Source organism: Rosa chinensis, chromosome 2, assembly GCF_002994745.2.
Source record: "Rosa chinensis cultivar Old Blush chromosome 2, RchiOBHm-V2, whole genome shotgun sequence".
Classification (NCBI taxonomy): domain Eukaryota; kingdom Viridiplantae; phylum Streptophyta; class Magnoliopsida; order Rosales; family Rosaceae; genus Rosa; species Rosa chinensis.
Genome location: NC_037089.1, coordinates 60,672,347 through 60,744,435, shown reverse-complemented (window position 1 = coordinate 60,744,435; position 72,089 = coordinate 60,672,347). Strand labels below are relative to the sequence as shown.

General features: G+C 40.7%; 4 protein-coding genes across 4 annotated transcripts; 2 read left to right on the top strand and 2 right to left on the bottom strand.

Moving 5' to 3' along the window:
• Nucleotides 1-8,320: 8,320 nt before the first annotated feature.
• LOC121051378 lies at nt 8,321-9,582 on the bottom strand. Its single transcript, XM_040513678.1, has 2 exons — nt 9,497-9,582; nt 8,321-9,418 (listed from the first exon to the last, which is right to left on the bottom strand). Exon 2 carries the CDS (start codon nt 9,369-9,371, stop codon nt 8,355-8,357), a length of 1,017 nt encoding a protein of 338 aa, XP_040369612.1. The 5' UTR covers nt 9,372-9,418; nt 9,497-9,582; the 3' UTR covers nt 8,321-8,354.
• A 24,434-nt stretch (nt 9,583-34,016) lies between these two features.
• LOC112184676 (receptor-like protein EIX1) lies at nt 34,017-38,005 on the top strand. The gene is made up of 4 exons (XM_040513505.1): nt 34,017-34,304; nt 34,392-34,511; nt 35,020-36,145; nt 36,192-38,005. Exons 3-4 carry the CDS (start codon nt 35,042-35,044, stop codon nt 37,881-37,883), a joined length of 2,796 nt encoding a protein of 931 aa, XP_040369439.1. The 5' UTR covers nt 34,017-34,304; nt 34,392-34,511; nt 35,020-35,041; the 3' UTR covers nt 37,884-38,005.
• A 24,628-nt stretch (nt 38,006-62,633) lies between these two features.
• Nucleotides 62,634-65,933, top strand: LOC112184675 (receptor-like protein EIX1). The gene is given in 2 exon segments (XM_040514042.1): nt 62,634-63,367; nt 63,370-65,933. Coding segments are annotated over 2 exon segments (2,955 nt in total). The 5' UTR covers nt 62,634-62,862; the 3' UTR covers nt 65,820-65,933.
• A 956-nt stretch (nt 65,934-66,889) lies between these two features.
• LOC112190973 lies at nt 66,890-70,468 on the bottom strand. Its single transcript, XM_024330489.2, has 6 exons — nt 69,619-70,468; nt 68,122-68,174; nt 67,913-68,000; nt 67,714-67,812; nt 67,294-67,421; nt 66,890-67,190 (listed from the first exon to the last, which is right to left on the bottom strand). The coding sequence occupies exons 1-6, from the start codon at nt 70,096-70,098 to the stop codon at nt 67,154-67,156; spliced, it is 885 nt and encodes a 294-aa protein (XP_024186257.1). The 5' UTR covers nt 70,099-70,468; the 3' UTR covers nt 66,890-67,153.
• Between the last annotated feature and the right edge of the window lie 1,621 nt (nt 70,469-72,089).

The following is a 72,089-nucleotide window of genomic DNA, read 5'->3' as shown; positions in this document are numbered from 1 at the left end:
ATGTGAATGGCTATGCCAAAAGCTATATGCACTACTCAAAATCAGCCTCACCTTTTCATTTCTCTTTTTTTATTTTGAAAAATATAAATGAGTAAAGAATCTCTTTGAATGTGTGCTGTCTCCTTGTTTGCCCTTCAGATGCTGATGTCAGACTTGCTCGTAGAATAGGGTTTTTTACTTCAACAGTGTCTGAACTCTTCGAGGACTTTTGAAATGATACCTGAACTTTCAAAGTTATCAATGTGATACCTGAACTCATTTTTTCATATCAACGTTGTACCTGCGGTCGATTTCCGTCACAGAACAGTTAACTATGACCACGTGCCTAGCACGTGAGGCACTTAATGAGGTTAAAAGACTAATTTACCCTCAAAAGTATATACTTCAACAGTGTCTGAACTCTTCGAGGACTTTTGAAATGATACCTGAACTTTCAAAGTTATCAATGTGATACCTGAACTCATTTTTTTGTATCAACGTCGTACCTGCGGTCGATTTCCGTCACAGAACCGTGAACTATGACCACGTGCCCAGCACGTGAGATACAAAATAAGGGTAAAAATGACTTTTCCCACTTCCTTTAGTTCTTCACGTGTTCTGTTGTACCTTTAGTTCTTCTTCTCCATTTCTATTTCCTTTTTCATCTGCAAAATGCAATTAGATGGGTTGATGACATTTCCTAGCAAAATGCAAAACCCAAAGCAAAACTTGAATCCAATTCTCTGATGGATGGACACCGCTGGGGACTCTATCTCATCGGAGTTCTCCAAGCACAACTTGCTCAACGGCTTTGCTTCTCTGAATTTATTGCAGGCCGGAGCGGTGTAGACGGTTTCAAGACTCTTGGCCTCCAGATTTGAGACTTGGAATTTACCTGAGATTTCAGACAAAGGGATCAGAGAGAGAGAGAGAGACAGAGAGAGAGAATATGGCCGGCGGCAATCCAGACCTTCTTGTGCAGCTTGCCAGAGATATGACGGAGGCGGGCCACGCCGTCGTGGCACTCAGCTTCCTCACCGCAACTAACATCACAGCATAAGTTCATGAATTTCAAAAATAGTCTTTGTAATTGAATCAAAATCTGCAAAAGTGAAGGAGACTGAGAGTCTCTCTCTTTCTCTCTCTGCAACTCTCTTTCTCTCTCTCTCTCAACAACGGCGAAAAGGCAAAGGATGGTGATGATGGGAGAAAACCCAAAACTGATTTTTCCGCAACTGTGTGTCTGTATATAACTATATTTATCCGTATATGATTTATCGAACAATGGGGCAATGATCATTTCACTGATTCCAGCTTCTAATCAATTTGTCCAAAAAAGAACGGGTCTTTGGTTATTCGCGGCTGTAATATCAGTACTTAGTGGGAGCATAGGAAGAGGTACTCTGGCGAGGCAATCAGTGGCAGTCGGGGAAGGTGAGGAACAATCTGAGGGTTTTACGGCGGCGGAGGTGGATGACGGGGCTGGCGGATGGGCTGTACATAGGGCTTCAGGCGATGACGGGGCATTGAGTGGCGAGGAGCTTGAATTTTTGCAAGGTAGCCATATGGATCTAGCTGAGTTCAATGTGGTTGTAGTCAAGTAGTGCTTGGAAAGGGTTGGGCGGTTGAGAGAGAAGGTGAGATCTGATTTGCGGCCATGGCTTCCAATCGGATGGGACAAATCAAAGGGAAGAAGACGTTGAAAAAGAAAAACAAGAAAGAAAGAAAGCAAACAAAAATAAAAAACAATACTTTTGAGGGTAAATTAGTCTTTTAACCTCATTAAGTGCCTCACGTGTTGGGCACGTGGTCATAGTTAACGGTTTTGTGACGGAAATCGACCGCAGGTACGACGTTGATATGAAAAAATGAGTCCAGGTATCACATTGATAATTTTGAAAGTTCAGGTATCATTTCAAAAGTTCTCAAAGAGTTCAGACACTGTTGAACTAAAAAACCCCATGAAGAACTAAAGGAAGTGGGAAATGTCATTTTTACCCTTATTTTGTGCTTCACGGGCTGGGCACGTGGTCATAGTTAACGGTTCTGTGACGGAAATCGACCGCAGGTACGACGTTGATACGAAAAAATGAGTTCAGGTATCACATTGATAACTTTGAAAGTTCAGGTATCATTTCAAAAGTCCTCGAAGAGTTCAAACACTGTTGAAGTAAAAAACCCCGTAGAATAAGACGAGACACTGTTGAGAGGGGCAGGGACATTGACTCTGTTCTTGAGCAGGTAAGGCCCCACTCTTGAACAATCTCTTTGTACAAGACTACTCGGTGCATCGCTCAGTTCATAAGATTGGGAATACATAACCATGTTTCCTGTTGAGTTCTGTAAGAGAAGAGTATGACTATAGTAATTTTTCAATTTGAAAAATCACATCGAGAGCGTTATGCTTATTATGCAGTATGCCAAGTTTGTCAAGCCTGCTTTTGATGATTTTGTTCTCCCCTCAAAGAAGTACGCTGATGTGATTATTCCCCGGGGAGGCGATAACCATGTTGCTATTGATTTAATTGTACAACATATTCGGACAAAGCTTGGTCAGCATGATCTTTGCAAAATATATCCTAATGTGTACGTTATACAGTCCACATTTCAGGTATGCCTTCTGTTTTATGTTATTTGGTGTTGTAAGCATATTCTTCACTTTTGTTCTTTTGGGGAGTCAAAACTTTGTATTTTGGCTTTGACTTGTGACACTTATTAGAGCATAAAAGTAAGAAAACTCCAAACTTTGTTTCCTGAGCTTCTTGCATCTTTGACTCCAGACTTTTAATAGTAAATGTTTTTTGTGACTGACTCAATACTAAATGTTTAAATTAGTCTTACGTTGTTGATTTTTATTTTTTTTTTAGAACATTTCTCTAATTTAGGCATGCCAAACTCTAATTAATATTGTAATTTTAAGCTCTGAAATATTTCACAATCACATTTCATAGACCTTAATCTAGTTGTTCTCATATTACAGATTAGAGGCATGCATACACTGATTCGAGACCGAGAAATATCAAAGCATGATTTTGTATTTTATTCAGATCGCCTAATTCGTCTGGTAATTTTTGTTTCACACCTTTCTCAATTTTCATTTATACCGTAGCTCAGCTTCTATGTTCTTATACTTTGATGTGGTCTCAAGGTTGTGGAGCATGGCCTTGGTCATTTGCCATTCATAGAGAAACAACTAATAACTCCACCAGGTGTGCCCATTATGTTCCACCACCCTCTTCTTATTGCTTGTATATATGTGCATCTCTTTATGAATCACCAGTTATGAAGCTTCATACATGTTTGGCTGACAGTTAGTGGCAGCTTATATGTCTGTCTGGTCTTTCATGGGATGTTGTAGTGTCGACTTTTATCTCTGCACATTTAGACATGTTCTGCAGAAGGAATAGTCTGCATGTCCTTAAATTTGGTCTTTTCTTGTATTTCAGGATCTGTTTATACTGGGGTTGATTTCTGCAAGAAATTATGTGGAGTTTCAATTGTTCGAAGGTGAGCTTTAAATCAGGTATATGTGGCAATCAGACCAGTGCACTTGAATATATGGGTAATTGGATTGGTCACCATCTTTTTTCTGTAGAATTGTGATGTATCCAATTCTATTTCAGCGCTTTTCTAGGTGCTTTGGAAGATAACAATAAATGTTTATATCCCTTATATATCTTGGTCTCTTGTTTACACATAACACAACAACCATTTCTGTAGAATTGTGATGTATCCAATTCTATTTCAGCGCTTTTCTAGGTGCTTTGGAAGATAACAATAAATGTTTATATCCTTTATATATCTTGGTCTCTAGTTTACACTTAACAACAACCATTTCTTGTTTGTTATGATTAGTGGTGAGAGCATGGAAAATGCATTGCGTGCATTTTGCAAAGGTATAAAAATTGGGAACATCTTGATTCATCGTGATGCAGACGATGGCAAACAGGTGACATTATGTTTATGAAGTAGGAATAACTTTGCCAAGAACTAAGCATTTCTCTCTCAAATTTGATAAAACTTCTGTATAACTGAGTTATTCCACCTCAAGCAGCTTATATATGAGAAGCTCCCCAAGGATATTTCAGAGCGTCATGTCCTGCTTTTAGACCCTGTACTTGCTAAAGATAAGTGATCCTAATTGGGCTGTGGCAATTGAAATAGATTGTGTACATACATGTACATTTGCAAGCATAATTAGCTATAATGGGCCATGCTCATTGTACCGCCAAAGGTACTAATTCCAACCGAAGGAATGACATGCAGACACACCGCTAGACGGGCTACAACCTCAGCATCAGACCACCTCCAGATCGCCACCGACGCGCCGCCACGCGCCGCGCCAAGATGGCATCAGAAGCTTCTGAAACTGAGAACTGAAGCATATCAGTCCCACATCGAAAACAAAGACAAGATCAGTCTCTTCCTCACCTATAAAAGGTTCTCTCCTCTCTCCTCATTAATGGCGCATTCAATACTTACCTACTGTTATTTTGTCAACATAAATACATTGACTAACTTAGGCATCGGAGAGTTGAAGACTGCCCGGCGTGGTCTCCCTCTGACGCCCATTGTATTTTACTTGATAGGTAACGGGAGCTGCAATAACAACACAACTATCGATCCGCCCACTGGATCAGCGTTAGCTAAGATCCAGCTACCGCTGGACTATTAGGCATTAACATTGGCGCCGTCTGTGGGAACTTTTGAACAAAAGGTCATCCCGCTACAATCACCATGACTAACGGTAGCGGGGGAAACGCTGAAGAGCAGGCAGAACTCCCCGCCATCCCCCAACCCTCCGACCCCGCGTTCGGCGTTAACCGCGCACTATTCACAACCCCGGCTAACCCCGGCGGTGAGGCAAATCCAGGCAGCAGCCGCCCGTCAGGCCAAGATCTCGTCACCATGTACGAGATAGCACTGGCGGATCTTCATAAGGCAAACAGAGAGCCTGAGGCGGAGCGCAAGGAGAAGGCCGAAGCCCAAAGACAGATGGCTGCGCTCATGACACGTTTTGAGGAACTAAAAAACACTTTGGCGGCCACCGACCGCCCGGCACAGAGCGAGCAGTCACGTAGCACCAGGCGTAGTCGACCCACCGCCGGCACAATGGTGCCCGGGCCGGTCGTACAAATGCATGTACCGCTGAACCCACCTGGGTTGTCGGGAATGGGACCGCCGCCCATACCTCAACTAATGTTAGAACAGGTGGCGGAATCACTTCCGCACACCAACCGCTCGAATGCCAGGGCAAGGACTGAGGGTGATCCGCCCATACCTAGGCGCAAGCCAACTCGGCAGGTCAGTCAGGCCGATTCCGCCGACGATGCAACTGCCCAGCTATTGGAAAGGATGCACCAACTGGAGCAGAGGTTGATCCGGGCGGAGACGGGCGTCCCGGCGTCAACTCGGAACCCGCTATTCACTTCCAGACCCGGCCCCTTTTCCGCCGCGATCCTGCAGGCTGTCAGACCGACATAAGCAAAAACCCCAAAGATGTCGCAGTATGGCGGAATTACCGATCCCTTTGTCCACATGGACACCTTCAAGAAGGTCACCAACAACAAGGGGTTCGACGACGCCACCTTATGCCATTTGTTCAGCGAAACGTTGGACGGCGAGGCAATGAACTGGTTCTTTGAATGTCCGCCAGGATCTGTCGGCTCATTCCATGCACTGTCGCACGCTTTCCTCTCCCGCTTCATCTTATTGTCCGCCGGACATCACAACACAAGTCAGCTGTTCGGCGTTAAGCAAGGGGAGGACGAATCACTGAAGGCCTTCGTCACAAGGTGGCGGGCGGCAGCATCTCAGTGCCGCGATCTAGACAAAACTATGGCATCGGCAGCCTTCAGGAAGGGACTCCTCAAGGGACCGTTCCTCTATCACCTCAATTACAATCATCCCAATGCGACGTACGACCACGTCATGAGTGAGGCGGTCATTCACACCCAGGCGGAATTCATCACATATGGAGAAACCCCACCACCAGCAACGTCAACATATTCAGCGACTCCCAACTAGTCGTCAACCAGGTCAACGACAGCTTCCAAGCCAAGGACCAGCAGCTAGCGGCATATTTGGGGTACGTCAAAACGTTGCTAAAAAAGTTCAAATTTCACACAATCACACAAATCCCCAGGGAAAAGAACGCTAAGGCTGATTCACTGGCGAGACTGGCAACCGCCCAACCGCATCAGAGTCCAGCGGACACAAGGGTGGAGTATCTTGACAAGCCAAGTATCACAAAGACCCTGGCGGAAATCTTCAACGTTCAGGTCAACCCCAGCTGGATGGACGAGATCATTACATATAAACGCAACGGAACGTTGCCAGAAGATAAGGTCCAGGCAAGACAGCTCAAGCGAAGGGCAACCCGCTACAACATCCAGTACGGCAAGCTTTACCGCCAGGGATTCACCCATCCTAACCTCCGCTGTCTAACCCCAGAGGAGGGAAAGGTTGTCCTAGCAGAAATCCATGGCGGGGAATGTGGAAACCACTCGGGCGCCAGATCCCTGGCCAACCGCACAATGCGACAAGGCTATTTCTGGCCCACACTTGGTGATGACGCCCGGCAGATTTCGAGGTCTTGCCACAAATGCCAACAATTTGCAGATCTCCCACACGCACCAGCGGAACCACTGTCAATCATCGTGGGCCCATGGATTCATTCCATGTGGGGCCTTGATCTGATGGGAAAGTTCCAAACTGCCAAGGGTCAGTTCAAATACATCATTGTTGCCATTGATTACAACAGCAAGTGGATAGAGGCGGAGCCACTAACGGCAATAACTACCGCCAAGGTAATTTGCTTCCTTTGGAAGAATATCTACTGCCGCTACGGTGTCCCACACACAATCATTACAGACAACGGCACACAGTTCAACAATGACGAGCTCATCTCCTTCACCACCAACTTGGGCACCAAGTTGAGTTTTGCATCTGTCGCCCACCCCCAGACCAACGGCCAGGTCGAAGCGGCGAACAAGATAATCAAAAAGTTGTTAAAAAATAAGCTCGACAACGCCAAGGGTTTATGGGCGGAAAAGCTCCCAGAGGTCCTGTGGGCCATCCGAACAACTCCAACCTCCGCCACCGGAGAAACTCCTTTTTGTATGATGTTCGGCACAGAGGCTGTCTTACCCATTGAAGTTACTCAACCTACCGCTAGAGTCGAAGGCTACTGCCCAGAGACCAACAGCGCCGGCGTCAACTTGGACAGGGACCTCCTAGAAGAGAAAAGACGCAAGGCCCATTTACACAATTTACAAAACAAACAAAGGGTATCACGTTTCTACAACGCCAGAGTCAAGGCCCGGAACCTCCAACTGGGGGACTCGGTCATGAAGGAAGTCATTCCGCCACCGACAAAACTCCGCCCAACTTGGGAAGGCCCGTACAAAATTGTGGAAGTCGTTAGCCCAGGCACCTTCTACTTAATGGACAAGGACGGCGTCACTACGGCCCGCCCTTGGAATACTGAGCACCTTCGGTATTACTACAAATAGTCAGACCGCTACCCAGGAGCATCTTGACTTAGCTAAATTTTTTGTTCAAATATTTAGCTAAGGGAAGCTACCCAACGGGTACTACCCCACTTTTGTACACTGATCAGTCAGCCATCAATGAAACGAGGAATTATTCAAACCATTGTTACCAAGTCTAGCACTAAGGGCAACTGGCAACACCAGCAATCGTCGGCGGACCGTCCGCTACGAGGTGCACTTGGACCAATCTTAATTCCTTTAATGTTTCATTGATCGACAAAAGAAAAGTATAACTCAAAACACTTCAAGCACATCATGGCAAACCAATTCAGAAATTTATTTCACTTCCCAACATTATTTACAAACTATTATGCCTCAGCGGCTACAAAAAAAAAGGGGAAAGTAGAAAAAACTGTGGCGATCTCAGCTGGCTTCAACGGTTGGCTTCGACGTCTTCTGCTTCGGCAGCCGGCGGCACAATCGACCGACTCGCTTGGTCGGACCCTCGAGCTGTCGGACTGGGAGTCTCTATGGTACCATCAGCCCGGGTGTGCGCCTCCAGAAATCCGGCACGTGACACCTCCGACGGGGTGGGGTGGGGAGTCTGCTGGGACCCTTCCGTCGGATGTGGGCCACTTTCCCCGCTGCCCGAGTGGGTACCTCCAGCTGGGGCAGTCACGACTGCTGTCTCCGGCGGGATACTCTCAGCCGGTGGTGCGTCAGGCTGTGACGCTTTCGCAAAGTCAATGGCGCCCTTCCGCTTCAACATGTCTATATTTGCCCGGGCCCCAACCTTCGCCGCCTCGGTCAGTGTCTTCTTAAACTCCGCCGACTGCTTGAACGCTTCAACAGCGGCGGACGCGGCGGTACTCCCTTCAGCTCTCAGGCGGGTAACCTCACCCCCAGCCGCTTCACTTCGGCCATCCTGTCGGCGGACTCCCGCTGCACTATAATGAGTTTTTTATCCTTAGCGGTTATCCGCTCCTGCAGCAGGGCGATCTCCTGCTCCAACTTGGAGACGCGTTCATTCCACTCCAAGTCCCGCCTGATGGCCACATTGAGCTTGCCGCGGACGTCCGCATAGTCACATTCCGCCTTGGCCAGCCCCCGCTCGACCTCCGCCAGTTTCTCCTTTGCCTCCGCCAACTCCCTCTGGAGACCTCCGATTTCTTCCCTAAGCTCTCCCTCAATCAGGGGCTGCTTCGACGCCGCCACGAACATATCATGTAATCCCGCCGATATTTGACCAAACGCCGAGCTGAAGGGCGATTGGTCAATTGCCGTCGGGCGCGATATACCCGCCAGACCGCCGAACCCCAGCCGCTCGCATAGATGGAAGAGGAACTCCCGCTCCCCTTCTGTCATAAACGGTGCATACTCGGCGAACGAGTCCAACTCACTGACGGCGGGCGCCTCTCCCTCCACCGCCGCAGTCTTCGCAGGAGCCAGTCGGGCCTTCTTCTGACGGCGGGCCCCGACCACCTCCACCTCATCTTCCTCTTCCTCGTCAGGAGAATCAGCCGTCCAGCGTTTTCTCTCCAGCGCCCTCTGGTTCCCGGCGGCGGTCCTCGTCACCCTCACTGGCGGCTCCTCCCTTGTCACAATGACATCGTCCGCCGGTTGCACCACCTTTTGAGGACCACGCCTGTGGGCAGGCATCCGCTCCTTCTGTTGCCCAGCCGCAACGCTTCCCCTCTGATCCCCGCCGGCCGTCTGGGTCCCCGCCTGCACTGTAGGCAGACCATCCTCACCAAGATGAGACTGGTGCGGCATCGGCATCACCACCGGAACCTCGGACTGGCTCAGCGCCAACGTCTCGGGGTTTACCACCGTTTGCTGGGCCGCCAGCCCCTCGGCATACATGGCCTCTAGAAAATTGTCTATCTCCGCCCGGTCCATCTCCTTCTCAAATGCGTCGCGACTCGATTTGTTACCCGGCGGAGTTTCTAAAAAAAAAAAAACAGCCACCGGTCAGTCTCGCAATTCAAAAAAAAATACGAAACGACATGGTAGAGACTCCTCACCAATGGAGCGTGTTAATCGCTGGTCGACCAGCAACTCCCAGCCGGTCAGCAGTCGGAAATCTAGCAAGTTTCGGTTCCGCTAGCAACCTCTGATCCTCGCCAAGTGACACTCTTCTTCGCGCGTCAGGGTATACCGAAGTCCCGCTGCACAAAAACACGTCGTTAGTGAGAATACAAGTGCAAGCACGTGAGCACGCCAAATACTTTCAGCGGAAACCGGACACCAACCTCGAATAGGTTGGAACTCAGACTTAATCCTAAATGTCGGCCCTTCCTCATTCAATCTGGCGTGGTACTCCCAACCGTCTGTAGCGACGCAGAAGGTCCCCCGCCAGTAGGACATTGAGTCCCTTAGATTCTCGATCAGCTTGGGCGCTCCCTGCCGGCGACTCAAGTTCACTTGCCCTTTGCAGCCTCGGTGCTTCACATACACTAACTCGTAGAAGTGAAGCACTTCCGCCACAGTAGGCCCCTCGCACCCAGATAACCGCCAAAGGGAGTTCATGGCCAACATCAACCGCCACATATTGGGGCAAATCTGACCAAACGCAAGGCCAAATTCGCACACCAGGATCTGGAGGTTAGGCACCAGCGGGAATGTCAGCCCTTAGCGGAATATCGCCTCGTGAACGGCAGCAAATCCCGCTGGGAGAATCGAGGCCTTCTCATCCGCCGTCGGCGGGCGCAGCTTCACCGACCCCGGCAATCGGAACGTCTGTTTCAATCGGTTGATGGCAGCGGCGGTCATCCGCCCACCTGCCTCGTCGACGGCGGTGCCATCTGAGAGAAACCACGCCGATTCAGCATTCTGCCCCGCTACTTCCTCTTCCCCAGCGGAGCCGCTAGCAGCACTATTGTTTGCCAAGCGCTCGTCGCGCCTAGCTTTGGCAGCAGCGGCCTCACCCGCCCTAGAGCTCTCTGGACGCGAACCACGACCCATAGTTACTTCCCAGAGGATGGTCTGTAGCGGCTCAACTTCTAGCGGTTCTGGCAGTGAGGTTCCTGCATGGGCAGACGGACGCAACGAATCAATAAAAATCCTATCTGCCGCGCTGAACGACACGTCAGACCCGGAATCCTCACTGCTCGAAATCTCTATGACGTTAGCCATCCCAAACCCTAAAACCCACATCAGTTAGCACAAACACAGATCTAGCCTATTCTCACATCAGATATAGCCAAAGGCATCAAGAACAAAACCCAGAAAACTCCAAAGTACAAACAAACGCACTCAACCCAGACTCGGCCATCCAAATCCTTAACCACTAAACGCATTGGCCAACCATAATTCAACCCCCCACTAAAAACCCCATTTCACACCTCAGAACACACCCAATAAAACCAGCAATTATCCCAGAAAGACAAACACAACAAAACCCAGAAATTAGCAGAAACAAAAGGCAGAGGAGGGAAATCCAGGTACCAACCTCAGTGGTAAAATCTTTGGCACGGTGGCGCACGACAATCCTGGGAGGCTATTATCGTACTCTCTCCGGGAATCGTATACCCAAACTTCGGTAAACTCTTTCTCCAGTCTCGGACAAACAGGGCTCGCAGACGATGACTAGGTTTTCAAATTTTCACAAGGTGTCGAATCTCCCAAAGTTCCCCCCCTTTTATGTCAGCACCAACGCGTCCTAAGCCGTCCGCTCCATAACGACATCACCTATCAGCCGTACACGTGTCGTCAATCTCCACTCACTCTCCGGATTACCCGAGGCGTTACCTAGGTTACGAAACCCACAGTTACTGTCATTAAAGGCTAGAAGACGGACAGGCTTAGGAGACAAGCCTACGCACGCTAACCCGCTATAGGTTCGACACGTGTTAACCACGGTAGGGGCAACTTCGGAAACCCCGCCAGCGGAACTTCTCCCTTGTCATTTTCCAAGAGACGAAGTCTCCGCTGAGCGAAACCCCGCCACCGGAACTTCTCCCTTGTCATTCTCCAAGTGACGAAGTCTCCGCTGAGCGAAACCCCGCCACCGGAACTTCTCCCTTGTCATTCTCCAAGTGACGAAGTCTCCGCTGAGCGAAACCCCGCCACCGGAACTTCTCCCTTGTCATTCTCCAAGTGACGAAGTCTCCGCTGAGCGAAACCACGCCACCGGAACTTCTCCCTTGTCATTCTCCAAGAGACGAAGTCTCCGCTGAGCGAAACCCCGCCACCGGAACTTCTCCCTTGTCATTCTCCAAGAGACGAAGTCTCCGCTGAGCGAAACCCCGCCAGCGGAACTTCCCCCTTGTCATTTTCCAAGAGACGAAGTCTCCGCTGAGCGAAACCCCGCCACCGGAACTTCTCCCTTGTCATTTTCCAAGAGACGAAGTCTCCGCTGAGCGAAACCCCGCCACCGGATCCCTTGTCATTCTCCAAGAGACGAAGTCTCCGCTGAGCGAAACCCCGCCAGCGGAACTTCTCCCTTGTCATTTTCCAAGAGACGAAGTCTCCGCTGAGCAAAGCCCTGCCAGCGGAACTTCTCCCTTGCTATCCTGCAAGCGGGGTGTCTTTCGCTATACACCTCTGGCGGGACCCCCTTTTTATCTTGCAAAATACCGCCAGGCACGTCTACCGGACGCTGCTTCCTGCTGCATCCAGCGGGGGGATGTCCGCCAAACGGAAAATCCCGAGGCCACGCCTCACTCTGACAACGACCGCCACGCGGCGTTACCGTCAGACCGTCCCTACGGGACACGGGGACTAGTCAAACAGTCTACGACGGCCCTGATCAGGCACGTTGACCCCCGTCATTTGGGTGCTAAACATTGGGCTCGCTACCCAACACCCTCTGCTCCGTGCAGCTCCCCCTCATCAAACAATTTGCCGACCATCCGGAGGTCTATCTTCGCCGGGGAGTGGGGGACTCCCTGGGGGGCCCAACAGGGGCCCACCCAAAAGGGTATAAAGCGTTTGCTCAGTAAAACCAACGGTTGACAACGCACTGACACTAATTATGCTCTTGCAAGTCTAGCGGAGGAAAACGCTTCAAATCGCCGAACAACTCCCCAACCAAGATTGCCCTCCTTGACTGGGGACTTGGGGACTTGTACATACATGTACATTTGCAAGCATAATTAGCTATAATGGGCCATGCTCATTGTACCGCCAAAGGTACTAATTCCAACCGAAGGAATGACATGCAGACACACCGCCAGACGGGCTACAACCTCAGCATCGGACCACCTCTAGATCGCCACCGACGTACCGCCACGCGCCGCGCCAAGATGGCATCAGAAGCTTCTGAAATTGAGAACTGAAGCATATCAGTCCCACATCGAAAACAAAGACAAGATCAGTCTCTTCCTTACCTATAAAAGGTTCTCTCCTCTCTCCTCATTAATGGCGCATTCAATACTTACCTACTGTTATTTTGTCAACATAAATACATTGACTAACTTAGGCATCGGAGAGTTGAAGACCGCCCGGCGCGGTCTCCCTCTGACGCCCATTGTATTTTACTTGACAGGTAACGGGAGCTGCAATAACAACACAACTATCGATCCGCCCACTGGATCAGCGTTAGCTAAGATCCAGCTACCGCTGGACTTTTAGGCATTAACAGATTGTTATACAGAAACACCAAGGAGATTTGTTTATGCAACTCCTGCTACTGACTCAACTTTTGAGTTATGGTGTATTACACTTATGTCCTAACTGCGGTTCGGTTGCTTGAATCGGTCAAATTGCAGTATTTAAACATTGTGAGGTTAGTGGCATCATAATGCCCTCGTATGCAATTTGTAAAAGTTCGGAAATTTCAAAGCAATATAGCCAGATTAAGGTTTTAAATATCTGCGATATTTCCGATATCTCCCCCGATATCTCCTTTTTTCAACGGACTAATATATCTAGGGGGTAAATATCTTATCTTTTACCGTTTCTACGAAATTTCTCCGACATCGTTAAATATCCCCAATATATTAGATATTTGCGATATATCCGATAAAGTAAATAATATATGTAAAATTTGAGGTAAAAATATATTAAAAAAACTCAGTAATTCTCTAAATGAAAATCTGTGTGAAGAGAGATCTCCTAAAGGCAAATCTGAGTGAGGAGAAATCCCCTCAAGGTGAATCTAGGTGAGTAGAAAATCCCCTCAAGGCAAATCTAGGTGAGGAAAAAAATCCCCTTAAGGCAAATCTAGCTGAGGAGAAATATCCTCAAGCTGATTTTGGGCAAGGTTTCAAATTTCTCCGAAACTATCGAAATTTCCTTAATTTTGAAGTACCCAAACGAAATCTATATGCTATATCATTTCCATCAGAAGTTTCCCGAAATTTTCTGAAATTCTCCCTACATTTCCGTTAAATTCTTAATTTCTGAAATATCTACACATAAAAAATATATTTAAAAATTTACACCGAAATTTTGTCCAAAATTTCTCTTAAATTTTTGTGAAATTTGTATATCACCAACAATGATTTTTTTACTTCATACTTTCATGAAGAAATATGAAATTTTGATTTTTTTTATTTTTTTTTTGCAATCAAGTTGAATACAAAACGTCCAAAAAAAAAATTGAATACAACAAAAACACATTTTTGCTTTTATCAGCTACAAAGTTGAATGCTTCAACAACACTACAACAGAAAGGCTTTTTAGTGGCCAAGTTTTTTGCGAGGAATTTATTTTCCTCAGTAAATGTCACTTTTTACGAGGAATATTTAGATTCCTTACTAAATGTTATTAGGTTTTCTGCTATAAACATATTTTCCTCACTATACACCACTTTCTATGATGAATATTTTAGTTCATCACTAAAGGTGGCCATAATTTGGTCTTCTAAATCATCATGTTATTAGCAAGGAAATATGAAACTTGGGTGAGGAATGTTTCCATCGCGAAAACAATATTCAACGAGGAAATAACGATTTCGTCAATTAAATGTTTTCTCAATTAAATGCTAAAATACCTGTCACTCTGACCGAACAAAATGGCAGGCCTACAGGCCCATATGCTGAAATGTTGGCCAATGAAATTGGTTTCACAGTTCGAAACCATGACCCACTAAATGTGGAAAGATGGAAGAAGATTCCGAAAATTGAAGTGGATAAGTTGGTTAAAAGAATAACGGTGAGTGATGGTTTGTTTTTCTAAAATGTAAGTTTACATTGATTGCTTTAATTAAATATTTTGTTTGACATGAAATTATTTATATGCAGAACAAGTTTGACATTGACATGTCTCTCCCTTGGGTCGAGAGATATGTAATTACAACATGTCTGACTGTATTTTGTAATTTTCGTTACAAGTTGAAGAAATATTTTGAGAAATTTTCAACAATCGAGGAAGCAATTGAAAACAAACACGATAATGTCAAGACTCAGGAAGAATGGGAGTTTCTCTGTGCTTGTTTTTCTAGTGAAAAGTTTCAAGTATAATATTTTTTTTTATTTAACTATTTTTCAGCACAGTTCACTTTTTTGTTATATTAGTTTTCTTTTTCATTTAGATTCCAACTAACTGTTTGACATTTCATAATAATTTTTAGATTCGTTCAGAGAAGAATGCTATAAATAGGTCAAAGTTGACACATCACCACAAAGCTGGGTCAAAGTCATTTATGTCTCACCAAGAGCAAATTGTAAGATATTTATAAATTGTGTTAATAAATTTATACCTATTTTAGGGAAACGATATTTGAGAGAGAATTGCTGTATATTCTCATTGATAATAGGGGCCTCTTTATATAGAGGATTACAATGCATATAATCCAAATCATACAAGAAAAGGTAATTATACATTGAATAGGAATATCTAGATCATTCTAATTAAATCCTATTACCACTAGGTCAAATAACCTAGAGTTTTGGCCAGACACACAAATAAGGATTTACTTGAACACTCCCCCTTGTGTTTGTGAGCCCCGGATAAATGTATCGAGCTTAATGGAGATCGTACGTGAAATTATTCAACGATCTCGATAAATGTCAAGATGCTCGAGGAAATTTTCAGAAATTTTTGTACAGTGAAATCCTCGATTTAAGGATTGGATGATAAAGGGCACGACACGATGAGTTCGTGGGACTTTTCGGGGAATTTTTCGGATACCCGACCTATTTGTTATGATTTTCCGAAGTTTTGAGATTTTGGAAATCATTTAAGAAAATAGAAAATGTTGTGGACCAATCTGGGCCGTCTATTGACTCCACCGCTTGATCTCGACTGTTGGATTTGATCTGTTTGGACTATAAATCCCGTGGAAGGGACTAGATTGCATCAGAAACATCGAGAGAGATTGAGAGAGGTCGACCCATCCTTGCGACTCGGCGACCCAATCATGTGACCCGACCGGAGTGACGCCGTCCGGCCACCGATCGACGACGCATGACCACCGATGTCTTCCTCTATTCATCGCCGTCACGTCTGCGGTCTCGGATCGCCCATGCACTCGGCGAGGAGGGAGAATCAACGGTGAGAAGACTTGACAGCTCCGGTGAATTTCTGCGATTTTCGGCTACCGTTTGGGCCACCTGTGGTATGAAACCTCACCTCCTTGACATGCTCTACACCCCAGTATGATTAGTTTTCCAATTAGATCGAGTTTTGACATTTTGGTTTCTGGGTTGTTTCTGCCTCCGTCGCGTTTCCTCGCTGCCGGCGACTTCTCCAGCCTTCTGGGCTTCGTTTCTTGCTCGATGGCCGGACTAGGCAAGATGGTGTGAATTTTTCTGAGTTGTAGCACGATGAAATCACCAGTTCATCACCATTCCGGTTCCGGAAAGTAGTCTGGTGAGGCCGAGCTCGATCAACGTGGACTTGAGAAGGTATAATCCCAAACCTTGAAATAAAAGGTTGCTCTTGGGTTGAGTTCGAAACAGTGGACTGAAGTACTTTTGATTTATTTCTGTTTTGGAGAGTTGGTTCAATCATGGCGTTATGTGTGGTTTGATCGAGTTGTGAAGTTTGGTGGTTTGTGGATTTCGCTGCAGAGTGTAGTACGGGAGGTGATATTGAGGTTGTTGATTGAAATGTTTCTGTTTGTTTGGCTGGAGATTAGACTAATTTGTGATTATTTCTGGTTGTGAAATTTAAGGTTTTGTTAGTGTACGAAAGCAGGTTATTTGAAATGGTGGTGAAACAATTGGAATAAGATTGGTTGGGTGTCCATAGTAATTTCGATTACTATGTGACGAAATTGTTAAAGGATACTCGGATTTAATTGTTCATGAAGTTGGGAATTTATTATAACATTGGTTTGCATAAGCATTTTGTAAAATGTTAGTGAGTAAAGAAAAGAAATGTGTATGTATTGGGTGGCCTTAGTAATCGGGTGCACTCAATATATGTTTTGTCGATAACGTAACTTCAAGTCAATGTTCGATAATTTAGGTAATTATCGAATCTACCTCGATTGGTCAAACATGGTCAAATGGTCAAATGTGGTCAAACTAAAAAGTGCCGGTCAACGTGATCAAATTGGTCAACTCCTAGTCAAACCAGGAAAAGTTGGTTGGACGATTTATTAATCGTCAAGATTTCATATCATTGTTCAATGTGGTATTAACGGTTGAAATGTTGGAATCTAGGACTCCAGTTACCCGAGGAACGGAAGGTTCACGACTCTTGGAATACGTGAAAGAAAGCATCGGAATCCAGGTAGGGGATTCGGGACTCTCCTCGGTTAGTAGTTTTCTTATCTCTTGTTATTGAAATGAATGCATGTTAAGTGGTACGGTTTGGTTAAGTTAAAATGCAATGCATACTAACCAATCCGTGAGAAAATGTGTGATGGCTTGAGAGCGAAGGGTGGCTCTGACTTCCTTGGGTTCAATCCCCAAAACCTCCGGAGGGTTAGTTACACCGGTCGGACGGTGAGCGATCGCAATGACGACCCGATCCGTGTGTGTAGCTAGGTAGCGGACACTCTCGCTACGCTTACCTGGTGATAAATTAAATTGAGGTAAGGTCGTGTAGTGGGTCTATGGGACCGGCCATCAAGTAATACTTGGTTTTGGCGCCGTATTTATTTAAGCATCATGCATCAGTTTTCAAGTTGAAAAACATTAACGTTTGTCGTTCTTTTAAATATTTGGTTTAAATATGTTTTCATACTGGGCAGCCCAAATATTTTGTTTATTGGTTTTGAGTCTATTTGAGGTAAAGTTCATGTTGAGCAGCGAGGACGAAAGCTCACCCCCTACAACAGTATGGATGCAGGTACTGTGCACTGGTGACGGGACAGTAGCGGACGGAGCTGGGTGTGCGGAACAAGTTCGGTAAATCATTATTTGGATGCTGTTTAGATTCTATTTCTCGAACTCCATGTTTCAGAACTTGTGGTTATTTAGCATCGTGTCAATTTTTGTTGAATTCTCTTTCATTGAAATTCATACCTCGTGTGATCCTTATCCAAGTACTGGATGAGTGAAATAGATTTTAGCAACTCAAGTTTTTCACCTCAAAAATATCGGTAGCTTCCGCTGTGTTTTGCAAAAAGTTTTCAAACAAAATGCCTAGCGGTCCTCTAGAATGTGAATTGAGCTTTCGGTTTATATTTTAGAGCCCCGCGGCACTGTGACGTGCCCAAGCTAGTGAGGTGCGGTTTGGGGCGTTACAGTGTTGCCCAAACGCGGTGCTTCTCTCGTTGCCTCGCTAAAAACCTTGCCGAGTAACAAAAACCTAGTGGGACAAAAATAACCTCGATCGAAGGGGAAAAAGAGCACAACACACCCTTCACGTTTCGAGACCATACATGTAGACACCTCCCCCTGATGTCTGCATCTCCCCCTGATGACTACAGTCATTGGAGTTCGGATAACTTTCGCAAACAATGCTACCAACATGTTTCTTGAAAGTGGAATTAGGCAATGACTTAGAGAGCAAGTCTGCCACACTGTCCTCAGATTGAACCTAGTTCACTTTGATCTTGAGGAGAGTCTATTGTTGCTGATTACCCTTGGTGTTGTCGCTTTTGATGTAGCCTTTGCTTCATTTATTCAAAGCAAGCAGCATTATCCTAAATGCTCATAAACTCATCTGTGGTAGACTTCAAACCACAATTGTTTCGAATTATGGATCCAATCCATAAACATTCAAGAACCATTTTGTGAAGAGAAATAATCTCTGCATGGTTCAAAGATATAGCGACTAAGGTCTGTTATGTAGACCTCCAAGATATCATGGTCTTTTCCCATGGTGAACACTTAACCAGTTTGGGAATGACCTTTGTATGGGTCAGAGAGATACCCAACATCAGCAAAACCTTCCAAAATACTTATGTCATTTTTGGATAGGGATAGAGGAAGCAGGCCAGTGTTGGCGGTGTTTGATTACACGCATTTTTATGCATGTAATTATATCTAAAATACTATAATTAAGTTAATCCTCAAGTCAATTATTATGTAACTAATCCACTTTTATTTATTTTGTAGGAAATAAGCGGAATTACGGAAATAGAGAGAAAATTGCACGAAAATGAAGCAAAATTGAATTTCCGAGAAAGAAATGAAATTACTGATGTGATCAACCACAGTCAAAGTTAGAAAGGGAGCGGAATGCAATTATTCGTAGTTGTGAGCATGTACTTAAAATTACAAGGAGAGAAACATATATATATATATATATATATATATATATATAAAGGTTGTTGTTTAATCAATCAATCATTTGATTGATTAATTAAGCCCAAGGAAATGGTGCTGCACGTTTGGCCTATTTAATTGATATTAGGTGGCTGACTTTTCTCTCACTTGCAGACCACGCGCCACTCTCTCTCACAACCCACAGAAACCATGACCTAATTATCCCTATATATATACAACCCATCAGACCACATTAAATCAGAGGAAGAACTGGAGCACACACCAACAGCCGCACCAGAAAAACCAAACAGATGCAGCCCTTTTGGGCTGCTCTCTCTCTCTCCTCTTCTCCTCCATTTTTTTCCTCTTTTCTTTAGTTTTATTTTAGGGAATTTAGAAGGACTCACTCAAGGCTTCAAGGGAATCATCATCAAGAGTACCACACCTTTATTTTGGGTAGTTGGGTGAAGAAATTGCTTGGTTCATACTAGCTCATAGCTAGGAGTGGCCAAACTAACTCTCCCCTCTCTTCCTTATTATCTATTTCATAATTTTTATATATTTTTGTTGATGGATTCTTGTATGGGTTGTGAGTAGTTCAATTTTGGGAGTTAGGGTTGTGAACCCCTAACTCATCTTGTATAAATATTGATGCTTTAATTTTAATAAATGCAATTTCCATTGTGTATGCTTTAAATCCGAATTTATTGGTCCTTAGAAGCATGTTTCTAGGCTTTGTCACCCTTTGAAATTATGTTGTGGGCAATTGTGATGAATGGATTGATAAATTGACAACTTATTGGTCTTGTTGCATCTAGGATTTAAGTGTGGTAACCATTAGCTAGCTTAATTGTAGCTAAGCTTGCTTGGGTCTCTATTATCTTGCACTCTAGGCCTCTAATTTTGGATATTGCGGCCTTAACCGGCGTAGTACCCAAATTAGAGAGTTGATTGTGGCCCTAACCGGCATAATCGATACACCGAAATGATAATTGGTTTAGTAGCTTTAACCGGTACTAGATACAGGACTTGACACATATAGGAAATGCATGCATTTGTAAAATTGGCATTGATATTTGCAAGATAGTTAGTGTGAATCACCCGACACTCCCATGTTCCCATTAATTTGAAAACCCAAATTTAATTTTCTAGTTCGTTAATTAGTTGTTTAGTTTACTTTTCGGTTGCGTTTAATTTAGTTGATTCCCAATTCAAAACCCCCTACAAATTTCAACTCATTTGTGCATATCCACTACTAGGCTCTTAGTTTTGATTAGGCTTTGGTGAAAACCAAAGCCGAGCATTGCTAAGGCTTGGTGCCTTAGATTAGCCTTTTTATTCACTTTATTTTTATTTTGTTTGCTTAGTTACTTTAGTTCCGACCACCCAAGGATTGTGGGTTAGCCACTAATCCCCGTGGTACGATAACTTTGGGCATTATACTTCCCTATCTTGACAATGATACGTACGCTTGCGTAAATGTGTATCAAGTCAGTGTTCCTAGTGTGTGATGGGTCCGAATCCATCATCTCTCTGTAGGGATAGAACAAGCCCATATCAATCGTAAATCTTAAGTACCGAAAGATATCTTTTACACCAATCCAATGGCGTCGCGTTGGCGCAGAGCTATATATCTTGCTAACAAGTTCATGACAAATGAGATGTCTGGTCTTAGGCCTTGAGCTAAGTACAATAATGCGCCTATTGTACTTAACTAGGGCATTTCTGCCCCTAGCGCATCTTCGTCATCATCCTTTGAACGAAGAGGATCCTTTTTAGGATCAAGACTACTGACGATCATGGGGTGCTTGAAGGCTTGACCTTTTTAAAATGCCTAAGCATCTATCAACACGATGCTCAAGTTTCAAGCTGACACATAATCATGTTCTCCCAAAATCCTTCATCTCAAACTAGGATTTCAAGTGTTCAGCAGTTTCCCTTAACTTTTTAACGGCTTCCAATGAAGATCATGTCTAACATGAACCGTGATAGAATCCGAAACTTGTTATGGAAACATGTGGACATATCCCTTCCCAATCAAGTACTCACTTTAGTAAGCGTTTCAATCTTATTGTAAACGCGCTCAGTGGTCTAGAGCCACTTGACTTGGGTAAATGAAGTTCACCATGAACCTTCATGTATATTCCGTATCTAGATTCCCATAGAGATACGTAGTGACCACATTTTGTAAGCTGCATAATCAGTTATTCGGAAACTACCTAACTGACAGGGTAGTGGAGTGCAATGACATCCATTACGAGAGAATATGTCTCATCGTAGTCGATTCCAGGGCGTTTTGTGAGAAGCCTTGCACCATAAGGCGAGATTGCCATCCTTTTTCTTATCACGCTTTCTAATAAAGACCCGTTAGTCAACAGGTTTTATGTTAAGAGGTGTTGGCATCACTGGCTCAAAAACCTTCCTCTTCGTTAGAGAATCCAACTTAACCTGGATCGCATTTTTCCATTTAGGCCAAAATCTCTCTATGCTGGCATTCATTCATCAACGGAGTGTGGTTCGATGTTATCTGACTCAAACAAACTCATGCACAACGAAATGCGCAACTACATCATCAATTATGATGGAGTTTCTATCCCACGTCTCATGTAAACCAGTGTAATTTTCATAGAGCTCTATATTCTCAGGAATAGGTTCTGACATTGAGGCATCCCCCAACGATAACCATAACCCGAAAGATTCTCATGAGACGAATTTTGAGTCTTGATGATCAAAGGATTGGAATGTGTCAAAGTATCCTTCGAATCCACGGGTCTACCATGCATCCAAGCTGGGGCCATGGCCTGTAACGCCAAAGTACCACTCTCTTTGGCGTTGGCGTCATACCTACCTCCGTGTAGGGTGGCGCTACATCCTCTCGTAAGGACGTCCATCCTTGCAGGCATGTTTGCAGCATATTTGTGTGATCTCGTCACTTTTACTGGGATCGAGATGAGACATAGTGGGGACAGACCACGACAATTCCTGTCGTTCCTGCTGAACATCTGTGTTTTTATCTCCCCCTAACGATGGGAAGACTATCTCATCAACGTGACATCCGCAAATCTAGTGGTATGGAGATCGTCAAGCAAGGGCATTAAGTGGCGGACGATTGTTGGAGTATCAAATCCAACTGAGTTGCCCATTCGTCTGTAAGGACCTATTATAGAGTGTTGTGGTGGCGCAATTGGCATATAAAGGCACACTCAAATATGTGAAAGTACGATACTTGTACCCAGTCACTAGCTATAACGCAGAGGTACATTGAGTGGCGGTGGGTCGTAGACGAATTAGCATAGTTGCATGAAATATTGCATCACCCCAAGCGGATATAAGGAAATTAGTGCGCATTACCAATGTCTGGACTACCATCGTAGTCGTTTCCGAGAGACCAATTGGGTGTGTTCATGGAAATATAATGTCCAACATTAGTCCCAATGCAATAACCATCGAAAGTCTTCGATGTAAACTCTCTAGCATAGTCAAATCCAATTGACTGAATAGGATGATTCGGGGAGTGAGCCCGTTGTTGTATGATATGTGCTAGGAGTGTAGTATAAGCAGTATTATAAGTGAATAATGGCACAACACGTGACCAGCGTGTTTGCGTGTCAACCAAAATCATGAGATATTTAAACGTCCGCAGGTTGGTTGAATCAGTCTACAGAATCCCCATGGATTCTATGTAGGAACAGAATGAGTATTTTCATATCCTTTGCATAGGACGGTCTCAGTCCTAATTTTCCTAGGGAACAGGCTTTGTAAAATGAGCGGGAGGCTTTAGAAGCAACCAATGAGGATTTTGGTTAGGCCTAAGCGTCTGAAATGCTATTTGAAGCAAAGTTGGTGATTTCAACATCACCTGGGGCGTCATTACCATGATGGATGCCATCCATGGCGTCATAGATAGGGACTGCTCTAGCCCTAGGCTAGTGGTGGACAGAGGCGGTGCCCTAGGCAGCAGCGTCGGTCACACTTAGTCCAGGAATCAACTTTTGATTCATGCTTCGTTTCGCTTGAGAGAAAGGATGTCCATGTGAAGTCTTTAGTAGATGGATCATCATATCATGACTAGGATGACCTATCCTGTCGTGACAAAGCCAATATGTGCCTAAATCCAAGAGATCTTCTCTCATAACTTCATTGGATTTAATAACTCGAATAGTGACATAGAGTTCACAAGAGAGACACATAAATTACTCTAAGATGCGCCTTTGTTCATGTTAGGTCCATAATTACCTAGTAATTATTTCCCTAATCTTGCACTTTTGCTTAGCCTTTGTGTTTATTTAAATCTATTTATTATGTTTTCCTTATCATGCTAGGAAATGATGGAGAAGCTTGGAAATGCACTAAAAAGTCAGTCTTAGGACATTTTCCTACTCCGGCTAGGAGAAACCGAGCTAGGCAAGGAAGGAGGAGCGGTAGACTGACCAAATGAACTCCAAATGAGTTGAAAATTTTTAGATATATTTTAGACATCCTAAGGATCATTTCTTATGAAGATTGAAAGAGTTAGTTCTGAGCGGAAGGTTGTCAAAAGATCGATCCAACTTTCTGACTAAAAGACGAAAACTGCAAAACCGGACCTATACTGATTCCGACAGCATTTACAGCCACACCACGGTGAAATAAACTCTGAAATTTTACCAGGATGATCTACACTCATGGGAGAACATTTGGTATGAAGAAACTGAAGGCCAATTCAGAAATCTCGGTAGAGATTCAATTGAAGGAAGAAAGGAGAAGAAAGTGCACAAACGGACAAAAAAATGGGTCAATGGAGGTCAATGCCGAATTTCCAACAATTTCCAACCAAGGACATGTGTGGAGGGCATGGAACAGCTGTTGAATAGGGTTAGAGAGTTTAGATGGAAAGACTTTAGGTGTAGGTTATTTTCAAATTCAAAATTTGAAGGATGACAAATGGTCCTCCTCTTACATCTTACACATTTGTCTCCCAATGACCCTTCTACCCTTACTTCATCTCCTCCACCAAAATAGCTATGGGCTTCCTAAGTCATTTTCATGTGGAGTTAAAGATTGGATCCACATTTTGTGCTTACACATTTTTTCTTTACATCTAGCCCTTCATTTCCTTTTATCTCCACCCTCCATTCATCACTCTTGGCCTATAAAAACACCCTCCCCTCATGGTGGACGTTTTTCATGTTCTCCTCTCACTTTCTCACACATCTCTTCACACATTTCTCTTCGTTTCATAGCTTTAGTTCATAGTTTCTTAGTTTTGTGTAGAGATAGGTGTATAGCTTCTTGGGTTCTTGGTTTTTCCTTTCCAAAACCGAAGTATCTATACACTTTTGATCAATCACAACTCTAGTTTCACATATTCGAGTCTTACTTATCATACTTCTAAGGGACTTTGTGGATTTGCATGGTGTTTTTGGTTCCTTTCTCTTATTAGAAACCAAAAATACCATGCTCGGAAACATTTTTCACCTTATTTTGCATCTTGGAGGGTAGAAAGTGTTCTTAGAGGTACGGTTTGGTTCTTTTTGGAACCAAACCCGTGGGTATTCCTTCCTTTATCTACTATTTTCTCTCTTGACTTGATGCTTTACAAGTTTATGGCTTTAATTTATGGAACTATGAGTTATGAGTAGAATAAATTTGGGGCTAGGGTTTAGCCCTAGCCGAATTTGTGTACAAACTATGTAGTTAAATATAATATGGATCATGCCATGAATTTTTACTTTGCTAGTTTAATTGTTCATCATTTATGCTTCTTAGATTTGTCACCTAAGGTTGGTAAATTTTGATAATTTCATGGAAGTATGCTAGGCTTGACAAACTAAGTAAACTAAAGCATGTTGCAAATGTAGAAATGGTAATCTTGTGATAATCAAATAAGGTTGCTTGGGTCCTTACAATTGAGCTTACCATGTGGATGTGGCTTAGGTGTCCGATAATCAAGGGATCTTAGCTTGCATTTACATAGGTCTACTTGTGTCCGATAATCAAGGAATGGGTAAAAACTAAAAGGATTGTAGGAGAGTTATGTCCAATAATCAAGGGGTAGCTTCAATACATTCTCTAGTATAATTGTTTCTTGGTTACTCGATAATCAAGAGAACCAAGGGGGATTCCATCTTGGCATGAGCATGTTAGATTTGGTTACTTAGAATTTGCACAAAGGAGGTTAGGTGTGATGCCTTACAATCCCTTTTATCTCATTTGATCAAATCTCTTACACTTTGTTAGTTTAATTTGCTTTATTTGCACTTTAATTTTAATATAGTTAAAATTAATTCAAAAGCCGATTCACTACTATCCATTGTTAATATCACTTTTGGTAGTTAGGCTTCCAAAAGGCCAAAACTATTGAACTTGTAAAAATGTAGACTTTGCATGTGTTTTCTTGGTTTATTTTCGCGGTGATCTAGGTAGGCTAGAGTTACTCAATCCCTTCGGTACGATACTCTTTACTTTTTCCCTTTACTAAAACTTGACCTCCTATACTTGGGAGTAGGGAACATCTCACAAATTTGCACATATTTTCACACTCAATGATGTCTCCAACAGTTCACAATCGTTAGAGGTATTGAAAAGGAACTCATTTTCGTTCTCTACATGCGTTTTCACATGGAATATGTTGGCTATTCATAGGGTAAGATTTACCATGAGAGCGAAGAGAGTTTCTGTGACAGTAATCAAGGTGCCTTTTGGCAAGGGGAACTTAGGCTATTCCATGTCCTTGAATTAATACTGATGACCCAGTCATCGTAGTCACAAAGAAATATGCTCAGAATCAAAATTGAGTCATCATGAGAAGAACTCAAAATTTTATTCATAAGCCAACGGAGTTACATCATTGTCTCTTTGATCAAAGAAAATTTAATCCAAAATGCTAGCCAATGCAAAACAATGGTAGTCATCTAACTTCTTTCGGTAATTCCAAAATAAATGTGACCTGGTGAGAAGAAAGATGTCAATGGAGCAAAGCTCGCTTAAGTACCACTAATCTCATAACCTTCCTAGACATCACACTTACTTTGGGTGAGCCTACTTTGAAGAAAGATTAAACCATTGGCATCTACTACAAGAATATATAGCAATTGCCTATTACATCTCTTGGAAAAATAAAGACTTAAACAGAATTGGCGATCTATTAATCCCAGCCAAATTTGTAGTTTTCAACCCTTCACTCTAGATAATCTTCTTGATCTTCTTGTTCCATATATTGAGCTTCTCTTGCTTCACAATATGCTTTGTAGGCGGTGACAATTTCTTCACGAGCTCTACAAATGTGTGCCCAATGATCAGACACTCCACATCGAGAACATATATCTCTTTACTCAAACTCCATTAATTGAGGCGCTTTGAAAGCGTCATTTAGATGGCTCTTAGTGTTGGTGGTGCCACCAACATGGCCAAAGGCGTTGCCTCCCCCTCTCTTTCCACGTTGACCTCTTCAGTTCCGTGTTCGCCTATTTTGGCGATTACATTCCCAAGAAAAGCGATTATATGGACTAGGATGTCCAGAAGTATCCCTAAGATTAGGGTTTCGCTCTTGGCACCCTCTCTTAGGGGCGAAACTATAATTGGGTTCCGGAATATGCTCTATTTCCACGGATCTTGAATTATAGTTCTTCACAAGTATGTTGTCGTGCTTTTCAGCTACGTTTATGGCTCTAATAAGCTCATGAAATCTTGTGATGCGTCTAGCATTGACATCAATTCGATAGTTCTTGGCTACCATCAATGCAGAGACGGGGAAGGTAGAGAGAGTCTTCTCAATCAACATCGCATTTGTGATCTCTTTACCACTGAATTCCATTAAGGATTTAATGCCAAGTGCTTCCAAGTTGTAGTCAAGAACTGACTTGAAATCACAAAAGCGGAGGCTATGCCATCTCACTTCTAGGTCAGGAAGCAAGGAGTCACAGACGTTGCCAAATCTTTCTTCGAATGAGACCCACAGCCTTCTGGGGTCTTCTTCATTCATACACTCGTACAGGAGCGAATCATCCATATTACGAGTCATTAGGATGATGGATTTCGCCTTATTTGCCTCTAACACTGCTCTATTTGCTTCCAAAGCTAGAGCTTGCTCAACTGTTAGCACATCATGGCTAGGCTCAAGAATCGTATCCAGGATTCCATTGGCCTTGAGATGTTGGCGGACATCACGAACCCACCTGTGATATCCAGAGCTAGTTGTTCCCAATGGAGAAAAGTCCAATTTGTTCAGGTTACTCATCCTGAAACACAACAAGAAATTAGGGTTAGTTTCGGAGCGAAAAGGCTACCATGAAAACATATAAAAATTTTGAGCGTAGTCGCTTCCAAGAAATTCAGAGGTATTGGATTAGATCGAAACAATGATGTGTTTGTGGTCGATCATAACTTCTCAACAAACTCTAAGTTTGGAGGACTCTACAAGCTCCAAACTTGGAGTGAGCACGAACCCCCACAGTTTAGCTTAATTTGGTCTCCCCTATGATGAAGAAAGGGGGGTAGAAGAAGGGAGGTTGCAAGTCTCCGAGAAAAAGAAGCAAAAGAGAATAAAAAACTTCAAAAGCGGGAACTTTTAGTAAACCATATCTCTTAGGATTGCAGAGCATATTCGATCCTCATTGTGGGATTGCAGACGAGCTTCAGTCCTAGGTGAATCAAACTTGTTGAAATTCGGAGCAGATTCGCTTCTGAACAGCTCCCACTCCAATTGGTGTACAGGTCTCAACACGGCTCCCATAGAGATAAAATTTGGAGGTCAAATAGAATAGACAGAGACGAACAACTTTGATGAAGGAATCATTTTCATCTGAAGTTCCAAACTAGACGTTTCAGGGCTTGAAAACTAACTGATATGCACAGGAACGAGAGGAGAAACTAGGAAGAGAAGGATGCTGCAGGGGCAGCGGACGTGCTGCGGTGCTGCAGGGACAGCAGACGTGCGTCAAGGCTGCAGGAGAGAAGCGGCGGTGAGTCTCAATGGTGGTGAGGCGACTAGCGTGGGCTAGGTGCTTGCAGTAGCGACGAAGATTTTCAGGTTTTTGATTTTTGGTTTTTGTGGTTAGGGCTAGTGCTGATAACGTGTTTTAGGGAAACGATATTTGAGAGAGAATTGCTATATGTTCTCATTGATAATAGGGGCCTCTTTATATAGAGGATTACAATGCATAGAATCCGAATCATATAAGGAAAGGTAATCATACATTGAATAATGTAGATCATTCTAATTAAACCCTATTACCACTAGGTCAAGTAACCTAAAGTTTGGGCCAGACACACAAATAATGATTTACTTGAACAATACCTTCAATATATATTTGTAGATGTTAAAAAAAATATGTTTGAATGCAATAGGTAGCACAGACTGGAGAGAAGCAAGGTGCAATTGATCGCTTTGAAACAGAGTACAAAAGCACTAAAAAAGGTTGGGACTTTGGAGCAAAAGCAAAGTGGGTAAGTAACTTGTTAACGATGCATACGTATGGACAAAAGTTCTATAATGTATATATGTTGACCATGATCATTGGTGAAATTAATATAAATTCCCTAAATATGATTAAATTGATCAGGTTGTAATTGAGAAATTACATATCATATCTAACTGTATATATTTTTTATTGTAGGATGAAATGATTAAGATGCGAACTGAGACAACTCAACCTGATGGAACTCGGACAATGACAGATGATGAAATTTGTGCAAAATTCCTCGGAGTCAAATCAGGCTACATCAAGGGTTGTGGTTTTGGCCCTAAACCTCCACCATCAAGGGTCTCTCATTCGTCGATAAATGAAATGTCTGAAAAGAACAAAGAGTTGCAAGAACAGCTTCAAGAGACCCAACACCTTGTAGGGACTCAACAACGAAAGATTGATGCACAAAATGAGGTGAGCCAAAGATTGGAAGAGCAAGCCAAAAAGTTTGAGGAGTTCATGGCTAACTTTTCCAGGTAACATCCATTAAGTTAGTATCTTTATTAGAGAGCTTAAACATGGAGCAATAAGTTTTTAGATCATCTTGATTTTGTTATTACTTTTAGACTATTTTCGTTACTCCTTATGTTATGAAACACTTTGATTGTTACTTTGGTTTTATTATTATAAGATTTATTATTGGTTTGACTATTTCAATTAGTTTTAAATATTTTCATGTAATATGGTAGAGAACAATCGGTGACAAAACCATATATATTGTCAACATTTTCCTCGTAATAAGCAATCAATTGTAACGAAAAAGAATTTTCTCTCTATAGGCTATAGAATGTATAACGATAAAAATAATACACAACTTATGACGACAAAAATAAATTTCCTCGTTAAAAATTATAATATGTATGACGATGAAAGTAAATTTCAACGCTATAGGTTATACAACTTACAATGACAAAAAGTAAAGGATAAATTTCAGTTTACTACCCAGTGGTTTGGGGGTAACATCATGTCAGTCCCTGCTCTTTCAATTTGATCAGCAACACCCATGTACTTTCAATTTCAATCAGCCGTGCCCAAATTTTACTGTTCCGTCCAAATTTTACTTTGTCAATCCAGTCAAAATTAACGTTCAAATTGGACGGAACAGTAAAATTTGGGCACGGCTGATTGAAATTGAAAGCACATGGGTGTTGCTGATCAAATTGAAAGAGCAGGGACTGACATGATGTTACCCCCAAACCACAGGGTACTAAACTGAAATTTATCCAAAAGTAAATTTTCTCTTTATAGAATATAGTATCTACCGCGATGAAAGTAAATTTTCTCGTTATAGACTATACAACCTACAACAACAAAAGTAAAATTCCTCGCTATAGACTATACAACTTACAACGTCAAAAGTAAATTTCCTCGCTATAGACTACAACCTCCAACGACAAAAGTAAAATTCCTCGCTATAGATTATACAACCTACAACGACAAAAATAAATTTCCTCGCTACAGACTATACAACCTACAACGACAAAAAATAATTTCCTCGCTATAGCAAATACAACTTACAACGACAAAAGTAAATTTCCTCGCTATAAACCTTATAATCTATATCGACAAATGTAAAGTTCCTCATCATTGAGTACCTTTGGCGAGGAATACACCATATAATCTACATCGACAAATGTAAATTTCCTCGTCATTGAGTACCTTTGGTGAGGAATAATTTTCTCTCATACAGGATACATATAAGGAAGAAAATAAATTTCCTAGTTAAAGATTGCTTATAATGAGGAAAGACTTCCTTGCCAAAATATACCTACAACAACGAAAATGTTTTTTCAATTTTTTCATTATTTATAATTTCTAAATTATTTACATATCATTAGCGAGGAAATAATACTTTAGCGATGAAATTTATTTTATCGGGAAATATATTTAACGACTATTTTTTGGTCTTCAAAAATCTTTAGTGAGAAAAAAGTATGAGTTTAGGCGAGGAAAAAAATTGTAGCTAAAGAATAATGGCGAGAAAAAAATATATTCATCGCGAAAAGGGATTGGCGAGGAAATAGTATTTTTCTTGCAGAAACTTTTCTTGACCAGCCTACCGCAAGGAACTTGTGACCAAAATATTTTCCTCGCGAAAACACTGCGGAGAGAAAATCTCAATTTTCAGCGACAAATTTGTTCCTCGCAAATTAGCATTTCTGTTGTAGTGACAACATAATTCCTTTTTTTGCTTTGTCTCAAATGTCGTATGCTTCATAAAATGAAACACCATATTGAGTAATTTCACAATATCTAATATATGGATTGCATGTGGAAAGAGATCAACATACATACAATACCCATGTGATGAAGTACCAAAATCATTTTCAAAATTCATGTATTTGGGGCAGTATTGTATGATACTAAATGGAAACAGTTCAACCAGCTAGATCGAACCACATTGTAGTAGCTTTTACGTTCTTTTTGTTGTACTTTTTTTTATGACATTCTTTTTGTTGTACTTGTTCATTTTCATTTATGGGGTTTTGGTATTACGTCATACTCCTATTTAATGTAGACGTAACAGCAACCAACCAACACTTATCTATATCATTTATCTCCAACCAAATTTGGAGAAAATTGGAGCACTCACCTTTCAGCACAGTTGAGAATAATGAAAAACTTGAAATGCTTGTGAAGACTATAAAGCCTCTCGGCTGCATTTATAAGAGCCAAAACGGTCCCCCACTTGCTAAGGAAGGTATGCAGAAAAAATGGTGGAACGAGAGTGTGTTAAGAAGGTTAATTGTAAAAATAAAAATTGTATTATTACCAAGTGTCTCAATCAGCATTTTTTGACCATGATTTAATCAATATCTTGTGGAGGATTTGTTCTACAATTGCCCAATTATTTACGTCCAAATTAAGATGGTGGACTATTGTGTGGGAATTTTCTTTCAATGGACTTCCTTAAAAATAATAGGCTTCACTCATTTTCTTTGAAATAGTCTACAGATTAAGATATTTGAATACATTACTGATATTATTTTTTCGATTATATACATGATATAGTTTTTCGATTAGGTACATGATATGGTTGATTAAAACCATAGTTAGTAATAAACAGGACGTTTATAGTATACGAAAAATACGTACTTGTATTATTCAGATATTTTATCAATTAGTTCGTTGAATTACTTAATTTTATAAAAAAATAAAAATAAAAATAAAAACATGTTTTATTCGCGTATAATATGAAAAATTATTAACTATGATTACAATATCATACTTCGTTCTAATGTAGATGTAACAGCAACAAACCAACACTCATCTATATTATATTTAAGAGAACCCATTTTGACTAGTTGATTAAAACATCATACTCATTTTTAATGTAGACGTAATAGCAACCTAGTGAACCAACCAATACGTACTTATCTATATCTCTCTATTTATATTTAAGAGAACCCACTTTGATTGTGAAAAGATAGTAAAAGTCTTAGATCTTATGTTAATTTTTAATAATTGAGTAGCAATATGGTAAATAGTAAAATAAAATATTAAATAACAAAGAAAATAAATAATTTTTTGAACAATTAAGTTAGATCCTGAGACTTAAAGAAAAATCAAGTCGAAATTTGAGAGCATTATTGAATGATACTAAATGGAAGCAGTTCAACCAGCTAAATCGAATCACATTGTAGTAGTTTTGATAACCAAGCGGTCCAAGCCTCACTAGATTCCAACTATAAAAATAAAAAATAAAAAATAAAATCACATTCACATTATCAATATACAACACATTTATAATTACACATAGATAAAAACACTAGTTTAGCAACATACTACAATACTAGTTAATTATTCATCCATATTAAATATTACAATATTATTATAATGTATAATTTTACAGAGGTTACATTGTAAATAGGTTTATTATAGATTAGTTTAGTCTATATAAAAGTTTCATTCAAAAATATCATTTTATAAATGCAATTAATGTGATTTCTTTATTTTAACTGAAATTTCCACTGAAATCGAAACTTTCTCTAAAATTTCCTTAAATTTGAAGTACCGAAATCAAAACCAAAACCGAAATTTGAATCCTTGATTTTGGGTGAGAAGTAATTCTCTAAAAGTCTAAATGCAAATCTGTGTGAGGAGAGATTTGGTACTATGTAGTCTGTGACTATGTTTGTAACTCTGTAGTTGAATAATAGAAAGAAGATAAAGCCATAAAGGTTCAATTATTCAAACGAGACCAAATGACATTGCAGAAGGAAGTCAAGGAACCATATATGGATGACATTGCAGATAAAGCCATATTTGAGTCATATGTCTTGGTCTGATTATTGCATTTTCGTAGACCAGCGAGCGGCTTTTCAACCGCCTAGAGTCTCTTTTTGGATATAAATGAAGTTGACATTCATATGTATTTATATGTAGTTGTAAATTTCTAATAAATTGATTTTTTTCAAAAACAACATTTTGTTACCCTTTATCCCCGATATATATACCGATATTTAAAAGTCATTTTTCAAAGTACCGATACATATGAAGATACCGATATTTAAAACCTTGGCCAGGATTGGGATGTCTAGGGTCTGGTCTATGCTCTGTACAGTGTAGCCTTGTTTCCATTGACTAATAGACCTATTTTCCATTTGAATGTTATTACCTATTAGGAACAAGACAAACATATGGGTCGAAAATGTATTACTTATTACGAACAAGACAAACATATGGGTCGAAAATGTATATTTGATTAATAAGGTTGAAAATGTCCCCAGGTTATATATATCGTATTTCCGATGTCTGGGTCGGCATCACAATGACTTGGAAGTCTTTGCTTCACGGCAGGTTCCATGATTTAGGTCTTATAAAATCCCCCCTAATAGAACTTCCAAAACCTTGGAATTGGACAATGGTGTCGATTTTTTATGGTGAATGTCAATGTTTTAAAAAGCGCGCCTCAGGCGCGCCTTAAGGCTTAGAAAGCGCGAGGCGCTGTAGAAAATGAGTGTGTTTTGCAGGTGAGGCGCAGAGGCGGACAAGGCGGCGATGCAGGCGGAAAAGGCGGCCAAAGCGCGCCTTAAGGCGTCTAAAGCGAACGCCTGAGAATTTTTTTTTTCTTCGTCACCAAAACGACGTCGTTTTGGTGGTTTTGAGAGTTAAAACTCCTTCAGGTCTCGAGCTGAAGTTATTTTCGATTCCTTCAGCCTCCTCCATCAAAACTCCGACTCTTTCACTTCCAAATCCCAATTCCCAAGAAACAAATTTGATAAAATCATCAAGAGTCCATGAGTTTTCTCAAGGATTTGGCTCTAAAGGAGGCTTTTTTCGCACTTGGAGCAAGAGATTTTCTCACTTGGAGATTTGGAATCGGATTTGCAGCAAAGGATTTAAGGTATGAATTTGATTTCCTCGATCTTGCTGGTGAATACGATTTGCAGCAAATGTTTTGTTTTTCTTGTTCAATTAATCACTTTCGTGCAACTGGGAATGTGAGATTATGATAATAGCATAAATGAATGAAAATCATGTATGATAGCAATCGGTGCAGTGATAGCAATTGATACTAAATGAGGGAAAGAACATGATATTGGCAAGGTTTGCAGAATATGCAGACCATAGTGTTGGGGATTATCATGTGCTTTGGTCATATTACTCATATATGATAGCAATCTGGGATTTTCATGTGTTTCTGGTAATCATTTTGTAATCAAAACAAAGGAGTGGTGTTTCATTATGGCCAAAGTTGCTGGCTTTACCTCTAGCAGAATTGCTTTCTCAATTAAGTTTCTACTTATTGCAGTAATGTTCCTTGTATGGCAGATCGAACACCTTCAAGAATAGTGAGGCTGGCTAGAGTACTAATCACTGATAATTAGCTTCTGGTATAGCTTCTGTTATTATCTTTTAGAGAAATTGACAGTTATGTTTGTGTTGTGACGTGACGGTTATGTTTGTTTTGTGAGTTTCAGGGGCACATGATGTGGCTGCATAGACAAGACTCCTAGGAGAAGTTTGAGGGATCTCAGTGAAGCCAATAACAATGATGCTGATAATCAGCTTTTAAGCTTTGAGCCATTACCATCAGAATTGTATGTAAACAATTCCCAACTTCTGTTTTTTTTTTCAGTCTGTGTGATTGGTTTCTGAGTTTCAGTGTGTAATTGGGAGGGAGTAGTCTGATTTTGGTTGTCAAATTTTAGTTTTTGGTTACAATACATGTTCTATATATAAGACTAGTTATATACATAAATACAACTGATTTATACGTAAGGCTTACGCCTTACGCCTCAAGGCGAACGCCTTCTTGAGGCTCTCCCGAAAACGCCTCGGCTACGCCTCAGCCTTTTAAAACATTGGTGAATGTCAGTATCAATGGTTTGGTAGTCCTCATCTTCTAATCATTTTCTCGACTATGAATTGCATTGGTTCTGTATATATAGGACTCTTTTGAATATTTGCAAAGATATCTTTTTAGTCTATATACCATCATAAGAACGCAAGAAGCATGGGACACAGTACTGCATCGTTCTTGCTTCTTTCACTTTTACTACTGTCAGGAACCTCATACCATGACACAGTCACACTCGGTTTCTGCAGTGCAGATGCTAATGTGGGTTGCATGGATATCGAGAGGAAAGCCCTTCTGAAGCTCAGAGAGGGACTTACTGATCCTTCAGACCGGCTTTCATCTTGGGTTGGAGTAGATTGCTGCAAATGGAGAGGTATAGGCTGCAACAAGACAACTGGACGCGTGGACAGCCTTAATCTTCGCAACCCGTATGTAGATGTTTCGGAGAGTGATGATGGAACACTCCCTGCTTTAGGAGGTGAGATCAATCCTTCATTGCTTGTTTTGAAAGATTTGGTTTACTTGGATTTGAGCATGAATAACTTTGGAGGTCTAGAACTTCCAAGTTTCATTGGATCACTAGAAAAAATAACATATCTCAATCTATCTGGTGCATCATTTGGTGGAGTAATTCCCGCCAATCTTGGAAACCTTTCAAAATTGCTTCATCTTGATCTCAGTAATAATGCTGTTGAGAGTGATCTCAGATGGCTTTCCAGTCTTTCTTCCTTACAGTTTCTTAACTTGGGAGGAGCAAACCTTACCAAGGCTGCACCATATTGGCTTCCCACTGTTAATATGCTCCCTTCACTTCTTGAATTGCATTTGCCTGGCTGTGGACTTTCCATCCTTCCACCTACTCTTCCTCATATCAATTTCACATCACTTTTGGTTCTTGACCTCTCTGCCAATGGTTTCAACTCCACATTTTCTCCCTGGTTGTTCAATCTGACTGAACTAGTCAACCTTGACCTAAGTAGGAACAATCTCAATGGAGAACTTCCAGAAACACTCGGGAGTTTGACTCATCTGAAGAACCTTGATTTGTCAGAGAATTCAGACATCAGAGGTCAGTTGCCAAGAAACTTGGGAATGCTATGCGATTTGCAATATCTTAAACTTTCAATCAACAAAGTTACTGGTGAGATAACTGAGTTCATTGATAGTTTGTCTATATGCACAAACAGCAGCTTAGAGAGGTTGGATTTAGGTTATAACAGTCTGACAGGAAATTTGCCTAATTCATTGGGACTTCTTAAGAAGTTAAGATACCTCACGTTGAGGTACAACTCATTTCAGGGTTCTATCCCAGAATCTATTGGAAACTTGACATCTTTGGAGGAATTTTACCTTGCAGGAAATAAAATGGGTGGAGTCATCCCAGAAAGTTTTGGGCAGCTCTCATCACTCGTTGCAGTAGATCTCACTGAAAAGTGAAAACACATGGGAAGGTGTTATAACAGAAGCTCATTTTCTGAAACTTCGAAGCTTAAAAGACGTGTCAATCCAGAAAGCCTCCCCAAACATTTCCCTAGTTTTCAACATTATTTCTAAATGGATACCTCCTTTCAAATTGAGATACTTGAACCTTAGATCATGTCAATTGGGTCCCAAATTTCCTGCATGGCTTAGAAATCAGACTGAGCTTGTCACGGTGGTCCTCAATAATGCTAAGATTGCAGATACCATACCAGATTGGTTTTGGCAGTTAGATTTGTTATTGGATGAACTAGATGTTGCTTACAATCAACTAGGCGGCAAGGTGCCCAACTCGCTAAGGTTCAGCTATCCTGCTAATGCTGATTTGAGTTCAAACAGGTTTGAGGGCCCCCTCCCACTTTGGTCAAGAAACATTACAACGCTCTACCTCAGGGATAATTTTTTTTCAGGGCCAATTCCTTCAAACATTGGTGATGTGATGCCCTCCTTGTCAGATTTAGACATCTCTAGGAACGGTTTGAGTGGAAGCATTCCCCTGTCTTTAGGTAATCTAAGCCTACTGACAACCATGGTTCTCTCAAATAATTACTTGTCTGGTGAAATTCCTCATTTCTGGAACAATATACCATTCTTGTATATTGTAGATATGTCAAACAACAGCCTCTCTGGTACAATTCCAAGATCCATGGATTCTCTTGGTTCACTCTTGTACTTGATTCTCTCTAGTAACAACTTGTCAGGCGTACTTCCTTCATTGAGAAACTGCACTGGCATGAAGAGTCTTGATCTTGGGGAAAATAAGTTCTTTGGAAACATTCCGGCGTGGATAGGAGAAAGCATGCTCTCTTTGTTGATTTTACGCTTGAGTTCCAACTCATTCACCGGAAGCATTCCTTCACAGTTGTGTGGCCTTTCCAATCTTCACATATTGGACCTCTCACACAATAACCTGTCTGGTCATATTCCCCGCTGTGTTGGTAACTTGAGTGGCTTGAAAACATCTGTATTCTCAGATAAAGATACATCATACCTTTACCAGGGAAAGTTGAAGGTAGTGGCAAAAGGAAGAGTGCAAGACTTCGATCCCACTCTCTATCTTGTTAATAGCCTAGATCTCTCAAACAATAACTTATCAGGTGAGATGCCGAGGGAGCTCACGAGTCTGATAAAGTTGTGGACCTTGAATTTATCTATGAATCATCTGACAGGACTAATGCCATCAAGGATTGGGAGTATGGAGTCGCTAGAAACTCTTGATTTGTCAGTAAACCAGCTTTCAGGTTCCATTCCACAGAGTATGGTTTCATTGACATTCTTGAATCATCTAAACCTCTCATACAACAACTTGTCTGGGACAATCCCAACAGGCAACCAGTTTAACAGCCTGGTTGATCCATCAATATATGAAGGCAATACCGCTCTTTGTGGTTTTCCGTTGCCTGATTGCCAAGTCAATGGCGGAACTCCTCAGGGTCCAAGTGGAGGTGGAGAAGACACTGGCTTTAAAATGTGGGGTTTCATCATCAGCATGGTGATCGGTTTCGTTATGGGGTTCTGGGGAGTTTGTGGGAGTTTGGTCATTAGCAAGCCTTGGAGGAAGACATATTTCCACTTCACTGACAAAATGATTGTTGCTTGTATACGGAAATATCAGGGGGCACAGGAAATTTAAGTAGTTTTACTTCAGACTTTTTTTTTTTGTGTGTTTGGTCATTTAGGAGTAAGCTTGTTGTTTTCTGTTCCTAATAAGAGTTTGTAAGCTTTTCTGTTCTAAACTAAACTACAATTTCTTGCGTCTTCTCTTATTTTTACCTTTGCACGCCATGGTCATTACTCTTAGAGTCTTAGGCCTGTACATTAGTACATAGAACTATACCAAGTAGAACACACACAAATTATTATTTTTTTCTTTCTGAAATTGAAGCCAAATCGTTGCCAACTATTATTTATCAAGGGATCATTTTTAGTGATCGATTATCATGTGTCCGTCATTCAATGGGGTAAACACACAGGGTAAAAAAATAAGCATGCTGTTTTTATAAACATCCAAGTAAAATTAAGCATAAACAAGTCATATTACTCCGAATGTTTGGATCAAACAATTTCAATTTTTAAATGCTGAAATTACAATTCCATCATTTATATTTCCCATATCAATTATAAATTCTATTTGTTTGGATGTAAAATTTGTAATTTAAATAAACACAAATAAACTAATAAAAACTTTCTTAGTGTTCAAGTATATCCCTATTTATGTGTCTAGCCCAAACTCTAGGTTACTTGACCTAATGGTAATAGGGTTTAATTTAGAAGAATCTGAGATTATCTTTCCTTGTATGATTCAGACTTTATGCCTTGTAATCCTCTATACTATTATCAATGAGAATACACAGCGATTTTCTCTCAATTCTCGTTTCTCTAAAACATGTTATCAGCACGAGCCCTAACCCTAGCCCTAAAAATTATACCCTATCTAATCTAATCAAAGGTGCCACCCGTAGCTCTACAGCACCCGCAGCGGCTCAGCAGCATCCCCGGCCCCGCAACAGCCCTGCAACATGCCCTGCAGTAGCCCCCGCTTTGCAACTCAAAGATGACCCAACCAGGTTAGCCTCGCTGCACCTACAGTGCCCGCGTGTACTCGCCTGCTCTCACGCTCGCTCGACCGCTACCCCGCGACAACAAGACCACGCGACAACAAGACCACGCGACATTGCGACCCCATGACCCGGCGGCCTCACAGATCCAAGACCCAACGGCCCCGCAACTCCTCGATTCCGCTACTCCGCGACCACGCTACAATCCTACAAGTCTGCTCGCTCGCACTAAGGCTGAAGCTCGTCTCCAAATCCTACGACAAGGACTAAATGCATTCTGCAATCCTAAGAGGAAAACTTTTCTAAAAGTTCCCATTTTTTTGAAGTTTTTATTCTTTTCTCTTCTTCTTCTCGGGGACTTGCAACGTCTCTTCTTCTACCCCCCTTTCTTCATTATAGGGGAGACCTAATTAAGCCGAACTGTGGGGGTTCGTGCTCACTCCAAGCTTGGAGCTTGTTGAGATCTCCAAACTTAGAGTTTGTAGAGAATTTATGATCGACCACTTATGTCATTGTTTCGATCTAATTCAATAACTCTTGGAAATTCCTAATTTCTTGAAAGCGACTACGCTCAGAAATTTTATATGTTTTCGTGGTAGCCTTTTATGCTCCGAAACTAATCCTAATTTCTTGTTCTCTTTCAGGATGAGTAACCTGAACAAATTGGACTTTGCTCCATTAGGAACAACTGGCTCTGGATATCAAGGGTGGGTTCGTGATGTCTGCCAGCATCTCAAGGTCGATGGAATCCTAGATACGATTCTCGAGCCTAGCCAGGATGTGCTAACTGTTGAGCAAGCTCAAGCTTTGGAATCAAATAGAGCAGCCTTAGAGGCAAATAAGGTGAAAGCCATCATCCTAATGACTCGTCATATGGATGATTCGCTCCAGTACGAGTGTATGAATAAAGAAGACCCCAGAAGGTTGTGGGTCTCACTCGAAGAAAAATTTGGCAACGTCCGTGACTCCATGCTTCCTGACCTAGAAGTGAGATGACATAGCCTCCGCTTCTGTGATTTCAAGTCAGTTCTTGACTACAACTCTGAAGCACTTCGCATTAAATCCTTAATGGAATTCTGTGGTCAAGAAATCACAAATGCGATGTTAATTGAGAAGACTCTCTACACCTTCCCAGTCTCTGCATTGATGGTTGCTAAGAACTATCGAATCAATGTTATTGCAAGATGGATCACAAGGTTTCATGAGCTCATTGGAGCTATGAATGTAGCTGAAAAGCATGACAACATCCTTATGAAGAACTATAATTCGAGATCCGTGGGAACATAGCATATTCCGAAATCCAATTATAATAGAGCCCCAAAGAGAGGGCGCCAAGAGCGAAACCCTAATCTTAGGGATACATTTGGACGTTCTGGTCCATATAATATCTCTACTTGGGAAGGTAACGGCCAAAATAGGCGAACACGAAACCGAAGAGGTCAACGTGGAAAGAGAGAGGGAGGCAATGCCTCTGGCTATGTTGGTGCCACCACCAACACTAAGAGCCATCTAAATGACACTTTCAAAGCAGCTCAATCAATGGAGTTTGAGCAAAGAGATGTATGTTCTCAATGTGGCGTGTCTGATCATTGGGCACACATTTGTAGAGCTCGTGAAGAAATTGTCACTGCCTACAAAGCAAATTATGAAGCAAGAGAAGCTCACTATATGGAACAAGAAGATCAAGAAGATGATCTAGAGTGAAGGGTTGAAGACTACAAATCTGGCTGTGATCAATAGATCACCAATTCTGTTTAAGTCTTTATTTTTCCAATAGATGTAATAGGCAATTGCCATATATTTTTGTAGTAAATGCCAATGGTTTAGTTTTTCTTCAAAGTAGGCTCACCCAAAGTAAGTGTGATGTCTAGGAAGGTTCTAAGATTAGTGGTACTTAAGCGAGTCTTGCTCTACCGACATCTCTCTACTTACCTGGTCACATTTATTTTGGAATTACCGAAAGAAGTTAGACGACTACCATTGTTTTGCATTAGCTAGCATTTTGGATTATATTTTCTTTGGTCAAAGAGACAATGATGTAACTTTGTTGGTTATGAATAAAATTTCGAGTTCTTCTCATGATGACTCAATTTTGATTCTAAGAATATTACTTTTGTGACTGCGATGGCTAGGTCATCAATATTAATTCAAGGACATGGAATAGCCCAAGTTCCCCCTGCCAAATGGCACCTTGATTACTGCAAAAACTCTCTACGCTCTTAAGGAAAATTGCACCTATGAATTGCCAACGGATTCCATGCGAAAACGCATGTAGAGAACGGAAATGAGTTCCTTTGCAATACCTCTAATGATTGCAAACAAAGGCGCATCTTAGAGAAGTTTATGTGTCTTTCTAGTCGACTTTATGTCACTATTCGAGCTGTTAAATCCAATAAAATTATGAGAGAAAATCTCTTGGATTTAGACACAAATTGGCTTTGTCATGACAGGATGGGTCATCCTAGTCATGATATGATGATCCATCTACTAAAGAATTCACATCAACATCCTTTCTCTTGAGCGAAACAAAGCATGAATCAAAAGTTGATTCCTGGACTAAGTGTGACCGCCGCCTCAGTCCACCACCAGCCTAGGGCTGGCACAGTCCTTATCCATGATGCCGTGGATGGTGCCCATCATGGTGATGGCGCCCCAGGTGATGTTGAAATCACCAATTTTTCTTCAAATAGCGTTTCAGACGCTCAGGCTCAACCACAATCCTCATTGGTTGCTTCTAAAGCCTCTTGCTCGTTTTACAAAAGCCGGTTCCTTAGGAAAATTAGGATTGAGACAGTCCTATGCAAAGGATATGAAAATACTCATTTTGTTCTTACATGGAATCCGTGGGGATTCTGTGGACTAGTTTAACCAACTTGCAGACATTTAAATATCTCATGATATTGGTTGACACGCAAACACACTGGTCATGTGTTGTGACATTGTCCACGTGTAATGTTGCGTATGCTACACTCCTAGCACATACCATATGACAATGGGTTCACTCCTCAGATCATCCTTTTCCGTCAATTGGACTTGAAAATGCTAGAGAGTTTACATCGAAGACTTTCGATGGTTATTGCATTGGAACTTATGTTAGACATCATATTCCCATGAATACACCCAAATGGTCTCGCTGAAACGACTACGATGGTAGTCTGGACATTGGTAATGCTCACCAATCTCCTTATATCCGCTTGGGGTGATGCAATATCGCATGCAACTATGCTAATTCGTCTACGACCTACGACACTCAATGTATATCTGTGTTACAGCTAGTGACTGGGTACAAGTATTTTGCACTTACGCACATTTGAGTGAACCCTTTATGTTCCCATTGTGCCGCCACAGCGCTCTATAATGGGTCCTTACAGACGAATGAGCAACTACGTTGGATTTAAGACTCAAACAATCGTCCGCCACTTAATGCCCTTGCAAGGCGATCTCATTACCGCTATATTTGTGGGTTGTCACTTTGATGAGACATTCTTCCCGTTGTTAGGGGGAGATAAGAACACGGATGTTCAGCAGGAAAGACAAGAATGGTCGTGGCCCGTCCCCACTATGTCTCATCTTGATCCCTGTTAAAGTGACGAGATTACACAAATATGCTGCAAACAAGCCTGCAAGGAAGGACGTCCCTACGAGAGGACGTAGCGCCACCCTACACGGAGATAGGCATGGCACCAACGCCAAAGAGAGTGGCACTCTAGCGTTACAAGCCATGGCCCCAGCTAGGATGCGTGGGAGGCCCGTGGGTTCAAATGACACTTTGACACAATCCAATCCTTTAATCATCAAAACTCAAAATCCGTCTCATGAGAATCTTCCGGGTTAGGGTTATAGTTGGGGGACGCCTCAACGTTATAACCTATTCTTGACAATATAGAGCTCTATGAAAATTACACTAGTGTATATGAGACGTGAGATAGAATGATAGGAGCACAAAGTGTGACCTTTTTAATATGTATTTCCCCTCATTTGTATCTGTTTAGGTACTTCAAGGACGGAAAAGGAGAAAACAGGCGAAAAAAAGCATAAATGAGCGTAAATTAAGGACAAGTCATTTTAGAAACTTTCCTCTTTCATTATAGGAAATATTTCCTATTCTGTTTTAGGGAAACTTTCTTCATTTGAAATTTCCTATTTCTAATTTTCTTGTTTTAAAGAGAGAATTTAGGAGTCCATCACATTAAGAACTCTTGACTGATGAAATCAAGGAAAACTTAAAAGAAAAGAAAACTTGCATAAATCAGGAAGAATTCAAGGAGATAAAATGAAGTGTTATATTCAATATTTATTCTAATTATCTTATTTCCTATTGATTATAACACTAATTAAATTATGATTTTTTCTTGATTTTAGGAGTTCATTATGTGCACAATTGGAAGAAGATATTAGTGCAATTTAAAGGACAGGAATAAGGGATGTATCTAGTCACTATTCAAGGAATATACAATGAGTCATTAAGGGGAAAAGAGATCAGAAAAATCAAGACTTTGTCATGAGAAAATCAAGCAAATTTGGAGGAGAAATCACCTCTAGATGGTTGGCCATGATTGCATCACAAGAGAGGAGAATTTCACTATAAATAGCAGCCATTCTCTACTCCAAAATTTTCACTTCTTCATACAAAATTCAGTTCATTAGCTTAGCTCTCTTCTCTCCAAAACCCTCTCCAAATATTCAGAAAAAGTCTTTTGTCGTGAAGAGTTTTAGGACTTCTCCAAGGCTGTTCGTGTTCTTGAAGGCCAAGCCTTGTGTTCTCTTGACGTTCTCCTAGCTTCCTTGAAGATCAAAAAGTGTAATCCATGGCCCTTATTTCTGGTTTCGTACTCTTTAGTATTGAATTTCAGATTTTGATTATGAACTTTGTTATTGGAATTGGATTTTTGTTGAGAATGAGTTTATGTTAGTAATTTTCAGATTTGTTTCTTTTTGTTCTTGACTTGTTTATGATATCTTTGCAATCTGATTTTGTGCCATCTTTTATATCTTTAAGTATATGATTTTGGTTGAATAACTATGTTAATCTGCAGGTTAATAAAGCCAAATTTGTGTTCTGATTCACCTAATCGTTTTGGGGCATAAATTGAAGTGGTAAAGGCTATGTACATTAATGGTCGAAATTATATGCTACATGTTTGTGTATTTGTAACTTCTTATGGATGCATACATGTTTGGATTCAGAATTCTAATTGCACTTAATGATTCATATTTAATGTTGACGGATGCTCTTCAGTATTAACGTGATGTTTTATATGAAATATTTTAAGTTATAGACTTTTCCTAACTTAGGAGATTCAAAAGAAGAATTAAAGTGGTACTCGATCTCTTCAGACTTGTACTTCGAATTCATTTTTGATATTTAGTGTTGGCACTATTTTAGGTTGTTTAGATTGAAATAATTCATTGCATGTTGATATGGTATGGAAATTCTGATTTGAGTGTGAAGAAGTCGATCACATGTATATATTTATCTTTTTGTTTCATTTCGTAGGAACTTAGAAACCAAAAGTTGAATCCTCCCTTTTTATGGTTGTTTCTTGTGTAAATTTGTAGATAAATACTTGTTAATACTTGTTTTATTAATTACTAATTTAAATTGACCTTTTTGTTTAGGTGTACCCTACAATCCCCTGACTGAACGATCTCTGCTTATCCTATACTAACAACTACATTTTGCAGGGTTAAATTGTGAGACTATATATTTCAGCCGCTTCATAGAAACTCCATCATAATTGTTGATGTAGTTGCACATTTCGTTGCGCATAAGTTTGTTGAGTCTGATGATATCGAACCACGCTTCGTTGATGAATAAATGCCAACGTAGAGAGATCTGGCCTAAATGGAAAGATGTGATCCAGGTTAAGATGGATTCTCTAACGAAGAGGAAGGTTTTCGAGCTAGTGATGCCAACACCTCCTAACATAAAACCTGTTGACTAATGGGTCTTCGTTAGAAAGCGTAGTGAGAAAAAGATATGGTAATCTCGCCTTATGACGCAAGGCTTCTCATAAAACGCCCTGGAATCGACTACGATGAGACATATTCTCTTGTAATGGATGCCATTGCACTCCACTACCCTGTCAGTTTGGTAGTTTCCAAATAACTGAACATGCAGCTTACACATGTGGTCACTACGTATCTATATAGGGATCTACATATGGAATATATATGAAGGTTCATGGTGAACTTCATTTACCCAAGTCAAGTAGCTCTAGACCATGGAGCGCGTTTACAAAGAGGTTGAAACACTCGCTAAAATGACTACTTGATTGGGAAGGGATATGCCCACGCGTTTCCATGACAAGTTTCAGATTCCATCGCGGTTCATGTTGGACATGATCTTCATTAGAAGCCCTTAAAGAGTTAAGGGAAACCGCTGAACACTTGAAATCCGAGCTTGAGATGAACTCCTCTTACATCTTACACCTTTGTCTCCCAATGACCCTTCTACCCTTACTTCATCTCCTCCACCAAAATATCTATGGGCTTCCTAAGTCATTTTCATGTGGAGTTAAAGATTAGATCCACATTTTGTGCTTACACATTTGTTCTTTACATCTAGCTCTTCATTTCCTTTGATCTCCACCCTCGATTCATCACTCTTGGCCTATAAAAACACCCTCCCCTCATGGTGGACGTTTTTCATGTTCTCCTCTCACTTTCTCACACATCTCTTCACACATTTCTCTTAGTTTCATAGCTTTAGTTCATAGTTTCTTAGTTTTGTGTAGAGATAGGTGTATAGCTTCTTGGGTTCTTGGTTTTTCCTTACCAAAACCGAAGTATCTATACACTTTTGATCAATCACAGCTCTAGTTTCATATATTCGAGTCTTGCTTATCATACTTCTAAGGGACTTTGTGGAGTTGCATGGTGTTTTTGGTTCCTTTCTCTTATTAGAAACCAAAAATACCATGTTAGGAAACATTTCTCACCTTATTTTGCATCTTGGAGGGTAGAAAGTGTTCTTAGAGGTACGGTTTGGTTCTTTTTGGAACCAAACCCATGGGTATGCCTTCCTTTATCTACTATTTTCTCTCTTGACTTAATGCTTTACAAGTTTATGGCTTTAATTTATGGAACTATGAGTTGTGAGTAGAATAAATTTGGGGCTAGGGTTTAGCCCTATCCAAATTTGTGTACAAACTATGTAGTTAAATTATGGATCATGCCATGAATTTTTACTTTGCTAGTTTAATTGTTCATCATTTATGCTTCTTAGATTTGTCACCTAAGGTTGGTAAATGTTGATAATTTCATGGAAGTATGCTAGGCTTGACAAACTTAGTAAACTAAAGCATGTTGCAAATGTAGAAATGGTAATCTTGTGATAATCAAATAAGGTTGCTTGGGTCCTTACAATTGAGCTTATCATGTGGATGTGGCTTAGGTGTCCGATAATCAAGGGATCTTAGCTTGCATTTACATAGGTCTACTTGTGTCCGATAATCAAGGAATGGGTAGAAACTAAAAGAATTGTAGGAGAGTTATGCCCAATAATCAAGGGGTAGCTTCAATACATTCTCTAGTATAATTGTTTCTTGGTTACTCGATAATCAAGAGAACCGAGGGGGATTCCATCTTGGCATGAGCATGTTAGATTTGGTTACTTAGAATTTGCACTGTACATACCTCCAACAATATGGAGTATTTACTACATCACCAAGCATAAGTAACACCCTCTTTGAGACACCCACAAGCCATGGTGAGGCCCAACCGAGACATGCATCTTGTAGCCCTATGCCCAAGTCGCAAATCCGTCGCCGGGAAGCCACCTTCCCGGCCTTGCCAACATGCCCTCACAAATAGGCTTTCTAGACTATAAATAGTTGTTGCTTGTCCCACATCGAAAACCATGTAAAGGAGATGGCTTCCTTCACCTATAAAAGGAATGCCTCCTCCCACTTAAACACAATCCAACTCCATTACACACTTTGTAATGCACTTGGGCCGCAAGGCTCAACACACTAGTACAACATTCAAGTGGATGTAGTTTCCCGCTAAGGTGGGAGACGAACCACTATACATCTTGTGTCATTCTCTCATTCTCTCTCTCTCTAAAGCTAACTAGAGACCCCATCGGTCACCAAACGTTAACATTGGCGCCGTCTGTGGGAAGCCAACACATTGGCTTCGTAACCTACCATGAGCTAAGTCTGCTTAGCAGAACTCAAAGAAATTTCTTTATTCTTTGAGTTATTCCAACCTCACTAATTCTTGAAATCATCATAAGCTCCCAGTGAGTTTATGTTGGAATTGATGCATCTTGGCGGCAACTTTTTGCGTAGGCTGATCAAACACCAACTTCATCCCATCACGGTTGGTCAACATCCGTTTTTGGCTGGTCAACGCTGGCAAAAAAAAATTCCAATTTGCTCTGGACACCCGGAGGTTCACTTTGGGCACTGTGGCATTCTCCAGCCATCTTCTGCTACACTGTACACCGCTGGCCAAACACCGCCAAGCTTTTGTCAGCCTTTATGACGAGCTTCTGCTATGTAGCATGCTTCCACCAGCATCACTGCCAGGCCACACTCCGCTAGCTTGTACAGCCATTCACCATGCTCATGTCAGCGGCAAGAGGCTCCGCTAGATAGCACTAGGTTCACCGCTGACCAAAGGCTCCGCTGCACTCCTCCGCCAACCCCCTCCGCTGGGCCATATCTCCGCCGGGCAGCCTCCTCCTTAACTTGTCGCACCTCCATGAGCCTCCTCCAGGCTTCGATCAGTTGGGCCCGGGAACCATCACAACTCCGCTGAGCAGCCCTCAGCCGACAAGGCTCCGCTGAGCAACTCCTCCGGCAAAATTTCCATTGAGCTCCAAGGATCCGCTGACCTCAGAGCCTCCGCTTACCTCGGCGTCTCCGCCGCACTCTGAGCTTCCGCCGAGCTCCAAGCCGGCTGTCTCCGCCTCCCTCTGAGTCTCAGATGAACTAGGGCCTCCGCTCAACTCTTCCGTTAGCCAACCTCAGCGGCCCCGCCAGTGCGCCGCCGGCTAGAAAGCATAGAACCTGCAACTGTGGACACCCAACAATTCACTATGGACACCCATTTGCAAATCAGTTTGCATCAGTCCGCCAGCTACTTGCCACCAGCGGCACCGCTAGCTCCCATCAGCGGCAAAGCAAGCACCAGCTTCTGACCATCACCGCTAGCGGCCATGACTTTCACTCTAAGAACCATCAGCGACACTCCGCCAAGAACCCATGTTCTTTGATCAAACCTCTGCCGGCAGGGCTCCGCCAGCCACAACGCTGCTAGGAGAAACCGCTAGATAAGGCTCTGCCGCGCCGGACTCCTCTAAATTCCAGGACCACCCCCGGCCAACTCTCACAGTACCGCTGACCACCACCAGCGGCAAAGCTCCATCGAGTGCTCTGCCAATCGCCGGCGAACAAAGCTCGGTGCACTCTGCTGGAATCCACTCAGCCCGTCACTCCGCCAAGCATCCTCCACTAGGCATGGCACCGCCAGCTTCAAAGTTCATCAAACTCTCAAAGCTCTTGGCAACTCGCTCGGCAGCCTGCTCTCATTCTTCGTTAAACTGTGGTCTCAACGCAGGCCTAACAGGGACTTGAAAACAGTAACACAACTTTAGCGATCAAATATGCACACCGCCGGCCAAACCTGCAACTGATCTGGGCGTTAGTCTTCATCTTCTATCAACATCAACTCCCACCGCACAGTCTTCTTCTTGGCTCAATTACATGCCCAGAAGCAAGAAACTGACTTCAATGGCAACTGTAAATCAGACGTCAATCACCATCACGTCATCTCCATTCTTGGCGTTGCCTTCAGTCTCCATTTAGGAACGGCCCTCAGTTATCCGCACAGATACCCAGCTGATCAAATTGAACTTGAGGTCTTCTCATTGGATCGATAAGCTCTTGGCTATCATGCAAAACTCCACCTCAAAGATAAGTTCGTTGACTTTCATTAGTCTCATTTGTTTATAAACATAAATCATCGCGTGCTACACTGCTACACATGGCCTTCTGTAAATTGCTGTCATATAACTTTGAGTGCTTAACACACGTGTTTAGTGCATGTCCGCTAGCCACGTTATATGTTCAAGTACTTGCAGCCACATATTTGCTTAAGTACTTGCAGCCATACTTGCTAGCCACATATTTGTTTAAGTATTTGCTAGCCACATATTTGTTTAAATTACTTGCAACCATGTCCAGGCTCTATCATAGATGGACACTCACCATGCCATTTATCCATGTCTCTGCACGTGTCATTCACAAAAAGCATAATTGATCAATTGATGTTGTGCATACACTCTTAATCTCTTGTTCCATGTGCCCACCGACACAAGTACTACCTACTAAGCACAAGTGGGTCACTCACTGACATACTATATATATTCAATACCATGCCTAGCTCAGTGCAACTTCATATATAGCACGTAATCATCCATATCTATTTGCATGTCGGCAGCTACTTGGCCATGCATAATGACCAGCGTATATAATCTTGTAGAAACACACCTTTACAATATTATATCATGCATATATTACTAATACACATGCACATGTCGGTTACCACAACCACTCCCACTTGAAATTGTCCATTGAAACACAAAACATGACATTTCATATGCATTGTGCTACTATATTCGAACAATTACATTGTACCCCTTTTATATATGATCATTTCCCTTTTTATATGATCAAATTAATCACATTCCTGAAGTACAACATTTCCTCATGCTTTTCCCCGTCCAAGTGCAAACAAATAATCCATTTTTGTTACTTGGTCGGTTTATAAATATGGATAAAATGCTAATCATTTACCTTATGTTAAGGGGACGCCGTCATTTAGTACCGCATCAATTAACAAGGCTTCTACTAAGGAACTTCGCCGAAGCAATGGACCACCACGCTCAGCCAACTTTGCTAGCCTCCGAATCGGCATAAGATAAGTCACTATGTCTTATCTCTTACGCTCTCGCAATTAGAGCCGTTACATGCTTTCACTACTTTTAAGCATGCTTATAGAATATCACACTTGATATGCTTTTACATGCTTCCATAAACTTTTAAGCATGCCAACAACATTTCGTAGATTTGGCAACACTTTCTAGACCTCACATGCTAGATATGCCATGCTTCACATACCGATCTCAATGATCCTTTAGCATATCTACAAAAATGCAAAAATGATATTAGCATCCACATTACAAGTACATGCTATACACATATGCCATGCTTCTATTTTAATTGCAAAATTAAATAAGTATGGGACACTCAAACAAAATTTTATTACTTGCTCTATGTGTTTATCATTTTTTAACCAACCGCCAAGCGGTAAGGCAACGCCTCATAATAACAATGACCGCTACGCGGCATTGCAGTCAAGCTTTTCTCCTTCGAGAAAACAGCAAGGGACTAGTTAACACAGCCTACGGCAGCCATTGATCCGGCAGTTAACCCCGACGCTTGGGTACCAAAGATTGGGCTCGCTACCCAACACCCTCTGCTCCGTGCAGCTCCCCCTCAACAAACAATTTACCGACCATCCGGAGGTCCGTCGTGGCTGGGGAGTGGGGGACTCCCTGGCAGGCCTAGCAAGGGCCACCCGAAAGGGCAAAAGCGTTCGCTCCAACCAATTCTAGATGGACGACGCACTCGCACTAATTATGCTTGATATACGGCACAAAGCTATGCTTTGGTATTAACCCGCAAGAACACCCTCCTTGACTGGGGACTTCGGGGACTTGTACATACAGCCCAGCATAATTAGCAACGGTCACGCTCATGCCTCAGGGCATCACCTTCGAGCTACCCGTTAAAGCCTCAGCGGCAACCGCCACGCTTTCGCGCACGTGCCTCAGCGACACCTCCATGCTTTCGCGCTCGTGCCTCAGCGGCACCGCCACGCTTTCACGCACGTGCCTCAGCGGCACCGCCCGAGCTTCCGCTAATGCCTTCCCGACACCCCCGAGCTTCCGCTCATGCCTTCCCGGCACCCCCGAGCTTTCTGCTCATGCCTTCCCGGCACCCCCGAGCTTTCCGCTCATGCCTTCCCCGCACCCCCGAGCTTCCGCTCATGCCGTCCCGGCATCCCCGAGCTTACCGCTCATGCCTTCCTGGCACCCCCTAGCTTTCCGCTCATGCTTTCCCGGCAATCCTCGAGCTTTACACTCATGTCTACTCGACACACTACACGTTAATGGAACATTGAATTTTTCTCTCATTTGTCGTTTACCGATTGCGACAAATCAAATTCTTTTCGCGTTCCATTAATACGAGAGACAACCAAACAAACACAACCGTACTCGCGATCATCGTTCATGAGTTACAAATGCATACCTCCGCGGCGCTCATGCAACTTGCATCTCGCGAGCATAACCCCGTCAAACTCGACCTCGTTCGTCTCCTTGCGCGCGTCACGCATTTATCATATGCAATTCATTTGCTCACACGACTATATGCGCACTATTACGCTCATATATGCCAACGCATATCAATGCAACTCACATTTGTTGCCCAATGCAACGAGCATTCTACATATGCCTGTTTTTTGTCTTTGTTGTGCAGGTTTACGAGTCCCTTCTTGCTTACGGAGTTCGGGGACTTGTAGGGGCTCCGTACCGCCCGCTTACTTATGCTTGGTAACTTCATGATTATAACTCCCCAACCAAGAAGCTCCTCTTACTTGGGGACTTCGGGGACTTGTACATACCTCCAACAATATGGAGTATTTACTACATCACCAAGCATAAGTAACACCCTCTTTGAGACACCCACAAGCCATGGTGAGGCCCAACCGAGACATGCATCTTGTAGCCCTATGTTCAAGCTACGCTACGGTATCCGGAAGTCGCAAATCCGTCGCCGGGAAGCCACCTTCCCGGCCTTGCCAACATGCCCTCACAAATAGGCTTTCTAGACTATAAATAGTTGTTGCTTGTCCCACATCGAAAACCATGTAAAGGAGATGGCTTCCTTCACCTATAAAAGGAATGCCTCCTCCCACTTAAACACAATCCAACTCCATTACACACTTTGTAATGCACTTGGGCCGCAAGGCTCAACACACTAGTACAACATTCAAGTGGATGTAGTTTCCCGCTAAGGCGGGAGACGAACCATTATACATCTCGTGTCATTCTCTCATTCTCTCTCTCTCTAAAGCTAACTAGAGACCCCCTCGGTCACCAAACGTTAACATGCACAAAGGAGGTTAGGTGTGATGCCTTACAATCCCTTTTATCTCATTTGATCAAATCTCTTACACTTTGTTAGTTTATTTTGCTTTATTTGCACTTTAATTTTAATATAGTTAAAATTAATTCAAAAGCCGATTCACTACTATCCATTGTTAATATCACTTTTGGTAGTTAGGCTTCCAAAAGGCCAAAACTATTGAACTTGTAAAAATGTAGACTTTGCATGTGTTTTCTTGGTTTATTTTCGCGGTGATCTAGGTAGGGTAGAGTTACTCAATCCCTTGGGTACGATACTCTTTACTTTTTCCCTTTACTAAAACTTGACCTCCTATACTTGGGAGTAGGGAACATCTCACAAATTTGCACATATTTTCACACTCAATGATGTCTCCCAACAGTTCACAATCGTTAGAGGTATTGCAAAGGAACTCATTTTCATTCTCTACATGCGTTTTCACATGGAATCTGTTTGCTATTCATAGGGTAAGATTTACCCTAAGAGCGTAGAGAGTTTCTGTGACAGTGATCAAGGTGCCTTTTGGCAAGGGGAACTTAGGCTATTCCATTTCCTTGAATTAATATTGATGAACCAGTCATCGTAGTCACAAAGAAATATGCTCAGAATCAAAATTGAGTCATCATGAGAAGAACTCAAAATTTTATTCATAAGCCAACGGAGTTACATCATTGTCTCTTTGATCAAAGAAAATTTAATCCAAAACGCTAGCCAATGCAAAACAATGGTAGTCATCTAACTTCTTTCGGTAATTCCAAAATAAATGTGACCAGGTGAGAAGAGAGATGTCGGTGGAGCAAAGCTCGCTTAAGTACCACTAATCTCAGAACCTTCCTAGACATCACACTTACTTTGGGTGAGCCTACTTTGAAGAAAGACTAAATCATTGGCATCTACTACAAGAATATATAGCAATTGCCTATTACATCTCTTGGAAAAATAAAGACTTAAACAGAATTGGCGATCTATTAATCCTAGCCAAACAGTCTTCAATCCTTCACTCTCGATCATCTTCTTGATCTTCTTGTTCCATATAGTGAGCTTCTCTTGCTTCACAATATGCTTTGTAGGCGGTGACAATTTCTTCACGAGCTCTTCAAATGTGTGCCCAATGATCAGACACTCCACATCGAGAACATACATCTCTTTACTCAAGCTCCATTGATTGAGGCACTTTAAAAGCGTCATTTAGATGGCTCTTAGTGTTGGTGGCGCCACCAACATGGCCAGAGGCGTTGCCTCCCCCTCTCTTTCCACGTTGACCTCTTCGATTCCGTGTTCACCTATTTTGGCGATTACCTTCCCAAGTGAAGCAATTATATGGACTAGGATGTCCAGAAGTATCCCTAAGATTAGGGTTTCGCTCTTGGCGCCCTCTCTTAGGGGCGAAACTATAATTGGGTTCCGGAATATGCTCCATTTCCACGGATCTTGAATTATAGTTCTTCACAACTATGTTGTCGTGCTTTTCAACTACGTTTATGGCTCTAATAAGCTAATGAAATCTTGTGATGCGTCTAGCATTGACATCAATTCGATAGTTCTTAGCTACCATCAATGCAGAGACGGGGAAGGTAGAGAGAGTCTTCTCAATCAACATCGCATTTGTGATCTCCTTACCACTGAATTCCATTAAGGATTTAATGCGAAGTGCTTCCGAGTTGTAGTCAAGAACTAACTTGAAATCACAGAAGCGGAGGCTATGCCATCTCACTTCTAGGTCAGGAAGCAAGGAGTCACGGACGTTGCCAAACCTTTCTTCGAATGAGACCCACAGCCTTCTGGGGTCTTCTTCATTTATACATTCATACTGGAGCGAATCATCCATATGACGAGTCATTAGGATGATGGCTTTCGCCTTATTTGCCTCTAACACTGCTCTATTTGCTTCCAAAGCTAGAGCTTGCTCAACTGTTAGCACGTCCTAGCTAGGCTCGAGAATCGTATCCAGGATTCCATCGACCTTGAGATGTTGGAGGACATCACGAACCCACCTGTGATATCCAGAGCCAGTTGTTCCCAATGGAGCAAAGTCCAATTTGTTCAGGTTACTCATCCTGAAAGAGAACAAGAAATTAGGGTTAGTTTCGGAGCGAAAAGGCTACCATGAAAACATATAAAAATTTTGAGCATAGTCGCTTCCAAGAAATAAGGAATTTCTGAGCTTAGTCGCTTCCAAGAAATTCGATTCCAAGAGGTATTGGATTAGATCGAAACAATGATGTGTTTGTGGTCGATCATAACTTCTCAACAAACTCTAAGTTTGGAGGACTCTACAAGCTCCAAACTTGGAGTGAGCACGAACCCCCACAGTTTAGCTTAATTTGGTCTCTCCTATGATGAAGAAAGGGTGGTAGAAGAAGGGAGGTTGCAAGTCCCCGAGAAAAAGAAGCAAAAGAGAATAAAAAACTTCAAAAGCGGGAACTTTTAGTAAACCATACCTCTTAGGATTGCAGAGCGTATTCGATCCTCATTGTGGGATTGCAGACGAGCTTCAGTCCTAGGTGAATCAAACTTGTTGAAATTCGGAGCAGATTCGCTTCTGAACAGCTCCCACTCTAATTGGTGTACAGGTCTCAAAACTGCTCCCATAGGGATGAAATTTGGAGGTCAGATAGAATAGACAGAGGCGAACAACTTTGATGAAGGAATAATTTTCATCTGAAGTTCCGAACTAAACGTTTCGGGGCTTGCAAACTTACTGATATGCACAGGAACGAGAGGAGAAACTAGGAAGAGAAGGATGCTGCAGGGCAGCAGATGTGCGTCAAGGCTGCAGGAGAGAAGCGGCGGTGAGTCTTAATGGTGGTGAGGCGGCTAGCGTGGGCTAGGTGCTTGCGGCAGCGTCGAAGATTTTCAGGTTTTTGGTTTTTGATTTTTGGTTTTTGTGGTTAGGGCTCGTGCTGATAGCATGTCTTAGGGAAACGATATTTGAGAGAGAATTGCTGTATGTTCTCATTGATAATAGGGGCCTCTTTATATAGAGGATTACAATGCATAGAATCTGAATCATATAAGGAAAGGTAATCATACATTGAATAGGAATATCTAGATCATTCTAATTAAACCATATTACCACTAGGTCAAGTAACCTAGAGTTTGGGCCAGACACACAAATAATGATTTACTTGAACAATACCTTCAATATATATTTGTAGATGTTAAAAAACTATGTTTGAATGCAATAGGTAGCACAGACTGGAGAGAAGTAAGGTGCAATTGATCGCTTTGAAACAGAGTACAAAAGCACTAAAAAAGGTCGGGACTTGGGAGCAAAAGCAAAGTGGGTAAGTAACTTGTTAACGATGCATACGTATGGACAAAAGTTCTATAATGTATATATGTTGACCATGATCATTGGTGAAATTAATATAAATTCCCTAAATATGATTAAATTGATTAGGTTGTAATTGAGAAATTACATATCATATCTAACTGTATATATTTTTTATTGTAGGATGAAATGATTAAGATGCGAACTGAGACAACTCAACCTGATGGAACTCGGACAATGACAGATGATGAAATTTGTGCAAAAGTCCTCGGAGTCAAATCAGGCTACATCAAGGGTTGTGGTTTTGGCCTTAAACTTCCACCATCAAGGGTCTCTCATTCGTCGATAAATGAAATGTCTGAAAAGAACAAAGAGTTGCAAGAACAGCTTCAAGAGACCCAACACCTTGTAGGGACTCAACAACAAAAGATTGATGCACAAAATGAGATGATCCAAAGATTGGAGGAGCAAGCCAAAAAGTTTGAGGAGTTCATGGCTAACTTTTCCAGGTAACATCCATTAAGTTAGTATCTTTATTAGAGAACTTAAACATGGAGCAATAATTTTTTAGATCATCTTGATTTTGTTATTAGTTTTAGACTATTTTCGTTACTCCTTATGTTATGAAACACTTTGATTGTTACTTTGGTTTTATTATTATGAGACTTATTATTGGTTTGACTATTTCAATTAGTTTTAAATATTTTCATGTAATATGATAGAGAACAATCGGTGACAAAACCATATGTATTGTCAACATTTTCCTCGTAATAAGCAATCAATTGTAACGAAAAATAATTTTCTCGCTATAGGCTATAGAATGTATAACGATGAAAATAATACACAACTTATGACGACAAAAATAAATTTCCTCGTTAAAAATTATAATATGTACGACGATGAAAGTAAATTTCATCACTATAGGTTATACAACTTACAATGACAAAAAGTAAAGGATTAATTTCAGTTTAGTACTCTGTGGTTTGGGGGTAACATCATGTCAGTCCCTGCTCTTTCAATTTGATCAGCAACACCCCTGTGCTTTCAATTTCAATCAGCCGTGCCCAAATTTTATTGTTCCGTCCAAATTTTACTTTGTCAATCCAGTCAAAGTTAACGTTCAAATTGGACGGAACAGTCAAAATTTGGGCACTGCTGATTGAAATTAAAAGCACATGGGTGTTGCTGATCAAATTGAAAGAGCAGGGACTGACATGATGTTACCCCCAAACCACAGGGTTCTAAACTGAAATTTATCCAAAAGTAAATTTTCTCTTTATAGAATATAGTTTCTACCACGATGAAAGTAAATTTTCTCATTATAGACTATACAACCTACAACGACAAAAGTAAAATTCCTCGCTATAGACTATACAACTTACAACGTCAAAAGTAAATTTCCTCGCTATAAACTACAACCTCCAACGACAAAAGTAAAATTCCTCGCTATAGATTATACAACCTACAACGACAAAAAATAAATTTCCTCTCTACAGACTATACAACCTACAACGACAAAAGTAAATTTCCTCGCTATAAACCTTATAATCTATATCAACAAATGTAAAGTTCCTCATCATTGAGTACCTTTGGCGAGGAATACACCATATAATCTACATCGACAAATGTAAATTTCCTCGTCATTGAGTACCTTTGGTGAGGAATAGTTTTCTCTCATACAAGATACATATAAGGAAGAAAATAAATTTCCTGGTTAAAGATTGCTTATAATGAGGAAAGACTTCCTTGCCAAAATATACCTACAACGACAAAAACGTTTTTTCAATTTTTTCAATATTTATAATTTCTAAATTATTTACATATCATTAGCGAGGAAATAATACTTTAGCGATTAAATTTATTTTATCGGGAAATATATTTAACGACTATTTTTTTGTCTTCAAAAATCTTTAGTGAGAAAAAAGTATGAGTTTAGGCGAAGAAAAAAATTGTAGCTAAAGAATAATGGCGACAAAAAAAGATATTCATCGCGAAAAGGGATTGGCGAGGAAATAGTATTTTTCTCGTGGAAACTTTTCTTGACCAGCCTACCGCAAGGAACTGGTGACCAAAATATTTTCCTCGCGAAAACACTACGGAGAAAAAATCTCAATTTTCAGCTACAAATTTGTTCCTAGCAAATTAGCATTTCTGTTGTAGTGACAACATAATTCATTTTTTTTGCTTTGTCTCAAATGTCGTATGCTTCATAAAATGAAACACCATATTGAGTAATTTCACAATATCCGATATATGGATTGCATGTGGAAAGAGATCAACATACATACAATACCCATGTGATGAAGTACCAAAATCATTTTCAAAATTCATGTATTTGGGGGCAGTATTGTATGATACTAAATGGAAACAGTTCAACCAGCTAGATCGAACCACATTGTAGTAGCTTTTACGTTCTTTTTGTTGTACTTTTTTTTTTATGACATTCTTTTTGTTGTAATTGTTCATTTTCATTTATGGGGTTTTGGTATTATGTCATACTCCTATTTAATGTAGACGTAACAGCAACCAACCAACACACAGTTGAGAATAATGAAAGAACTTGAAATGCTTGTGAAGACTATAAAGCCTCTCGGCTGCATTTATAAGAGCCAAAACGGTCCCCCACTTGCTGAGGAAGGTATGCAGAAAAAATGGTGGAACGAGAGTGTGTTAAGAAGCTTAATTGTAAAAATAAAAATCGTAGTATTACCAAGTGTCTCAATCAACATTTTTTGACCATGAATTAATCAATATCTTGTGGAGGATTTGTTCTACAATTGCCCAATTATTTACGTCCAAATTAAGATGGTGGACTATTGTGTGGGAATTTTCTTTCAATGGACTTCCTTAAAAATAATAGGCTTCACTCATTTTCTTTGAAATAGTCTACAGATTAAGTTATTTGAATACATTACTGATATTATTTTTTCGATTATATACATGATATAGTTTTTCGATTAGGTATATGATATGGTTGATTAAAACGATAGTTAGTAATAAACAGGACGTTTATAGTATACGAAAAATACATACTTGTATTATTCAGATATTTTATCAATTAGTTCGTTGAATTACTTAATTTTATAAAAAATAAAAATAAAAATAAAAACATGTTTTATTCACGTATAATATGAAAAATTATTAACTATGATTAAAATATCATACTTCGTTTTAATGTAGATGTAACAGCAACAAACCAAGACTCATCTATATTATATTTAAGAGAACCCATTTTGACTAGTTGATTAAAACATCATACTCATTTTTAATGTAGACGTAAGAGCAACCTAGTGAACCAACCAATACTTATCTATATCTCTCTATTTATATTTAAGAGAACCCACCTTGATTGTGAAAAGATAGTAAAAGTCTTAGATCTTATGTTAATTTTTAATAATTGAGTGGCAATATGGTAAATAGTAAAATAAAATATTAAATAAAAAAGAAAATAAATAATTTTTTGAACAATGAAGTTAGTTCATGAGACTTAAAGAAAAATCAAGTCGAAATTTGGGAGCATTATTGAATGATACTAAATGGAAGCAGTTCAACCAGCTAAATCGAATCACATTGTAGTAGTTTTGATAACCAAGCCTCTCACTGGATTCCAACCATAAAAATAAAAAATAAAAAATAAAATCACATTCACATTATCAATATACAACACATTTATAATTACACATAGATAAAAACACTATAGTTTAGCAACATACTACAATACTAGTTAATTATTCATCCATATTAAATATTACAATATTATTATAATGTATAATTTTATAGAGGTTACATTGTAAATAGGTTTATTATAGATTAGTTTAGTCTATGTAAAAGTTCCATTCAAAAATATCATTTTATAAATGCAATTAATGTGATTTCTTTAATTTAACTAAAATTTCCACCGAAATCGAAACTTTCTCTGAAATTTCCTTAAATTTGAAGTACCGAAACCGAAATTTGAATCCTTGATTTTGGGTGAGAAGTAATTCTCTAAAAGTCTAAATGCAAATCTGTGTGAAAGATTTGGTACTATGTAGTCTGTGACTATGTTTGTAACTCTATAGTTGAATAATAGAAAGAAGATAAAGCCATAAAGGTTCAATTATTCAAATGAGGCCAAATGACATTGCAGAAGGAAGTCAAGGAACCATATATGCATGACATTGCAGATAAAGCCATATTTGAGTCATATGTCTTGGTCTGATTATTGCATTTTCGTAGACCAGCGAGCGGATTTTCAACCGCCTAGAGTCTCTTTTTGGATGTAAATGAAGTTGACATTCATATGTATTTATATGTAGTTCTAAATTTCTAATAAATTGACTTTTTTCAAAAATGACATTTTGTTACCCTGTATCCCCGATATTTCCGATATCACCATTTTTCAAAGTATCGATACATATGAAAATACCGATATTTAAAACCTTGGCCAGGATTGGGATGTCTAGGGTCTGGTCTATGCTCTGTACAGTGTAGCCTTGTTTCCATTGACTAATAGACCTATTTTCCATTTGAATGTATTACTTATTACGAACAAGACAAACATATGGGTCGAAAATGTATATTTGATTAATAAGGTTGAAAATGTCCCCAGGTTATATATATCGTATTTCCGATGTCTGGGTCGGCATCACAATGACTTGGAAGTCTTTGCTTCACGGCAGGTTCCATGATTTAGGTCTTATAAAATCCCCCCTAATGGAACTTCCAAAACCTTGGAATTGGACAATGGTGTCGATTTTTTATGGTGAATGTCAGTATCAATGGTTTGGTAGTCCTCATCTTCTAATCATTTTCTCGACTATGAATTGCATTGGTTCTGTATATATAGGACTCTTTTGAATATTTGCAAAGATATTGTCACGCCCCGAATTTTGAATAACACAATCAAAATCCGAAACATGAATTAAACAAACTTAAACACTTATACATTCTGAAAATTTTTCAGAACAATCATGCCTCACACCACTCAAAATACAAATCTCGAAAACTTCGAGTTAATTATTACAACTCACTCTTACAACGTAAATTTTGTAAGCTCTAAATGAGCATAACAAACCTCACAAAATGTTGTAACCCAAGTGCCACCACTCTAAGCAGCCCGATCACCGCCTTGGTTCTCCTGACCTGTAGGATTACCCGCTACACCGTTTGAATAGTGTACCGGGATTGCAACAATACAAACCCGGTGAGCTTGACAGCCCGTATGAGTAAACGAAAGGATTGCACGATTTAAAATGACAAAAGCAACTCAGGCATAAAATCAACTCAAGCATTTTCCTTCCTTTGCAAAATCATTGAAGTGCACAGTGTCACTTCAAACATCAGTCAACTCACATCTCACAATGACCACGACACCACAACTACACGTTCTCTCTCTAATACACAAATGTATACTCATGGGCATGCGATTTTTATTTTAATCCCCCATGCAGTATATTATACTCTAAGGCATGCGATAACTCACGTTATCCCCCTAGCAGTATAGTGTACTCAATGGGCATACGATAACTCGAGGTTATCCCCCATGCAGTACACAAGGCAGACAGACTAGAGCTCTAACTGAATCGTAACGTGTCACCTTGGCCAAGGTTCACCTTTACGATAATATTTGCCTCAATTCACTCGACTCCTCAACTGAATCGTAATGTGTCACCTTAGCCAAGGTTCACCTTTACGATAACAGTTTTTCTCATCTCAACGACTCAACTATCACACTTTACTCAATTACTCTTTCTCATACTCAACTCAACTTATAAGATAATTTATATCTTCAAAAGAGTAATGCTCGAATAATAACTCATTTAACCATATCAATACTTCCTCCAATATCACACCATCCAATATTTATTCCACATAAATAATTATATATGAAGTCATTCCCTCAGGAATGATTACTAACACCACCTTAGTTCACATGCATTAAAACAAAAATTCATTTTATAAATAAATTCATTTTACTTACCTATGGACCGTAGTCGAACAAGTCCATATAATTTAAAACAAATATTTATTTTCATAAAACAATTTCCACAATTTCATAATTAAATAAAATCACTGAATTTCGGTTCGTAATTGAACCATGTGCGATTTACTCACCTCGATAATCCCGCTGCGTCTTCAAATTAATACAATCACACCAAACTCGCTCGCCCAAGTAAAAACCGTCAATCACCTAATCAAACACGATCTTAACTTAGGAATCATTCATAAACCACACATACATGGAAATCCAACGGTCGGATCCTAAAATAAAAACGATCCAACGGTCGGATCGAAATTATATGATGATCCAACGGTCGGATCCTCACGGATCGCCATTAGGATCATCCTCCAAAATCATTACGAAGATCCAACGGTCAGATCTTCCTGAATCGCCTTTAATAACATCTCCACAGATTTATATGAAAATCCGACGGTCAGATTCTCACGAATCGCCTTCCAAAACACAATTTCACAATTATACGAAGATCCAACGGTCGGATCTTCGCCCGTGACCACACAAAGTCATCGGTACAGTCATACGAGCAACATCTTTAAATTTCAAGTCCATTCAACGGTCTGATCTTCACAGATCATAAATCGAACGATCGAAATCGATCGAAATCGTAAAATTCACAACTAAATCATACGATATCGAAAAATTGCGCATAATATATCGAAATGATCGTATCGAAGTATAGAATCAAAAAAATGTACAGAAACTGTCCTTGTGACCCCCGTAAGTGGCCGGAAATGGCCGCCGGAGTTAGTGGCAGCGCCGCCGCCGACCACCACCAATGGTGTCGGGGCCAGGCTGCTCTGCTCCGTTTCATCAAGCTCAATGACTTTCCTAACTAGCATGTAAGCTGAAAATGACCGGAAGGGATAGAAAATACCTCAAACAGTCGGGTTGGCCGGAAAAACCCAGAAACCGGCGAGCTCCGAGTTCGACGTAAAAACTGCAACCTCAGGCCTCGATCCCTTCTATAAAGTTGTTAAGAACATCATGGTGAACACACTGGTTCAAGAATCAATCAAAACCAAGCTCTACAACTCGAGATATACCTGATCGAAGTTTTCGGTGCAACCGGGTTCGAGTTCCAGCCGCGTCCAGAGGCAGCGCCGCCGTGAAAGGGAGGTTCTGGGAGCTTCAGAAGGTCAAGGCGAACCTGTGGGTGAAGTTTGGGAAGGTTTCGTGGCCGGTAGCTCGAGTTATCAAGCTTGGAGCAAAAACGGGTTTTTCGGCCTCCGCCGCCGTCTCCGGTGGTTCTGCAGCGCAAGGCCGCCTCCTGCAGCTGCGCACGATCGTCTTGAAGGTGTGGGAGGTGATGTGGTGCTGCCTGGTGGCCGGTGGAGCAAGAGAGAAAGGTGAGAGCCGATGCTCTGTTTTTCGGACGAGAAAAGAGGGAGTGAGAGAGAGATGCAGAGCATGATAATCATGCTTGAAACAGGAACAAACAAGCCCGAGTTTTAGTCCTTAAAATCAGAAAGTGGTGTTTGCCACTTTTTCCTTTTAACTACAGTAGTTCCATTATGATTGGAAAGGAACGGTTATTACAGATATCTTTTTAGTCTATATACCATCATAAGAACGCAAGAAGCATGGGACACAGTACTGCATCGTTCTTGCTTCTTTCACTTTTACTACTGTCAGGAACCTCATACCTTGACACAGTCACACTTGGTTTCTGCAGTGCAGATGCTAATGTGGGTTGTATGGATATCGAGAGGAAAGCCCTTCTGAAGCTCAGAGAGGGACTCACTGATCCTTCAGACCGGCTTTCATCTTGGGTTGGAGTAGATTGCTGCAAATGGAGAGGTATAGGCTGCAACAAGACAACTGGACGCGTGGACAGCCTTAATCTTCGCAACCCGTATGTAGATGTTTCGGAGAGTGATGATGGAACACTCCCTGCTTTAGGAGGTGAGATCAATCCTTCATTGCTTGTTTTGAAAGATTTGGTTTACTTGGATTTGAGCATGAATAACTTTGGAGGTCTAGAACTTCCAAGTTTCATTGGATCACTAGAAAAAATAACATATCTCAATCTATCTGGTGCATCATTTGGTGGAGTAATTCCCGCCAATCTTGGAAACCTTTCAAAATTGCTTCATCTTATCTCAGTAATAATGCTGTTGAGAGTGATCTCAGATGGCTTTCCAGTCTTTCTTCCTTACAGTTTCTTAACTTGGGAGGAGCAAACCTTACCAAGGCTGCACCATATTGGCTTCCCACTGTTAATATGCTCCCTTCACTTCTTGAATTGCATTTGCCTGGCTGTGGACTTTCCATCCTTCCACCTTCTCTTCATCATATCAATTTCACATCACTTTTGGTTCTTGACCTCTCTGCCAATGGTTTCAACTCCACACTTTCTCCCTGGTTGTTCAATCTGACTGAACTAGTCAACCTTGACCTAAGTCGGAACAATCTCAATGGAGAACTTCCAGAAACACTCGGGAGTTTGACTCATCTGAAGAACCTTGATTTGTCAGAGAATTCAGACATCAGAGGTCAGTTGCCAAGAAACTTGGGAATTCTATGCGATTTGCAATCTCTTAAACTTTCAATCAACAAAGTTACTGGTGAGATAACTGAGTTCATTGATAGTTTGTCTATATGCACAAACAGCAGCTTAGAGAGGTTGGATTTAGGTTATAACAGTCTGACAGGAAATTTGCCTAATTCATTGGGACTTCTTAAGAAGTTAAGATACCTCACGTTGTGGTCCAACTCATTTCAGGGTTCTATCCCAGAATCTATTGGAAACTTGACATCTTTGGAGGAATTTTACCTTGCAAGAAATAAACTGGGTGGAGTCATCCCAGAAAGTTTTGGGCAGCTCTCATCACTCGTTGCAGTAGATCTATCTGAAAACACATGGGAAGGTGTTGTAACAGAAGCTCATTTTCTGAAACTTCGAAGCTTAAAAGACGTGTCAATCCAGAAAGCCTCCCCAAACATTTCCCTAATTTTCAACATTAGTTCTAATTGGATACCTCCTTTCAAATTGAGATTCTTGAACCTTAGATCATGTCAACTGGGTCCCAAATTTCCTGCATGGCTTCGAAATCAGACTGAGCTTGTCACGGTGGTCCTCAATAATGCTAAGATTGCAGATACCATACCAGATTGGTTTTGGCAGTTAGATTTGTTATTGGATGAACTAGATGTTGCTTACAATTATCAACTAGGCGGCAAGGTGCCTAACTCGCTAAGGTTCAGCTACCCTGCTACTGTTGATTTGAGTTCAAACCTGTTTGAGGGCCCCCTCCCACTTTGGTCAAGAAACCTTACATCGCTGGACCTCAGGGATAATTTCTTTTCAGGGCCAATTCCTTCGAACATTGGTGATGTGATGCCCTCCTTGTCAGATTTAGACATCTCTAGGAATGGTTTGAGTGGAAGCATTCCCCTGTCTTTAGGTAATCTAAGCCTACTGACAACCATGGTTCTCTCAAATAATTACTTGTCTGGTGAAATTCCTCATTTCTGGAACAATTTACCATTCTTGTATATTGTAGATATGTCAAACAACAGCCTCTCTGGTACAATTCCAATATCCATGGATTCTCTTGATTCACTCTTGTACTTGATTCTCTCTAGTAACAACTTGTCAGGCAAACTTCCTTCATTGAGAAACTGTACTGGCATGAAGAGTCTTGATCTTGGGGAAAATAAGTTCTTTGGAAACATTCCAGCGTGGATAGGAGAAAGCATGCTCTCTTTGTTGATTTTACGCTTGAGTTCCAACTCATTCACCGGAAGCATTCCTTCACAGTTGTGTGGCCTTTCCAATCTTCACATATTGGACCTCTCACACAATAACCTGTCTGGTCATATTCCCCGCTGTGTTGGTAACTTGAGTGGCTTGAAAACATCTGTATTCTCAGATAAAGATACCTCATACCTTTACCAGGGAAAGTTGAAGGTGGTGGCAAAAGGAAGAGTGCAAGACTTCGATCCCACTCTCTATCTTGTTAATAGCCTAGATCTCTCAAACAATAACTTATCAGGTGAGATGCCGAGGGAGCTCACGAGCCTGATAAAGTTGTGGACCTTGAATTTATCCATGAATCATCTGACAGGAGTAATGCCATCAAGGATTGGGAGCATGGAGTCGCTAGAAACTCTTGATTTGTCAGTAAACCAGCTTTCAGGTTCCATTCCACAGAGTATGGTTTCATTGACATTCTTGAATCATCTAAACCTCTCATACAACAACTTGTCTGGGACAATCCCAACAGGCAACCAGTTTAACAGCCTGGTTGATCCATCAATATATGAAGGCAATGCCGCTCTTTGTGGTTATCCGTTGCGTGATTGCCAAGTCAATGGCGGAATTCCTCAGGGTCCAAGTCATGAAGGTGGAGAAGACACTGGCTTTAAAATGTGGGGTTTCATCATCAGCATGGTGATCGGTTTCGTTATGGGGTTCTGGGGAGTTTGTGGGAGTTTGATCATCAGCAAGTCTTGGAGGAAGACATATTTCCACTTCACTGACAGAATGATTGTTGCTTGTATACGGAAATATCGGGGGCACAGGAAATTTAAGTAGTTTTACTTCAAACTTTTTTTTTTGTGTGTTTGGTCATTTAGGAGTAAGCTTGTTGTTTTCTGTTCCTAATAAGAGTTTGTAAGCTTTTCTGTTCTAAACTAAACTACAATTTCTTGCATCTTCTCTTATTTTTACCTTGCACGCCATGGTCATTATTCTTAGGCCTGTACATTTGTACATACATCTATACCAAGTAGAACACACACAAATTATTATTTTCTTCTTTCTGAAATTGAAGCCAAATCGTTGCCAAATATTATTAATCAAGGGATCATTTTGTAGTGATCGATTATCATGTGTCCCGTCATTCAATGGGGTAAACACAGGGTAAAAAAATAAGCATGCTGTTTCCATAAACATCCAAAAAAAATAAAGCATAAACAAATCATATTATTTCGGATGTTTGGATCGAACAATTTCAATTTTTAAATGCTGAAATTATAATTCCATCATTTATATTCCCCATATCAATTATAAATTCTATTTGTTTGGATGTAAAATTTGTAATTTAAATAAACACAAATAAAAAATTTCTTAGAACTCAATTTTATATATAGGAACTCGGCCTAAGGTTCCCAGTCTACAAAGAAAGTGCCTGCCAGCACTTCCAAACATGTTGAGCTCTAGAAAAATCACACAGTAGGCGAAGTACGTCTCCTGATGACCCTCACAGAAATGACACCTAGGATCTATAGTTAGCTTTCTTTCCATCTGTGCTCATTTCTGAGGACTCTTAAGAAGAGATTTGTAGCCTTCTGGGTATATGAAGCTGCTAAACCTCCTTCCATTTTCAGACAAGGAGTCAGTAAGAAAATTTTACAATAGATCGTTAATACTGAGTACTGAGGATGTGATCAACAACTGCGGCAGGCAAGCAAGGCAAACCAATTATCTGCATTAATATAACTAGGATCGGTGGCTGAATTATGATATCCCACAGCCAAACCAATTATCAAAATTTACTAGAACTTCCATCCCCAGTTCTCCATATCAAGCCTTGTTTTAATAACATGCACCATGGGGTAGCTTTTCATGCTTGCGAAAAAAAAAAAAAAAAGGTTTCTAGTTTCTTTTGACATGGTATAATGTTACAGTATATATTCTCAATCAACAAAGGGAAATGGTAGGGTACAAAAATTTGGCAAGCCAGGAGCTTATTAGTGTATAATCTGTCAAAATCCTTGTATACACATTCATGTTAGGTGAAATCCATGACTATCTATCCTCTAAAAAAGAAAAAGTAAAAAGAGAAACAGCAATATGCATGACTTTGTGAATAAATATTTCGCTGCCCAGTAAAGTGTCAACCAAAAGCGAAGTTGGAATCACTGTCATCAGCTTGAGCATGATCTTGATTTCATGTTTTTCTGCCTGCATATGATTTTACAATGTGATATTATTACAGAGTCACGCCAAAGTAAAAGGATATAGATATATTGGGAAAAGAAGAAAGGATTAAAAATTAGCCACCAACCAGAATGAATCCTTCTTTTCTTGTGCCAGGAAATCTTCAAATGAAATTCCAGTAAAATCTACATCTTTACTTTCCATTTGCTCTCTGGATTTGGTCTTCAACTCCGTGCAGGCACTAATTTCAAGCATCTTTCATGATAAAGGAGAAACAATCATCAGATTATCTTATAAGAAGAGTGCCACTTCAATTAAATATCAATTTTCTTTTGTTGAGGAGACACAAGTTTTAGAAAATTGTGAAGACCAGGTTTCATCCCATATAAAGAAAATATAAAATAAAAAACTTCCAAACTTCTTCGGTCGTGACTTCTAAGAGAATTAGGACATGAATTTAAATCAGACCAACATCATCAATGGCATGACCTGGAGAGATGTCTAAAATCTTTTATCTTAAACTACAGAGAAAGGGTTATATTGATACCTTCTTGTATGCTGGTGAAAGCTTAAGCTGTTGTTGGAGCCAATTGTAGACAGATGCATCCTCTTCCAGTCTCTTCTGTTCTAATTCTAGCTTGCATATCTGAAATATCAACGCATAAATCCTCTTGATAGATAACCCAAGTACTTGGATAACAATCTTAACTACCAAATTTCAAAATCATTTTGGTCAGCCAGCCAACCTGTTTACGAAGGCGGTCAAAAGAAGATCTATCTGCCTTGTATAGTAAAGCCTTTCTTATTGTGAATTTACGCTGAATGGCATCAGCCCTGTTAAAAAAGGGAAAGGTGATGCAATATTAAAACAATTACAGTCCATGTTACACACGTGATACTGAAAATAAAAAACAAGGAGAAAGTAAAGCTTCTTGAAAATAGTTTGAGAACATACTTGTGCTGTAGCTCATTTCTAGCCTCAACTAAGCAAGTAGCAAACTGTCCAACCTGCATATGAGAAAACAAAAACAATTATATCATTGTAGGTGATTCTGCATGTTACTTAACTATCTTTCTATCATTGAACTGTAAATTGGATGTGTTTGACTAGTCGCAAATCTATGAACTTAAGAAGTTTGGAATATATGCACTATTAATTAAATCTGGAGAATAACAAAGAGCAATATCATGGATTTTCGGCTATCTGCCTCTTTCTAATTTATCTCAAATGTACCATATTTTTCTTGCGAGTAGAAACCAGAAATCACAAAGGTTATGATGAGACACTTTTAACAATTACAAACAGAAAAGTTCAAAATCTTGCTCATATAGTACTGTCAAGAACACAAACATCTAACTTCGTTCATTCTCAAGCAAGTCTAGAGATGAAGACATTTTCAGAGACTAAAGGACAATAAGATGACCTGAAGAGGCAAACCCTCTTAGGCTCAAGTTATCTAACCGATTCTTATACAAGAATAGATTAAGATTTACAGTGCAGAAACAATTAAATTTTGTAAGGAACAGAGATGCTGATAGCCTGATATATCATACATGTTTAGGCATTAATTCCAGAACTGATATCCTGAAGTCATTTAGCACAGTTAAAAAGTGAAACCAAGCTAGTCCTTTTGGTAACTACTAAACTTCAGTAGGCTCATTTCTACCTCAAAGGTTGGACTCAATGTGAGCTTAAGGTATAAACTATAATCTGAAGTCTGCCAACAATCACATAATGCTGGAAACAAATGATTCCTTGGGACATCCAATAAAAACAACATCAAAACAAAGGTCATTTCCAAGCTTGGACTTGGACTATTTTCAAGAACTGCCCACTCATCAAATCAAAAGTCAAGTTCATTGGGACAAATCAAGCAACTCACAACACTCTAACCTCCCAACAGTATAAAAAAATAAGAAACATGGTCTCATTATTGTTTCACATGTAAGAACTATCAATGATCTCCCTTTCACACTGGTGATGCCACACACCTCTCTGTGCTTAAGCATATAAAATTATTACTAAAGTTAATCCTATACAGTCTATACTTATATAACAGAACAACCAAATCTGAGGCTTGCACACTTGATGCTTAACTCAACCTTTTGAACAAGTTAACTCAGCTACTTCGAAAAACAAAGGCAAAAGAAGTATTATGGAGTGCCTTTATGGAGCTCAGATACATGCTCCTCTTTATACTACTTGCCAACTTATTTGACAAAACAATTTTCTAACACAATCTGATAGCTTAAACATGAAAGTACATCTCCCACATTTTTCAAATGTACCTCAACAGGAGAAGTACTAACAGCCTAAATTCAATATGTACCATTACATATCATCATCATGAACAAGTCAGCAGCAAGACAATACCAACAACTCAAACCACATACATTAATACTCTATATGCATACCTCGTCTCACAAGGCTATTATAACCATTTTAAAATACCTGAGAGAGAGTCAACTTCTTGGATGCATTACACTTCATAAGCTCATCATATTGTTTCTTGATCTTTCTTTGTGTAGCACTAGTGGATGACGTAAACGGGTAGAAACACACCACATCAGCCTTGATCTGAGGACCCGAATTCCCTTTCTCACTCATATCCTCCCCACCACCACCATCTTGTTCCAAATGTGATGTATTCTTCTTCTTGGCCCTCTTCTTCTTTTTCACCTTCTCATTGCCGCCGGACCCTTCCCTCTCCTCGTCCTCCGAGCCCGACCCTTTTTGGGCCAAATGGGTCGGGTCATTTTCATTGCCTGCCTGACTGGTCTCGGCCAATGTCTCGGACAGAAACCGCTTTAGTTCAAACAGGTCATTCTGGGTCTGTTGCTTGTGCTCTGTTTTCCTCAGCTTTACGAAAACAAAGAAAGGGATGGCGATGAAGAAAGTGAAGAGGAAGACGAAGAGGCCCAGATTGGACATGGGTGTGTTGCGTTTGGTGAAATCTCAGAACCCGAATTGGATAAAGCCGCCATGAAAACGCGTCATTCACGAAGACATAGAGAGAGAGAGAGAGAGAGAGAGAGAGAGAGAGAGAGAGAGAGAGAGACTGTAGGAGAAAAGAAGGAAGCTTTTATTTGTGATTGGTGAGTTGTGTCGTTGGGGTAAAGTGGGGGTTTTGGATTCAAAGTGAGGGAAGGAAACTCCAGAAGAGGTTGCTAGAAGTACGCTGTTGCTGCTGCTTGGTTTGAAGTTTGAAGTTTGAAGTTTGAGTTATCTTTAATCACTCTCAAGTCTCACGCTTTGCTTTCATATGGAGGAAGATAGGGGTGTCGTGTTGTAACTCCCATAACAAGCTCTGCCACACCTGTACCCAGTCTTCGTAGTATTTGTATTTATTTGGGGTATTCTCATTTGGTGACCATGGATTGGTTAATCTCGTATACAATATAATCTCCCAATCTTTCACTCATTTCTCAAAAAAAAAAAAAAAAATTAGGTATCTTGGGATATTTATGAGTAAATAGGGTTTTCGACCTCATCCACGTGATGTTATAGATCGGCATTTAGATTCACAAGTTTGAGTATGTTATCAAGGTTATCAGAATTTATAGGTGTTTTTCGAGTTTGGTACATGATTACATGAGTCATGTAGATTAGGCCTAAAACAATTTTTATGGTGTAAATTCTTTAGAATTGAAGCATTTTACTGACCTTTTGTCTTCTCTATTTGATGTGTATGGGGAAAGTGGTCTAATCCCGAAACCCATGGATGATAGTTTCTTCTCAAATTGAAGGTGAAGATATCAATTTTGAGGTATAAACATTATTAGTCTTCTACTTGCTTATAGCTATAGTACTGTTTTTGATTACATTATAGTTGCTTGTAGGCTTGTAGCCTTGTAGCTATCATGTTGTATTGTTGATATCAATAAAAGAATCCCTTGATTCACCTTGTGAAAGTTTTTACTCCGATTATCAGAAGGCATGGGTTTGAGTGTGACCGCTGTTTTAGAGCCAATGAAAGCAAATTGTTTATGTCCTGACTTTTCAGAGCATACAAGGAGGGGTGACCACTGTTTTAGAGTTAAGGACTGCCATATACAAATAAATGGGTTGCAATTAAGCATATAAGGATGCAGATGAATGCACAGCTTGATTAATCATATCAAACAGAGGTTTGCATCTAGGTACATTATGCGTATGAATTAGATACTATCAATTAAACTTGATTCATTGTGGTGACTAGCATGTTACCAGCTCACTGTTTGATATTTGGACCACATGAAGTAGCTAGCTTTGCTTCTTTGTACCGTTCAAGCTTTTTTTTTTTTTTTTTTTTTTTTTTTTTGACTGGACGACAATGTAACTCCCCACCCTATCACATTCCTGATGTCAGTGAGATTTGAACCCGTGACCTCCACAATGTTAGTTTGGCTGACTAACCAACAGGTCACGGCTCACTGACCCGTTCAAGCATTGTTATGTACTCGAGGTTGAATGTTCAGTAAGAAATGTAAACTCTCTATCACTTGGTTATTGTATTAATTTCTTATGTTCTCATCATGTGAATATCTTTTTTATCTTAGTTTGCCTCTCTTTCTGTTTGTATATTTTAGACCAAGAGCAACTTATTGAAGACGTGCTGGATTTAACATTGGAATGACAAAGCCATACCAACTGAATATCTTTTTAATTTCAGTTTCATCACCCATCTCGACCAAAAGGACAAACAAACATTTTTAATCAATGATTTTAGTGGATCTATATGTTCATTTATGAATTTGGAGTACTTGTATATTTCAATTTCAATTTTAATTTCATGACTATGAGAATTTTGAGTCTATTATGTATTAACTTTTGATAGTTTCATGTAATGGTTTGCTATTTTGCTTTAAATTTGTTGATTTCCAAAGCAACAATGAAAAAGAGTTTCAATGGGTAATGAGTTGGAAAACAGTTTCAAAAAATGA

Bases quoted from the DNA above. Each gene is read 5' to 3' on its own strand.
- LOC121051378 (XM_040513678.1), bottom strand. From the start codon at position 9,371: ATGGACCGGGCGGAGATAGACAATTTTCTAGAGGCCATGTATGCCGAG.
- LOC112184676 (XM_040513505.1), top strand. From the start codon at position 35,042: ATGGATATCGAGAGGAAAGCCCTTCTGAAGCTCAGAGAGGGACTTACT. The intron at 36,146-36,191 runs GTCATCCCAGAA...TCGTTGCAGTAG, and splicing joins CAGGAAATAAAATGGGTGGA to ATCTCACTGAAAAGTGAAAA.
- LOC112190973 (XM_024330489.2), bottom strand. From the start codon at position 70,098: ATGTCCAATCTGGGCCTCTTCGTCTTCCTCTTCACTTTCTTCATCGCC. The intron at 68,001-68,121 runs GTATGTTCTCAA...CTTTTTTAACAG, and splicing joins AGAAATGAGCTACAGCACAA to GGCTGATGCCATTCAGCGTA. The intron at 67,191-67,293 runs GTTGGTGGCTAA...AATCATATGCAG, and splicing joins GAAAAGAAGGATTCATTCTG to GCAGAAAAACATGAAATCAA.